Source organism: Miscanthus floridulus, chromosome 8, assembly GCF_019320115.1.
Source record: "Miscanthus floridulus cultivar M001 chromosome 8, ASM1932011v1, whole genome shotgun sequence".
NCBI classification, from domain to species: Eukaryota; Viridiplantae; Streptophyta; class Magnoliopsida; order Poales; family Poaceae; genus Miscanthus; species Miscanthus floridulus.
Genome location: NC_089587.1, coordinates 107543512 through 107615600, shown reverse-complemented (window position 1 = coordinate 107615600; position 72089 = coordinate 107543512). Strand labels below are relative to the sequence as shown.

Below are 72089 nucleotides of genomic sequence, written 5' to 3'. Positions count from 1 at the left end.
GGGCGGTCGGAAGCGCTGTGGGAACAGCGCTCTCTGGATATGCCGGTCAAAGGCCCGTGGTCCCGGGCCCTCAGGGCAAGGACTCTGGTCGTTCGGCCGGCGACCGTGCCTAGGGCGTGTTTCACTGCTCCCCTCGATGGTTTGGCTGAGATCCGTGTCGCCTACTCTCACCGCCGCCCAGTGGATATCATCATCATGTCGGGCCCGATGCTGGTTGCTGACGATGCTGCAAGCATCCTGGTGTGGACTGGGCCACTTGTGTACCAATGGTCGGTGCGGAGCAGGTCAGACCGAGGCATAGCTACTGCCTACCAAGCTGCACCTTGTGGCTGTAGCAGTGAGCAGATGGAGCGATCCGTCTAGCACGTCCTTGCTCCCCCGGTGGGGAGAGAGGGCACGTGTTAGAGTTGTGATGCGGAGCATTCTACTTGTTGAACGGCAGCAGCTTCTACTAGAACCTAGAGGTTCCGGTAGACCGCTCGCTCCTAGGGGTCGATGGGCTCGAGAACACCGCGCAGAAGCATTGCTACAGCAGCGATGTTCTGGCTTGCCCGAGCAAACTATGGGAGATTGTTCCCCTTGTTCATGATGTCATGTTGGACCTGGCAGCGCAGGCGGTGGCTGGTTCTGCCGCCGTTGTCGTAGTTCCTCGGTGTGCCCTTGCGCAAACGCGAGGGCCCCCACACACGGGTCAGGAGGGGTGTGAGTTTGCACAGACTCCGCAATGACCGGTGGCTGTCCTAGAGCGTTTGCCATAGCGCACTCCCAGGATGAACGGTGGCTAGGTCCCACATCGCCGATGCTAGAGCCATCGCTCTCACCCTCGTCATCCGAGAGTTCATGGAAAGTGGTAGGAGCATAGCTCGTTATTCCCATGAATTTGGATGTGAGGGGGGATGGCGACAGCATCCCTTGGAGCTCCCGAGTGCACGCATCCATAGGGGACGCGAGGCCTAGGGGAACCGATCGTACGGTGTCCGTGATGCGGTCAATACGGTCCCTCTAGATAATCGGCGGAAGATAGTAAATAGAGAGTAAATTACAGTATGCATATTACTCACAGCGGGGTTTGAGCAGAGAGTTTACATGGAGTGAAGGGTAGATGCCTCGTCGTTGAAGTCATCATGCATCCCGAAGCCGATGGAGGGTGCCCCTCCAATGGGTGCCGGAACGAGAGTCTCCTCGTGGAGGTGTAGCACGCCGAACTGGTCGGCGACGAAGTCCAGGCTTCCGAAGAGGAAGGCCTGGGATGGCTCGAAGACGGGTGGAACCCACATCCCAACCGGTGGGAGAGCAGGAAACTCGAGTGAGCCAAAGCGAGTCATATCGCCTGAGCCCGCCATGGTGAAGGTGGCGGAAAAGTGGGCCATCCGATGACCAAAAAGTGTTGAACATACAACGTCTTCCCCACGGACGGCGCCAACTGTCGGTGCAGAAAGTGACCAACAAGTAAATATTTGTAATTTTGCCATATGTTGTGATCGGAGGTGGCCTAGCACTCAATGACACAGGATTTATACTAGTTCAGGCAACGTGCCCTACGTCTAGTTTGAGTTGGTCGGTGACTTTATTCCTGAGCCTAGGTGCTCGAAGTTTGCAGTGGGGGTTACAAACGAGAAGGAGAAAGATGTGGAGTACAAGAGGTCCGCTCGGACTCCGATCGGAAGGGCCGAGAGCGACAGAAGCTCTACTATGAGCTAAGTATTCAAGCGTGCGCTTGAGGTTCGAACCTAGCGGTTTTGTGGTTGTGAACTAGTGAACTTGATCGATCTAATGAGTCTAGAATCACTTGAATGTTGGGAGCGAGTGCATCCCCTTTTATAGATGAAGGAGATGGCCTCACAAGTGAGAGAGAAAGAGAGAGAGTACATATGCTTCTAACCTTGTTGCCTATGCCAGCGGGTACATGATGATGGTAGGCGCCCATAACACTGTTGGATATCGGATGCACGTGGGAGGTTGCGTCGTTTTGTTCGGGTATGGTAGATGTCGGTACCTGCTATACTATTGATGCCTAGAGGCATATGAGGAGTTTCACCATGTTCACTCGGTATGGTAAATGCCAGCGCCCACAACACTGTCGAATTTCACCCTGCAACCATGTCCTTGGTCTGATCATAGCTTTTGGTTCGTTTGTTGATCTTGGAGTAGCATTATTGGTTGGATGGAGTTCTGGTTGGCTAGCAGGTGATTCTGAGGACACCTGAACCAATCCTGAGGAGTCCCCTACAGCGCCTGGTGCTACCTATATCGTGCCAGGCAAGATTGCTATGGTGCCTTCATTCCCTCCATCTACTCCTATATTATTTGTTGCTGTATTTTCTTCAATAGTGCCTCCGTTCCTCCATCTACTCTTGTATCATTTGTTGTATTTTCTTCAACAAAAATAGGGTTAGAAGGATTAGAATTAAACATATGATCACCCATAAATTTTCCCCCTCGATCATAAGCAGGATTAAGAACGTTAGGAGGAAGAAGGGAAATATCGGAGCGAAGACGGGCACCAGCATTGGAGTGTAAAGTGAAGAAGGGAAAAATAGACTCATCAAAAGTAACGTCTCGGGAAATATAAACATGCCTTGACGAAACATCAAGGCATTTGAACCCCTTATGCATATTGTTGTACCCTAGAAACACGCACTGTTTAGAACGAAATTGAAGTTTGTGACTGTTATAGGGCCGAAGGTTGGGCTAGCAAGCACACCCAAAAACTTGATGGATAGAATAGTCGGGCTGATGTTTAAAAAGTTGCTCAAGGGGTGTTGTGAAGGCAATAACTTTACTAGGAATTCTATTTATGATATATGTGGCAGCAAGGAAAGCTTCATCCCAAAATTTAAGGGGCATAGAAGCACGGGTAAGGACAGACAATCCGACTTCAACAATGTGTTGATGTTTCCTCTTGGTAGCTCCATTTTGTTGATGTGCATGTGGGTAGGAAACAAAATGAGTTATGCCGACTTTTTCAAAGAAGGAATGAAGTTTTTGATACTCTCCACCCCAATCAGTTTGCATAGAAACAATTTTTCGGTCAAAGAGTCTCTCGACAAGATTTTGGAACTCATGAAATCTCTGAAACATGTCCGATTTGAACTTGAGAAGATAAACCCAAGTGAATTTACTATAATCATCAATGAAGCTGACATAATATTTATTTTCTCCAATGGAACTGGATGCAGGACCCCAAACATCAGAAAAAATGAGTTCTAAAGGATGCCTTGAAACACTAGACGACCTAGGGTACAGAAGCTGATGGCTTTTGGCCTGTTGACATAAATCACAAACAGACTCTTTTTTTGACTAAGCAAGACACGGCAGACTATTACTGCTAATTACTCTTGTGACAATGGGAAGAGGTGGATGTCCCAAGCGATCATGCCACCGTGATAGAGATGGTTTGTCGACACTGAAGACCTGCTTTATTGATGCCAAAGGGAGAGGATAAAGGCCCTTGTGACATCTACCCTAAAGGATGGTGTCCTTCGTGGCCTGATCCTTAACCAAAAAATATTCAGGGTGAAATTCTAAAAAAGCAGAATTATCTTTAACAAGTCGATGAACAGAGATTAAATTTTTGGTGGCACATGGAACATGAAGAATATTTTTTAGATGCAAATTGCGACCAAGGGTATGAACAATGGAGTGACCAATATGTTTAATTTCCATACCTTCACCATTCACAGTGTGATTCTGATCATTTCCTTGGTACTTGTCACATACTGAAAGCTTCTCCAGTTCCCCGGTGCTGGTGATGTGATCTGTCGCCCTAGTGTTCGTGTACCAATTGGTGTCGACTGTGTAGGAGTGTTGTGCAGCGGCCACAAGTTTTGGATCTGGGACAAAATTTTCATCGAACCTGTGCCAACATACAGAGGCATCATGACCCTTCTTGTAGCAAACCAGACATAGGGGCCGATCATCGGTGGAGCTAGTGTTGACGACGTTGCCAGAGTTGAAGCGCTGCTGGTTAAATTGTTGGCGTTGTTGACCTCCATGACCACGACGAGGTGCTTGTCCTCTGCGTCCGTGATTGCCACATCCACGGCCGCCAAAAACATGGCCGCTAGAGCCACCGGCGACCACCTCTATTTGCGGCATTCACGTTGGAGTCGCCACTGCCCCCCTTGCTTCAGATCAAGTCTGTTCTCAAAACTGAGCATCTAAGAGTACAGCTCATTGAGAGAAACAGGCTCGACCCTTGCAACAAGGGAAGTGACCAGTGGATTGAAGCCAAGATCCAATCCATTGAGTATGTATGCCATCAGTTCTTTATCATCAAGTGGTTTGCTGACTGCTGTCATCTCATCACTGAGTGCACGAATCTTACTGAAATACTCAGTGACGGATGAGTTGCCCTTCTGCATGGTGGACAAGGCAAGGCGCACATTTATGGATCGTGCACGGCTCTGGGCGATGAACTAGCTTCCCACCACCTGCCATGCTTGTGCTACCGTCTGTGACATAGCAATCTGCACAAATACCTCCTTGGAGACAGATGCAAAAAGGAACCCCATGATCTGTTGATCCTGAGCGAACCACTCCTCATACACCGGATTTGCAGTCTTGATGGTCTTGCCATATCTGTTGCCTTCTCGAAGATCTCGACGTCAGGGGCAACGGTCTTGCCGTTGATGTGCCCCTCCATTCGGGCATCGCGTATCACGGTAAGCACCTGCGCTTGCCATAGCACGTGGTTACCCTTGGTCAGCTTCTCGGAGACTTTGTAGAAGAAGGGATTGGCAGAGCTAGCGCTTGAAGCCATGAGTCTATCCTAAGCAAAACTGGCTCTGATGACCATGTGAAAGATCAGAGGTGCAAGAGCGTGGGATGAATGTCATCTCTCAATATCGAGAGTATGATGGCTTCGTGTTAGCTTCTATGCACAGAACAGCCCTGTGCGTGGCCTTTACATAGAGTACAACAACCTGGTGCTAGCCCAGGAGATTCGGATCATAACAACTCACAAACTACCAGGTCTACCTATTCAACAGGGACTACCTATTCTCCTGGGCTAAGATATCCTTGATTGTTACATATTAGGAAGACACGTACAACATACATGCATACCTGTTTATCTAACACTCCCCGCTCAATCTAATCATTTCATGTTTAGATTGTTCTTGAAGATTTCCAGCTGCCGCACACCTAGGGGTTTTGTGAAGCCATCTGCAACTTGATCTTTAGTGGATATATGTTCTATATCAAGAAGTTTTCTAGTGACCCTTTCTCAAACAAAGGGATAATCAACTTCAATATGTTTAGTACGAGCATGAAAAACCGGATTAGCAGAAAGATATTTAGCTCCTATGTTATCACACCAAATCTTGGCTGTTCGAGGAGCATGAACTCCAATTTCCTGCAATAGAGTTTGAATCCACATGATTTCTGCTGTAACATCTGCAAGCGCTTTATATTTAGCCTCAGTACTCGATCTTGGCACTGTAGCCTATTTTGGAGCACTCCAGGAAACAAGGTTGGGACATAAGAAAACAACAAAACCTCCAGTGGAACATCGATCATCCAAGCACCCTGCCCAATCTGCATCAGAAAAGGCACTAACGAGCAAGGAAGAAGATTTGTTAATATGAAGTCCAGCCTTCGTCGTGTATTTTATATATCTAAGAATCCTTTTAACTGTTGCCCAATGTACTATGGTTAGAGTGTGCAAATACTGACAAACCTTATTAACTGAGAGAAATATCTGGTCTAGTTAGAGTTAAATACACATGCAGCCATTAATCCCCGTCTAACCTAATTGAGCGCGCACCCCAGCAGCCGCTCATCCCCGTGCTGACCTGATCGCACACACCTAGTGGCACGCCTCTGCTCTCCGCACGTCCAGGCGATGCGGCACCGCTCGCCCGCTCTGCTCGTGCTTGTGTCATCCGCTCAGTCTGCACAATCCAAGGCTGCTTTACGTGACTCTTGCATTCCAAAAAAAAACTTCCCCCACCACGTGCGCTCGCGCCTCGCTGCCACACACCATGCTACCCTACGGCTTTCCACAGGCTAGCTATGGTGTTCCTGGCTTCGGTGCCCCGTCTGGCTTTAGGACACCACCCGGCTTCTAGTACGGGGGAGTCTATGGCACGCCCGCCCCAACACCCTCCTTCGCGGTCACTCCGCCCCAGCAGCAGCCCACCGAGTGGTACGCTAACTCTAGTGCTGGCACTCATATGACTAACAATGCTGGTATTCTATCATCCTCACACCCTCTTTACTTGTTCGGTCCTTCATCAATTGTCATTGGTAACAGGGCTTTGCTTCCCATTACTTCCACTAGGTCATATTATTTTCCTACACCTAATCGTCCTCTTTTTCTTAATAATGTCTTAGTCACACCTAGCATTATCAAAAATTTGATTTCTATCCATCGCTTTACCACCGACAATAATTGTTCTATAGAATTTGACCATTTTGGCCTTTCTGTGAAGGATCTCCAAACTCGCAGCATGATCGCCAGGTGCAATAACACAGGCGACCACTACCCGTTCCTCCCACCCACCAGCACACCTACCCTTGCCACTACGTCTGTGTCCACTACCTTGTGGCACTGGCGCCTTGGTCACCTTGGCTTAGAAGCTTTGTCCAAGCTCATTAGCTCTCAAGCTATTTCTTGCACTAAACCAAAAAATAATCATGTTTGTCATGCTTGCCAATTAGGTCGGCATGTTCGTCTTCCCTTTGATTCCTCACAATCTAGAGTCCATAATAAATTCAATTTGATACATTGTGACCTTTGGACCTCACTCGTTATTAGTGTGTCCGGTTACAAATATTATCTCATTATTCTTGATGATTGTTCTCACTATGTTTGGACCTTTCTGCTTTGCCTTAAGTCTGACACTTTTATCACTCACTCTAACTTCTTTGCTTAAGTGCGCACATAGAATTTCAATTTTCTGGTTAGATTTGATAATTCCCAATTCTTCTCTTCTTCTTGTCCAATCTTGAGGTGAATTTGGTTGAGAATACTCACAAGATGTTATTTCCATTCAGTTCTCTTATTGATACTTGTTGTCTTATGAATTCTTCCAATATAGCTTATTCAACTCAACCTCAAACTTGATTTTATCCATACTGAGAATTTGGTCTGTTTGGCCTCTAGCAACCTCATCTTTCTTCAGGTGAAGAGTAACCATGGGCTTGTGATTTATTTAGTTAAACAAGCACAACCTCTTTTTCTTGATTTTCTATAAATAAGCTCAACACAAGAGGGCATTAGTAACACAAGCACTATTTTCTCATTTAGTAACCTTTCATGTGTGGAAGACAAATGGGTTACTAAAATAGAGAAACCTCATAACATAGACTAAATCTCCCTTAAACCCTCATACACATTCTTTAGAGTGGAATGGAAATGTAAATGTGCATGGTTGGTCAATTAAGTCCAAAAGGGTAGATTTAAGCCATATTATGGTGAGTGGCTAAAATAGATGAATCAATTCTAAATTAACTAGAAAGAGAGAGCACATCACATAGTTTTGGATTGATGATCTTCCTATGATAGAACACTCTATTCGAGAAACACATTCTCATTTAGTGAGACTACATAAATCACTTAGAGAGAAAGATTAGTCTCACAACACTAGTCATAGAGTAAATTCCCTTTTGATAAGTGCTTTAAGTATTTGAATTTCTCAGATAGCACTTTATTCACTTAAGAACTTAGGATTTCACTCTACGTCTAGGTCATGGTAACAATAGAATATTTGAATTAAAGTATGCCAAGAAATACTTACATCCATTAGAACATATAGATGGCCATAAGATAAGAATGAGAATTTGGCAATCTACCATTAAACAAGATTCCATCAAGTAGAGAGTTCTTGAAGTATGAGTGATGAGTGCCTCTACTTGAGCTTGATTCTTTATTCTTGGCTTTCTTGAAATTCTTGGTTTGAAGTCTACAAAGAAAACCCAAGTCATGTATGTTGCTTGGTGTGGATGATCAATTCAATTCCAATCATACTTTTCATCCAGAATGACCAACAACCAATTTATATCCTCAAGTGCTTTATTTTCCTAAGTGGCTACACAAGACACAAAGGAGTAAAATTTGAAAATATCATGCACTTGTGATTTTAGAGATTACCACTCATTTTCAATGTTTTGGTGAGCTCTTGGTTATGGCACTAGAGATTGGTCTTTGAGTTGACCATCCATTTTCATCACATAGAAATGAATCACTTCCATCATGAGTTTCAACTTCTTTTTGCTCAAATATGGGTTGTAGGTTTTGTCCTCGAATTGGACTATTGTCAACTGCTGCTCCTTGTTGCTGATGCTACATCAGTTGGTTCTAGAGCAACGGCAACTTGAGGATCCTCCTCTATAGTGGCCCGGATTTCTTGTGGTCTAATATCACCAATGGCTATTAGCTTGATTGCCTTGCAAGGTGGTTCCTCATTATCTACAACATGAATAAGATCTTGCTTGAGGTGAGTATGAAGTTAGAAAAATATCCATCAAGTTGTCCTTGGGTCAATCTTGAGAAAATAGACAATATGAATAAGATTGATAGCTTGAGATCATATTTTCAATTAACTTGCTCAAGCACCCCAAAGCTCCATACCACCTTTAAGTACCTACAACACTCATCAAGCACAACTTGGTACCCAAACTATGTTGGGTCCATCAAGGTTAGTCACAAGAGACTTAGGCACCCAAATGGCCTTTGTGCTAGCACGTGGGGAACAAATCACCTTTCCAGCACAAGTGTCATTTCTGGGCCTCCTAAGCAAATTTGAATCAATTGATGAGTTGAGCTTCGGAGTGTTACCCATGGGACAATCCATACTTAGATGTCCCTTTCCTTGGCAAGTGTAGCAAATGCGACGCTTGATCTTGTAAGATATCTTTTTATCTTGCTTCTTGTTTGCTACCTTGCTAATGAGCATCTTTCTTGATGACACAAGGCTTTCACTTTTCTTGTTAGAACATGAGCCAATTTCATGTCCCTTCTCATTGCAACCATAACATTTCCTCTTGTTTCTTCTTGTCTTCTTCTTTGGAAGTGTGGCTTGGTCATCAACCTTGTTGGAACACATAGAGGCATTGTGTCCCATGTTAGAACACTTGAGGCACTTGACATGAGGCAGCTTCTTCTTCTCTTGAATCTTACTCAAGCCTTTGTTTTCCTTCTTCAAGGAGCAATCTCTTACATGGTGACCCTCCTTCTTGCACCTAAAGCAAGTGATGAGAGTCCTCTTTGGTTGAAGTTGCACCTTGGTGGCCTTGGGGCTTTGCTGTTCTGCCCAGGTGTGGCACTACCGCACTATGATGCAGCATTGCCGCATCCTAGAACCTCTGCAGCCTTGAGCTGAACTGCTATATTTTGGACAGATTGCACTTCTTCAAATTTCCCCTTGACTTTGGCACTGTTGGACTTGTGTCCTTCTTGATGGGGCTTGATGCATGCTTCGGTTGATCCCTTCTCAAGCTTCTTCACCATGTCTTTACGGTTATCTTGAGAAGGTTAGCATTGCACTTGCCCTTCCATTGAATCAAGTCCCTTCTTAGCCTCTCAACTTCTTCCTTGAGCTCTTCATTTTCTTTTGTAATGGAATCATCACAAATTTCTACAATTACATGCTCAATGAAAGGTTGGCTTGCTTGAGAGCAACAATTGTTAGCACATGATAAAATATATGGAACTTGTGTATATGTGCACTTGTGAGTGTGAGGTTGGTATGATTTTACCGTTGTTACCACAACCTCATGAGCAATTTCTAGCATGAGATGAGAATCCATAAGCTTCTCATGAGAGCACAAAAGCTCATCATGATCTTCTTGTAAGATCTCATTCTTGCTAGTGAGCCTTCCCACCTTGTTCTTGAGCACATAATTCTCATCTTCTAATTTGGCAATACAAGATAGAGAGTTAATAGTACAAGTTTGCTCAATTGACAAGTTCTCATACCTTTCGACCAAACTAGCATGAGAGCACTTAAGCTTTTCGCGCTTTTTGGTCAACTTCTCCAAGCATTTGATCTTATTGATGAGAAACTCTTCTTGCTCGTGAAGTGTTTCTTCTTGATCTTGAATTTTCTCTATGAGCTTGAGCACCATCAACTTGTCTTTCTTGCTTAGACATGCCAAGTGTTGATTGAACTCATCATCATCACTTTCATCTTCACTCTCACTCTCACTTTCACCTTCACTCTCACTTTGACTTGCCACATTCTTCTCTTTCTTTGCCATGAGACCCAAATGAGGAGTGGCATAGAGACTTGAGCTTCTTGGTGAGGTGGATTCATCATTTGGCCTTCACCGATCACAAGTTTCTTCCATTAAGTCATAGGTTGGTGAGGAAGTGGATGTGGCATGATCACTTGGACCTTTTGGGAGAATCACTTGAGGCTCTTCATTTGTCGGTGAAGTTGAGCACTCCTCAAGTGGTTCCTCAAATGAGAGCAACTTCTCATTACATTTGGACTTGTCATATTTTTCCGAGTGTGGTCCAAATGATATGAGCATCATCAAGTGGTTCATCATCTCCAAATATGAAGGCATCAAAAACATCTTCACTCAAAGCACTAAATAAGACATTAGTAGCTTGAGCATTGTGTTGTAAACATTTTACTTCCTCTTTAGATAAGATGTCCAAATCGTCACTAGGAGGTAAAATACTCACATCTACAATCCGCTCAATATGAGGACCCATAGCCCAAAAACATCAAGCACACTAGTAGACCAAGATGCATAATTTGAGCCATTTAAGAGTAGAAGTTCTAAATATACCCCCTCACTTGTCGACATCGTCTCCCAAGGCAATTAAGCCCTAAATTGAGAGCCTTGCTCTTATACCAATTGAAAGGAACTTGATGTCGCCTAGAGGGGGTGAATAGGCCTGTTTAAAACAAACTCGTAGCGGAAGTTAAATTCTAGGTGTAGCACTGCTGCTCCCAAGGTGCAGCACTACCGCACTATGGCACTGCCTCACAAAAGTGTGGCACTACCGCGCCTATAGACAAGCTTGAACTACAATTCAAAAACTACCTAAAGAAAAGTAGATTGAGCAAATTACTGATGTTCCTGGGGTAGGGTAGAGTCTATTCCACCACCTAGATGTTGGCAGAAGTGCACGAGCAAGTAGATCGGGACCAAACCCTAGAATCACCACAAATACAAGTATAGCAATGCAAATCACAAGAACACAAGTGAGACACCGATTTATCTTGTGGTTCAGCTCGCCACTAAGGCTTGCCAATGTCCATGTTGTTGAGGTTGCCACAAAGGATTTGGGTCTCTTTCAACTCTTTCCTCATTCTCAAGTCAAGAGAATGAACTCTTGAGATGAGGGGTGATTTCACTAGCTGTTTGGGGTGATTACAAACCTCCCGGGGCTACCACACAAGTTGGCAAGCTCCACAGGCGACGCTCTTGTTGGCTAGGAGCAAGCTCCAAGAGTAACAAACACAATCCGCCAGCTTGAATGTGAACCAAGTGCTCTAGGAGATGAAGAACAGTTGTGGCTGCTCTCTAATGCAGTTTGGAGGCTCAAACTCTCTTGGATTTGGAAGGGAATCAAAGAGAGAAGCTTGAGGGTCTCCAATGGTGAGTGAGGGAGAGAGTGAGCAGCTCTTTTCTATTTTTGATGAGCTGGAATGAGCAGGAGGTTCCAGAGAGCCATTGGAGAGGAAGATAAGAGGTATAAGTACCCCCTGCTCCCAACGGTCAGTTAAGTCGTGGCAGTGACGTGGCTGAACTACGGCAGTGCCGTAGTGCGGCAGTGCCTCACTTGCCAGGCAGCACAAAAGATAGGATTGCAAAGCTTGCTATCTTGGCTGAGGCTTTAAGGATATTTAGATGGTAAATGAGCACTTGGTTGCACATTAAAGCTTGTGTATTGTATCCCCCTTTATAGTACGGATTTTCCTAAACTCAAATTCAAAATATCAAAGAATTTAAACACCTTTAAGTTGGTCACCGCATCCTTTTTATAATTGGGTGCTCCACCATCGAATGTATTGTCCTCATTCCCATTATACCTTAAGCATATGACTTGAACCATTTCAACACATGTGAGTTCAATCCATGGCTTCAAGTCACTTCCAATAATGATTTGATCCACAACACAATATGACTCCTCATAGCTCGATTAGTTCCTCAAATCAATGCAAGTACTCTATTCTTCACCTTAGCCATGGTAGCTCGGTCCTCAAGCCATTGCTTGCCCTTCACCTTTGCTTAGTCCCTCGAAGCCCTTTCCTTGCTGTCTTCACCTTAACTAGCCATACTCAAGTCACATCATATTAAGTATCTATTGAAAAACCATTTCTTCAAAATTATGATCCTTGCTTGAATATCTTCTAGATATGAATGTTGAGATCAATCAAGCTTTAGTTTGATTCACATAAAAACATATATGAATCAACATCAATATGGTCAAGCCAATTCATGATTCCTTATGTCCTTTTCATTTTGGTTTGACACTCCTAATACTCACTACAATATCTATCTTCATACTTTTAGCTTGATCAAGTCAATGCAAAGTGATTTTTCAAATCTTTATCCATACAAGCAAACCAATGTAGAGAACATCTTATATCCATTATACATTGTCTCCTTTGTCATTTCACCTTTGCTTAACATTTCCTCACTTATACACTCTTGATTCATTCTTCAATCCTTGATCAAAGCTAATCCACTATCAAACTTTTCTTGTTCTTGCAAAGCAAGCCATTATTGAGATCAATCCAAAATCATCAACTCCATTTGCATTGTTGTCTTTCTCTTGAACTATATTGTTTCTGTGATCTTCCAATACAACAATACACAATTTTGGCCTTGATTTGAACATTATGTGGAATATCATCAAGTTTGCCTTTTTGTTGAACATACTTCTCATTCCATAATCCACAAGTGTATGCAATAAACTCAATTTCATATTCAACACTTAGCAAACTTGTTAGACCTTTAATGGTGTTATTCAATTCACCAAAACCCACTAAAGGGCTAGATGCACTTACACGACCATGACTCATCCTCGGCGGCGCCACCATGTGCTGTCGGTACTGCTGCCCCTATGGCTCGCACCTAGGTTGCTACTAGCGGCACTGGCTGCACTGCCTCCACCCGACCAGTTAGCATCCTGCTGATTGACAACACACATCCAATGTGCACGTGCGGCAAGGCTAGCATCGCTCAGCCTGTGGATCATTTGAATCTCCACGCTGTGCCCATGTCGCCATTGCCTTGCTCCATCCGTGATGCTCTGTCAGACCCCAATTGGTGCTCCGCTATGCAAGTTGAGTTTAATGCACCCATCGCCAACAACACTTGGTGCCTGGTTCCCAACCTCCTAGCGTAAATCTGGTCATCGGTAAATAGATCTATCGCCACAAACTTCTTGTTGATGGTTCACTTGATCGCTATAAGGCTCACTGGGTTCTACGGGGTTTCACACAGCGGCCTGATATTGATTATGATGAGACTTTTAGTCCTATAGTAAAGCCAACAATAGTTTGGGTGGTCCTGTCCCTGGCATTGTCTCAAAATTGGCCTATTCATTAGCTGGATGTCAAAAATGCATTCTTGCATGGCACTCTGACAAAGACAGTCTACTGCGTGCAGCCCTCTAGATTTGTTGAATTGTCTCGTCCTGATTATGTTTGTCGGCTCAACAAGTCTCTTTATGGTTTGAAGCAGGCTCCTCATGCTTGGCATACCAGGTTCACCTCCCATCTCCTGTCCCTTGGTTTTATTGAAGCCAAGTTAGATACTTCACTGTTCGCATATCACTAGGATCAGACATTGCGTATCTACTGCTCTATGCTGATAATATTGTTCTCACCACCTCGTCAGCTGGGTTTCTTCAACACATTATTGCAGCCCTTTAGCGTGAGTTTGCTATGACTGACATGGGACAACTTAATCACTTTCTAGGTGTCTCCGTCACCCGCTGTGATGGTGGCTTTTTTCTCTCTCAGTGGCAGTACACTCTAGACATCTTGGTGCGCACGGGGATGAGTGCTTGCAAGCCCTACAACACCCCTATCGACTTGCACTCCAAATTGTCTGCTGATGGTCCTCCAGTCGCCGACTCCACTCAATATCACAGTTTGGCTGGTGCACTATAGTATCTGACTTTCACTTGTCCGGATATTGCCTATGCCATCCTGTAGATATGCATCTACATGCATGATCCACGTGAGCCTCATTTTGTTGTTCTCAAGCGGATACTATGGTACTTACAGGGTACTCTTTCCCTTGGCTTAGACTCTGCATCGCTCTCCGCCTACCGAGCTTGTTGTTTACACTAATGCGGACTAGGCCAGCTGCCTCGACACTCGCCGCTCGACCTCTGGCTACGCGGTGTTCCTCGGTGACAACCTAGTGTCCTGGTCTTCCAAGCGCCAACACATAGTCTCCTGATCTAGTGCAGAGGCCGAGTATCGAGCCATGGCTAGTGGTGTCGCTGAAGCTTCATGGCTTCGCCAGTTACTTGGTGAGCTTTGCCACCATCAACGTCGTGCCACCTTGGTTTATTGCAACAACGTCAGTGTTGTCTCCCTCTCCACCAATCTGGTCCAGCATCAGCACACAGAGGACGTTGAGATTGATCTCCACTTTGTTCGGGAGCGTGTCGCCCTCAGTCAGGTTTGGGTTTTGCATGTCCCCACAACATTCTAGTACGCCGATGTCTTTACCAAGGGTCTCCCAATGTCTCTATGTTAGGAGTTTCGATCTAGTCTTAACATTCGTCATGCTCCCGATAAGACTACGGGGGAGTGTTAGTGATAGCCATGCATACTCTATATTTGGAGTGTTGCCCATTCTCTTGCATGTGTGCACCCTGTGTTGAGTGGTTGTAATCGCCTATGGACTGGCTCATGTGCCGTCCCTGCTGCCCATATGTAGTGTGTACAATGCATGGAGTAGAACACGATTCATTCCAATTACTCTTTCAGATCCAGGGCTCCCTCGGCGTCAAAGAGAGTGTCGAGGAGCACGACGTGGTGAGCCTACTGTACCTTCAGGCCATGGTGAAGGAGACGATGCAGCTGCACCCGGTGGCACCGATATTTCTGCCCCACCAGGCCATAGAGGATGATGTCGAGATCGGAGGCTATGCCATGCCCAAGGGCTACACCATCATATTCCTCGCTTGGTTGATAATGTGGGACCCGACAGCGTGGGAGAGGCCAAATGAGTTCATCCCAGAGTGATTCTTGGACAGGGAGGATGAGATGGGATTTAGAGGGAAGGAGTTCGAGTTCATCCCATTCGGGGCCAGCAGGAGGCAGTGTCCTGGCCTACCCATGGCAGAGCTTGTCGTGCCGCTCATATTGGCATCCCTGTTGCACGTGTTCGAGTGGCGCTTGCCGGACGGTGTCTCCACCGAGCAATTGGACGTGACCAAGAAATTTACCACTGCAAATGTGCTGGCTGTCCCTCAGGGCCATGTCTGTACCTGTAGTGATTACCTAGTAATAGACTGTTAAATATATTAACTAATTTCGTGATACAATCAATTTGTTTGATGATGTTTTTTTGGGTGTGGGGCATTGGTGATTATTTGTTGATGATGTTTTTTTGGGTGTGGGGGGTTGGGGATGACAGTGTTTTTTTGTCAATATTTCAGAGGCGAGCAAGCCATCCGTCTCTCACCAATGGCCACAGTTAATAGTTTTAGAAAGTTTACTAGAGTCTCATCCTTATAATTCATCTTATAAAGTGAGAGTGGTGAGTTCACCTTATGTCCACGATCCCGTATAATTGGCCCTTGTAATAGCTGCAAAGGGTCACTTGAATGTTATGTATCTAAAACAGTGATGTCATCATCATGAATTATTGCATTCATGAAGAAGGGAGAATGAAGTTGATCTTTGAAGACTTCCAAGACACTACAATCACTGGGGTACAGTAGGTTTAACAAATTCTAGCAGTTTTTAGCAAAATCATATTTAGGAATACCGAATAGGTGTTCCTAAGTCTCTTTAGTGTTGTTTAAATAGAGAACATAATTGTAGTTTTCAAGGTGCATATTCTTTTCTCTTGATATTTCTCATGCTTAACCTATTGTCCTTTAGTAGTAGCTAGAAAAAAGACTTTATTGTTGGTAGTAGCTTTTCCACAACTATCTCAAAGCATCATGTATTTGAGAGTGTCTCATGAGAGATTTATAGGTTTTTGTTGCTGAAAGAGATTTGATCCCCAAATGTTAGTCTAGATGTCATGTTGATCTGATAAAAGAACCCCTTTCCAGCTTGACTAAAATTCATGTTGGTTTTGGGTGTATTTTGTAAGCAACCATTGCATTGATGTATCCTATTCTTGCAGGTTGTTGGTAGATTTTTGGTGTTGAGGGCAGTCGCTCTTTCTTTCCTTCTTTTTCTTTGTTCTTACATTTTATTCTAGATCACTCACCACTAGCTTGATGGATTGTAATCTGTGCTATGAGGGCTCTCTTGTAGCTGTGTCGTGTAATTCTCTTCCTCCTAATGAAACACGGGCTATATATATTCCCTGATCGTGAAGAAACTAAAATTCATGTAATTGTAGGAAGGCTTCTTCAAACGGAGGTAGATTGAAGAGATGCGAGTGAGACTCAAAATTGAAAGAACTTTTGCTAGTTTCCTAGGGAAACAGATCGACATGTTTTTGGCAAAAGAATGAGGTCACGACAATTGAATTCTAAGGGGTCTGGAGTCCCATAGATCATCCCTAAAATGGCAGCTGCGACCATCACAAACAATGGCAACCCTTGAAGAAATCAAGGAGTTTCAGAATGTCCCTCCACCAAAAAGTCGCTTTTTTGTATGGTTTTGAAGTTAGCCATAGGCATAGTATTTTTCCCATACTAAATTGACCCAAGGAATATCAGGTTTGCTGAAGAATTTATGGAAGTTTTTCAACAGAAGAGCCTCATTATGGGTTTTTAGGTTGATCACCTCTAACACTCCTTGTTTGGTTTGCAGATCATAGTCCATGCAGGTTTTGGTGGTTTTCTTGCATTGATATCTGATAGGATCAAGAGACACGTGAAAACACGAGTTGCCAATGGCACTGGTGGCACTGGCCAGTCTAGTATATTTACACGCACAGGGATGATAGGATAGCATCTTGCCTAAGGCTATGAACACATGCTAAGCCACACAAATTGAGAGCGAGCTTTGGTTGCTATGGGCAATGCTCATCGTCTCGCTCTACTACCTATCCAGCCACCTAAGAAGCCAGTCGATGTGGCTACCGCCGAGCCCCAGGCTGCTCCCGGTCATCGGCAACGTCCTCGTGTTGTAAACTATTCGAATCACATGGTCATAGATCTAGCCGGGTACATCTTGTAAATGGATAGCATGTCCTAGTACATGAACTAGACAGATATTAGAGGAAGGAGTAGTGCTAGGTTACCGACCATCATAGGCCTTCGATCCAGAGGCGTCTGCCATGGGCGTTGCGTCGGTGTCTACGCGAGGGCAGCGACGGTCAGTGAAGACGGTGTCGGTGATGGGCGGTGGCGACCGGTGGTGAAGACCAGTGGTGGCACAGTGCAGTGGTGGCGGTGATGTAGTCTAGTGGCGGTGCGACTGGTGGCTTTTCGTCACTGGCTGCACGCCCTCTAGATTGGATTAGGGATTTTGGTGGAGAGCTCGGCTCAGGCGAACCTCGTACTCAGAACCGCCGGCCCCCACCTCTATTTATTGCGTAGTGTGACAGGGGCCCTCCAGCCATAGTGGGCTGGGCGCCCCCAATCAGGGCACTGATCAAAGGCACAGCTAGGCCGTTGGGCCTAGTTTGGGATTAGAGATCAATCTAACAATCTCCCCCTTTATGTCCTACCATCTTTCAATTTCATATCATTTACTTTTGTTCATTCCATTATAGATTAGCGCATAGAGCATGTTTCATCGTCACGATCAATTGCCAATAGATTTAACAACTACAAAGCCAACGCACCACTCTGTTCTAGAATAGATACTTAACTTTGGGCCTTCTTTTGTCCAGGAATTATAGGCTTTCCCTTAAACCCATGCGGGCTACATGTTCTCTGAACACGTTGGGTGGTAAGCCTTTTGTAAGCGGATCCGCGAGCATCTTTTCGGTACTTATATGCTCAAGACTTATGACATGATCCCGAACTTTATCTTTCACAACATAATACTTTATGTCAATGTGTTTGGCAGCACCACTTGACTTATTATTGTGAGCATACTGTACTACCAGATTATTATCGTAGTATAACTTAAGTGGTTTATAGATGTCATCAACCACCTTCAAACCGGGTATGAACTTCTTTAGCCAGTTCACCTGCCCCGTTGCCTCATAACACACTACAAATTCGGCATACATTGTGGACGATGTAGTGATGGTTTGCTTTGAGCTTTTTCATAAAATAGTTTCCCCTGCGAGAGTGAATATATATCCAGACATGGATTTTCTATCATCTCCTGCATAATCAGAATCAAAATATCCCACTATATGGAGTGAATCTGATCTTCTATATGTCATCATGAGGCTTTTCGTTTCTTGCAAATAATGCAAGACTTTCTTTACCAATTTCCAGTATTCTGTTCTAGGATTGCTCTGGAATCTGCCAAGTAACCTGGTAACAAATGCCAAGTCAGGGCGCGTACATATTTGAGCATATTGCAAGCTTTCAACAGCTGAAGCATATGGAACCGTTTTCATTTGATCAATCTCATACTGGTTCCTAGGGCATTGAAAATCCCCATATCTGTCGCCCTTGACTATAGGAGCAGGTGAGGGACTACATTTATGCATACTGAATTTCTTTAAGATCTTTTCTATGTATGCCTTTTGTGATAGTCCTAATACCCCTTTACTTCTATCTCGGTGAATCTCGATCCCTAGAACGAACGAAGCTTCACCAAGATCTTTCATATCAAATTTTGAGGACAAAAACTTCTTTGTCTCCAGTAGTAGACTGACATCACTACTAGCAAGTAAGATATCATCCACATACAGGACAAGGAAGATAAACTTCCTATTCTTAAACTTTACATAGACACAATTGTCCTCTACATTCTCTTTAAACCCAAAATTCCTTATTGTCTGATCAAACTTCAAGTACCACTGTCTTGAAGCTTATTTTAATCCATAAATGGCTTTCTTTAGGCGGCATCCCATTCGTTCTTTTCCTTCCATGACAAAACCTTTCGGTAGTGCCATGTAAACATTTTTCTCTAAGTCCCCATTGAGAAATGTCGTCTTTACATCTATCTGATGTAATTCTAAATCGTAATGTGCCACTAATGCCATTATGATTCTGAAAGAATCCTTATATGAGACTGGAGAAAAGGTCTGATTGTAATCAATGCCTCCTCTTTGCGTAAAGCATTTTGCCACAAGTTGCGCTTTATATATCTCTATATTCCCTTGAGAGTCAAGTTTTGTTTTGTAGACCCATTTACAGCCTACTATTTTGGCTCCTTTAGGAATTATTTCTAAGTCCCAAACTTTATTGGCATTCATAGATTTCATTTCATCTTCCATGGCCTCAAGCCACTTTAATGAATGATCACTTCTCATGGCTTCTTCATATGAGGTGGGATCATCCTCCATTTGAAATTCCTCAGTGTTGTATACTTCATAGTCAGTAGGAATAGCTAATTTTCTAACTCTTTGAGACCTTCTAGGGGCCTCCACATTTGGCACATCTTCTGTTTGAGGCTATTGTTGCTCCCCCTCATGTGTAGCAATAGGTTCTATAGGATCCTGAAGAATAGGTTCCTCATCATCATTCATTGTTGCCACAGCGGAATAACAACAGGTGCTGGCACCACAATATCTTGCACTGTTGGTGCAGCGACAGCAGGTAGTGAGAAAAATGGCTCATGAATTATTGGAGTGGGTGCATACACCCGCTTCTCTTCAAGGTCAATTTCTTGAGCTACCATGCTCCCCCTCATCATTTCATCCTCTAAGAAGACAGCGTGTCTCGTTTCCACAAACTTTGTATGTCTGTCTGGACAGTAGAAACAAAAACCTTTTGACTTTTCTGGGTAGCCAATGAAATGGCAACTTACTATTTTGGGATCTAGCTTCTCAATGTTTGGGTTAAATACTTTAGCCTCAGCAGGACTCCCCCACACACGTAAGTGGTTTAGTGAGGGTACTCTTCCTGTCCACAACTCATACGGTGTTTTTGGCACCGACTTACTTGATACTCTATTGAGAATATGAATGGCGGTTTTTAACGCCTCCATCCACAGGCTCAACGGTAAGGTAGAGTAACTTATCATACTGCGCACCATATCCATTAGGGTATGATTGCGTCTTTCAGCTACTCCATTCTACTGAGGTTCACCTGGTGTATAATACTGGGCTACTATGTCATTCTCCTGTAAGAACCTTGCAAAAGGTCCAGGAACTTGGCCATATGGGGTATGCCGACCGTAGTACTCCCCCCACCTGACTATCTTAATCTTTAAATTGTGTTGGTTTTCAACATCTACCTTAAATATCTTAAATTTATCCAATGCTTCTGTTCTTTCTTTGATTGGATAAATGTAGCCATAGCGGGAGTAATCATCTGTGAATGTTATGAACGAATCATAACCATCCGCACTCTTTATAGGAAACGGACCATAGATGTCTGTGTGAATAATCTATAAAATTCCCGCACTTCGTTTTGCATCTTTCTTAATTTTCTTTATATACTTTTCTTTTATGCATTCTCTGCATTATTCTAAATATGAAAGCTCTAATGGAGGAAGAATATCATTCTTAACTAGTCTTTCTATTCTCCCCCCCAAATATGGCCTAAACGACAGTGCCATAATTTTGACAACACATCGTGAGCTCTCTTTCGTTTTCTGTTTACATCTGTAGATGAGGATACATTCTCATTGTCGCACGCAACGTTCCCATCATCACATACAACATTCACATCATCACGTAGTGATAACAAATAAAGCTCATTTTGTAAGATAGCAAGACCAACACATGCATTATTAAATGTTATCTTACATTTGCCATTTCCAAAATGGCAATCATATCCATCATTGTCCAAGCATGAAACACTAATCAAGTTTCTCTATAAAGCAGGAACATAAAGTACATCTCTAAGTAAAAGTGTGAAGCCATCAGCAAGCTCTAGAGAAAGATCGCCAATAGCTTCAACATCTGCTTGGACTCCATTTGCAACTTTAACGTGTCTTTCTCTTCTTTGTGTAGTCCTCGTCGAACGGAATCCCTATAAAGAATTAGCAACATGAATAGTTGCACCTGAGTCAACCCACCAAGTAGATTTCGAATGCTGTACATATAGGGATTCATTTATGAACGTAATAATGTTCTCACCTTTCTTTGCCATGATCATCTTTAAGTAATCGGGACAATCTTTCTTATAATGTCCCATCTTCTTGTAGTAGAAACACTGATCTTTCTCTACTATGAACTTGTTCTGCTGAGGCTGATGCAGCATAGGACTCTTTCCCTTTGGCTTTGAGGAGGAGTTAGCATTTTTATTCTTTTTCTTGTTGTCTTTCACATAATTGATAGTGCCACCATTGGCAGCTTTCAATCTCTCCTCCTCTTGCACACACATAGCCATGAGCCTCTCTAAGTCCCACTTCTCGAGCTGTATGTTGTAGTTGACAACAAAAGTGTCAAATTCCTTTGGCAAGGAAGCAAAAATCAGATGGATGAGGAACTCTTCCTTGAGAGCCAGATCCATTAGTTTTAGCTTGGATGCCAAATTGCTCATCCTTAGTATGTGCTCTCTTATGCCACCATTTTCAGAGTACCTCTCTATCACCGGCTGCTTTATCAGTTGGGTAGCATATGTCTTTGAAGAGCCAGTGAACTGACTCTTTATTCTATTGAGGTACTCGGTGACGGTGTCATACTCTGGGATTGAGCCCACAATTGTAGGCTCAATCGTGTTCTTTATCACAGCCATACATTTTTTGTTGACAGTGACCCACTTCCTATGCTTAAGGTCATAGGACATCTTTTGGGATGCAAAATCCCTCTCTCTAGTTGCTCAAGCGACATTAGCCTCGTTTGTCTCCCTCACCAGTGCCATAGACTCAGTGGGACACAGTGAGGTGACTACCTAGTCCACCTTAGCCAAGATGAAGGCCAGGTCAATCTTTTTCTTCCACTCCATGTAGTTGTCACCTTTGAGAGTGGGGATCTCTTTGATACAACCCATCAAGTTGTATCCACCTAAAAACACAATTCATATGGAGTGAGAACATAAACATAATAATAACAATTGCATGCCTTAGTTCCAACGTTCTTCAAAATTAAAACATACAATTGTCCTCTACACTAATTCTACATCATGGTTGGAAAGAAATAGAATTAATGCATGACAAAACTCATAAATAACATCATAATATTGCCATTAATCAACGTTGGTCAGAATAATAACAATATTATAATAAACTAAAAACATATCCATTTTTCAAAATTAAATTCTCCCGTTGGTTCGAATTTAATAATGAAAATAACAACTTTAAATACGTAGTGGAAAACATAAATATTCTCATTATTATTTTTCTAGAAACTTTATAGTACTACACTTTTCTCTGAACAAAATTGTCGTTGGATCAAAATTGTGCAGAGTTGGACATCAAAATTCATTTGTAATTCATCAAATATGTATCAAAAGGTTTCTAGAAAAAATAAAACAAAATAACTGTTTCACTGTGTTTGTGGCCATTTTGGCCCAAAACAGCAAAAACGGCCCACGGCCGCTTGCGCGCTCCTCGCGCCTAGGCCGCAACCTAGGCCTAGGCCAAAAAACTAGCCCGGCGCTCATGCCCGCCTGGGCCGCAAGTTGGCCCGATCAACCGGCGCCGTCCGTTTCGATCCGACGGCTGCACGGTAAATTCGTTCAATCAAAACGGCGCCGCGGCGACGCGGCGCCCTCCCCTGAAACCCTAACTCAGTCTCACTCCCTCCCTTTCCTCTCTGACCACCGTGATGGAGAGCAAAGAGCGCAGGAAGCAGCCATGGCAGCTGGAGGAAGTGGCGGCGCCACTGCGCTCCCCTTCGCTGGTGTGTGCGTCCACCCGAGGGTGAGCGCACCGCCGTCGAAGGGCTACGCTACGATGCCCTTGACACCCGAGCCCAAGGCAGAGCCACATGGTGGCATGACCTACCCGGTCAGTGCCTCTGGTTCTTCCCGTGTGCTGACCATGGAGATGACCGACGACGTAGATGGGACGGCCGGGCCCCAGGTAGGAAACCCCTTCTCTACCGTCCCCTTTCTCTTTCTAGGGTTTGTTTGATTTGGGGATTAGGGTTTGGTTAGGGTTAGGGTTTCACTATTGTTCTTCCCCATGACTGATTCGTGGGTTAGGTTTCGGCTTTGAGATCCGAGACCCTTTCTTTTCTCTGTTCTTCACTCGATTAGGGTTAGGGTTTGGTGACCCTCTTATTTTCTCAGATCCAAACGGATCTACTCTATTTCTTATCATTCACCCATTCTAGATCTAAAAGCCCTAGAAGACTTGGCTCTGGTACCATTGTTGTAAACTATTCAAATCACATGGTCGTAGATCTAGCCGGGTACATCTTGTAAATGGATAGCATGTCCTAGTACATGAACTAGACAGAGATTAGAGGGAGGAGTAGTGCTAGGTTACCGACCATCATAGGCCTTCGATCTAGAGGCATCTGCCATGGGCATTGTGTCGGTGTCTACGCGAGGGCAGCGACGGTCGGTGAAGACGCTGTCGGTGATGGGCGGTGGCGACCGGCGGTGAAGACCGATGGCAGAGCAGTGCAGTGGTGGTGGTGATGCAGTCCGGTGGTGGCGCGGCTGGTGGCTTCCCGTTATTGGCTATGCACCCTCTAGATCAGATTAGGGATTTCAGTGAGAACCTCAGCTCAGTCGAACCTCGTACTCAGAGCCATCGGCCCCCACCTCTATTTATTGCGTAGTGTGACAGGGGCCCTCCAGCCATAGTGGGCTGGACGCCCCCGATCAGGGCGCTGATCAAAGGCCCAACTGGGTCGTTGGGCCCAGTTTGGAATTAGAGATCAATCTAACACCTCGACTATGCATGTGTCCAAACGGCTATAGCTTTACTGTAGCACCACATTGTCGAATCATAGACTAATTAGGCTTAAAAATTCGTCTCGCAAATTAGTCACAATCTGTGCAATTAGTTATTTTTAGTCTATATTTAATACTCCATGCATGTGTCCAAACATTGGATGGGATAGGGACTAAACTTTAGGGAGAGGAACTAAACAAGGCCTAAGTAGGGGAGTTGCCAATGGAGCCATGATACATAACTTTTACTATGTACTTAGATATGCACTATGTCTAGATACATAATAAAAATAATATATATAGAAAAGCCAAAATGTCTTATATTTTGGAATGGAGAGAATAGAATCTAAGGGAGATATACAATCCAACCACCAGGTTTCATTTTGGGAATCCAATTATATCCACCTCATCCTACTATTTAGAAATAATAGGTGTCAAACACCTTCAACCATCTATAATTTGTGGTTTATCATCCATGATACAGTGTTTTCTCTCACAACAAATCAGCGAACAATACTTTTTAGCCTGGCTTTTCAGCGAAACGAACAGGGCCATCATAGTTACTATCCAAAATCTATATTCTTGAATCACCTATCTAAAGCTGTTGACAAGTTTATCATTGCTTGTTGAGCATAGCAAACAGAGATCTATGAGGCCCCTCGCACTCATTGTGTTGCTAATAATCGATACCTCAGTGTATGTATCCTACTTGAGAATAATTTTCTTGACAATTAAATCTGAAAAATTGAAGCCAAAGCATGTATTTCGCTAAAGCTCCTACATCTAAATATGAATAAGATGATCCTTCATCATACGTAGTTCAGCTACAATGGTAACGACACGAGGGACCATATGTTTCCATCATTTGGTTATTCGCTATAGACCTCATCACCAGTTGAGGACTCGTGATGACTTGGGCTAACCTAAACCAACCATAAGTGGCCCGAGCAAAATTGATGTGCTTTATCTATCTTATATATATACACCTAAAAAGAGTAAGGGCACGTTCGGTTAAGCTAAAATCTAGCCAGGAATAATTCCAATTTAAAAGGATCAAGATGCCTAAGATGGGGGTGAATTGGGCTAAATCTAAATTTTTTTGCAATAATTAAACCCTACGGCTAGCCCAACTTCACCCCCTGTGCCTAGAAAGTGTTTCTAATGTTCTACTGCACAAAAAGTCTTGCAACCTAAGTTCCAATCCTACTCTAGCATGACAATTCTATGAATGTAAAGATAAGAATTGAATTGCTCAAAGTAAATGCTCAAAATAAAGAGAGAAGGTGGAACGCGGCGATGTTTTGTTAAGGTATCGGAGAGTCGCAGCTCCCCACTAGTCCTCGTTGGAGCACCCGCGCAAGGGTGTAGATCCCCCTTGATCCGCACAAGGATCAAGTGCTCTCTATGGGTTGATTCTTTGATACTCCATCGCGGTGAATCACCCACAACCGCTCACAACTTGAGTTGGGTCATCCACAAGCTCCTCTAGATGATCACCAAGCTCCCAATCACCACCAAGCCATCAAGGTGATGGCAATCACCAAGAGTAACAAGCATGAACTCTCACTTGACCACGACAAGCCTAATGAGAAGGGTGGATGCACACTTTGCTACTCTTGCTTTCACTAATGAGGTCTCACTCTTGGATTCTCAAATCTCAATCACCTCACTAGGACCTTGCTCTTCTTGCCACTCTCAAGGGTGTTTCTCAGTTATTGGAATGAGCAAAAGTAATCCCTTAAGTGAATAGAGGAAGTATTTATACAACCTCATTCAAAACAAACCGTTATAGGCCACTGCGGGGTGACTGGACGCTCCGGTCAGTTCTCCCCACAGCCGAGCAGTTAAGTTGTGATCGGATGCATCCGATCACAAAAATTGCCCTCTGTAACCTTACTGATGTTGATCGGACTCTGGAACCTAGCGTCCGGTCACTTTGCTGCTCAGCGTCTAGTCAGCACTAACCGGACGCGTCCGATCAGGATCTCCCTCTCTGGGACCTTACTGGAGTTGACCAGACGCTGGCACCCAGCGTTCGGTCACTCACCTCTCAGCGTCCACTCACGCCAGAGGATTTCACCTTAATCAAATGAACTGACCAGACTCTATGCCAGGGTACGGTCACACCGGAACCAGCGTCCGGTAATCATTTGACCCTCTATTCACTTCCAACTCTCAATCATACATGAATGAAGTTTGCTCCAATTGATCTAAGGGCCTTTTAGGATCTACCTAGTGCTAGATTTAGCAAGTGTGCACCACACCTAACCCACTAGACTCACCTAGGTCAAGCTACCCATCCATACCCCCCTTAATAGTATGGCCAAAGGAAGAACAAAGTCCTAAACTACTCTAAGTGTCTCTCCAACTCCAAACGACACTTAGAACAGTTCATCCTTAACCTTGTCGTCCATCCTTTGAAAACCAAAATGATTTCCATCGTAGGGGCATGATAACCATGATTGTCCAATCAATCTCCATTACCATGACCTAACTTAATTGCCTCTGCAAATCACACGTTAGTCATAGTAATTATGTATTTCATTAATTACCGAAACCCAACTAGGGGCCTAGATGCTTTCAATCTCCGAGTATGTGAAAGAGATGAGGTTTTTAACATACTTGGTTCATATAAGCTTTTGACAATAAGAACAAAAGTGTTAGGCAAGCTTATATAACCCAAGCCAACATAATGTACTCAAAAGATATGAAATAAGCATGAGTACAAGTAATAAAGCTCATTTGCATCGGTGTAAAACGCGGAAGCAAAGCAAATGAGCATAAACACAAGTGATATGACATATAAATAATTCAAAGTAGAGAGCACACATGTCAAATATCACGATCACATAGATATCACTATCACATAAATATAGATTGATGCATGAAAGTAAACACACGAATGCATAATAGTGTATCACACATCAAAAGCCAAATATAATTGATAAGCTAATAAGTAAGCTCCCCCTAAATATGTCACTCCCCCTAAGACTAACATACTCGATCCCTCTCCCCCTTTGGTGTCAAGCACCAAAACCTAAGGGTCGGTCGGCGGGGCTACAGCGGATGAGTCGGGCGCTAAGGTACGAGGAGCGAGCTAGAACTGTGTGCCATCATCATCTGATCCTGAGCTCTAAGTTGCCTGACCCTCTATAGCTAGAAGCGATGTTGAAGCGATCTGGATCGGATCAGGGACTGGTGCAGCCTGAGACTCTATAGGTATGACTGTAGCAGGCGGCTCTGATGATGCAACTAAAGAAGGGAGTGTCTCTGTAGTCTTGGTAATAGGTGCAACTATAGAAGGACCTGGGACATGTAGATATGGCAGAGTAGGCTGCCCTATCAACTCATAGAAGGTAGCACCAAGGCTCCTAAAAACTATAGTATCTCTAGCAGCGAGGAAGTCTGAGCCGGTGTGAAGCCCATCTGAAAAGGTGTGAACTGCGGGGTTGGAACTGGTGAGGCAAACCACTAGGACACCTGCTCTGTAGGAGAAGGAAACTATGCTGGTGGCTATCCCTGACTCTAAAGCCCACTAGGCTACAAACCTAGAGTCGTAGAAGTGGTGGCAGGCTAGCTGATCTGGGGTGAAGGCTATGGCGGTGGAGCCCCAATAGCTGTTACAATATGCTGCATAAATCCAAGGAGCTGCTGCTGCATGAGGAGCTACTGCTAATGCATGGCCTGCTGCTGCTACTGTATAGCCTACTGCTGTCACTGGAACTCATCCTGCCAAGTCTAGAACTGTGCAAATATAGCAGCGGTCTCCTGGGCCTGGCAAGCCTAATCCTACGACATCTATTCAAGGATAGCAAGTAGAGCAGGGTCTGTCTGTGGTGTAGGTGGAGCTAAGCTAGAGCTGCTGGCCTCATGATCATGTTGTCATGGAGGCATCTGAGGGATAGCCTGGTAGTCATCATCTGAGCTATCACTAGGATCGCTCTCGACCATCCCCTCCTACTGAGCATCAAGCTGCTCCTCTATAGCTGCTATATCCCTGATGGTCTCATCCTACTGGGCTATAGTCTTTGGCACCTCTGGATGATGGCTCGGCTGGCTAGGTGGCCTCACTACACTATGGCGGAGCATCTGAGTCATGTTGTATGTAGGGAACTCTGTAGTAGCACCATTGTACTCTGCTAGCATCTCTGGAGGCCTCACTGTCACTGCCCTATGAATCAAGAATGTAATCCAGTGAGCATAGGGTAACTGTCGGTGACCTCTAAACCCCTCTACAATAGTATCCTCCATCTTTGATAGTAAGAGATCCCAAATATCAAAAATAGTCTGCTGCATCAGAGAGTTTAGTAGCCATAATTGTATGTGAGTCAGACCCTCACGATATCCCATCCTTGGAAGCAGGGTCCTCCTCATAATAGCATCAATCACTCTAGCTGTAGGAGTGAGGTCTCTAGGTGTCTTGCTCGACCCCTCGATGAAAAGCTCTGTGAAGCAATGGCAGACTAGATCTATAGGGGGTACAAGACTGTTGTGAGGGCATCTGGGAGGCTCTGTCTGTCCATAGCACACCTCATATAGCCAGATGGGCTGCTCCTGAAGCCTAAGTATCTCTCTGACCCTAAAGCTCATCAGCCTGTAGTCTCTGCCTCTGAAAGCAAAATGTATAAATCTGTGCTGCGGGTCAATCCAAAGTGTAGCAAAGAACTTATGGACCCAAGATAGAACATATAAGCCTGTCTGTCCGAGTAATTCTATCAGCCCTGGCAAGTATGATAGGTAAGGGCGAATATGCTCTCTAGCTACTGCTACAATGGACTCAATGTTGCATACCCTCTGTGATCTAAATACAGACCCACTGTTAAGATATGCATGATAAAAATCCTCCTGCAGTGGTGTGTAGAAGCCCTCTAATGCACGCTCATCCCGCCTTGGTGGAAACCACTCCTCAAATTGAACAAACCTGAGCTGCTGCACCTGCTTGACTCAGAAGGCAGGCGAGGCGGGGGCCTTGGATCCTCATCACCAGGACCACCACCAACATTCTTGACATGGGCCATCTGAAATGAACTGTTGCCCCTAACAAAGATCAACTATCAACTATCACTTTTGAGGCTTGGCCTCGATCCGTACTTGTGAGCTTAGCCCCGAGTTGACTGACAACTGCCAAGATGACCTCAGAGACACTGACTCACTGCACGTTAGAATAGATCGGATATATGAATGATTACAATATATCTAAAGATATGAAACCCTAAGAAGCAAGCAATAGATACAAAATTGGAAATAAGGGCTTGCTACCTAATGAACCGGAGATCCGAAAAGAAGAGGAACGACAATCGGGGAACCACCGGGAGGCACTGTGAAGCTAGGGTTCGCAATGCCTAGTGAATCGTCGGCTAGGGTTCAGGTAGGGCTCTAGTGGCGATGCTGGTGAAGCTGGCAGCCCGGCGGTGCTGGAGCAGGGCACAGGCACGGCGGCGCTAGGGCACTACACAGGTGAGCAGTGGCGTGAGCACAGTGTGAGTAGGTCATGGAGGCTCAGGGTGCGGTGGTGCGGCGGCGTGGAGGCACGGGCACGGTCGTCAGGCACAAGCATGGGGCGAGGTCACGGCGGCGCAGGCATGGGAGCAGGGCGGCGTGGTGAGCTATGGAGGTGTGGGTGCGGTGACTCAGCAACTAGGGCACGGGCGATGGTGATGTCGGCACAGGGTATGAGATTAGGTCATAGTGGCTCTGCAGTTATATGGGGTCCCTCGACGGAGTAGATAAGGAAACAGAGAGAAGAGTTTGTAATCCACACGTTTTCTACTGACTGGACGCTCTAGTGGCAACGACCGAACGCTGCCACCCAGAGTCCGGTCAATTCTAGAGAGGTCCAAAACCCCTGGAAGCGTGACCAGACACGTCCGATCACCACTGACCAGACACAGCTAGAGTCCAATCCAACTTGTCTCCTTCGTCTTCACTCGACCAGACGTAGGAACGCATTCTGACCGGACGCTGGACAGCAATGTCCAGTCACTCCCTCGCAGCAAGGTTCACCTCCTGTGAACTGAACGAACGTTGGACTTCAGAGTCCGGTGCAGCGTCTGGTCACTCTTTTCCAGCAAATCTTCAAAGTTCCTTCGCGCTGCCTATTCCCAATCAAGTCCTAACTTGAATAAGACCCAAATAAACACCAATTGGGACTGATGTGAGTGACCTCTCTCAAACCCTCATATTTTTCAAAATATTTTGCCTTAGGCTATAATTCTTTTTAAGAAAATAGGCAATGAAAAGGGTGATTGAAGAGAAGCGACAAGACGACATTCATGCATATGCAATGCAATACTTAAAAGTAAATCTAGTTGCTTGTCAAGTTTGATCCAAGGTTAATCTTCTTCACTCACTTTTCGGTGGTTATCTTAACCATGTGAGACAAGCCCTATATGCATTCCCAAAGATTAAACATGTTGTATATTACAATGCAATGCAAGGGACAACATAAGCTCATTTTCTAGTGAAGTTGCTAAAATCAAGAACATTGAGCTCATTCCACACTCGACAAAAAGTCGCCTCATCTAGCGGTTTAGTGAAGATATCCACCAATTGATCCTCGGTCCTTACACCTTCTAATGAAATATCATTCTTTGCAACATGATCTATAAGAAAGTGATGGCGGATATCTATGTGCTTGGTGCAAGAGTGTTGAACCGGATTATTTGCAAGTTTTACCGCACTTTCATTGTCGCACAAAAGAGGTACTTTTTCTAGAACTACATCATAGTCTAGCAAAGTTTGTTTCATATAAAGTATGTGTGCACAACAAGCACCCACGGCAATGTATTCCGCTTCGGCGATGGATAAAGCCACACTATTTTATTTCTTGGAGGACCAAGACACAAGTGATCTATCAAGCAAATGGCACCCTCCGGATGTGTTTTTTCTATCAACTTTGCAACCGGCATAATCCGAATTGGAATAGCCAACCAATTCAAATATAGCTCCTTTGGGATACCAAAGGCCAATGCTTGGTGTGTGCTTAAGATACCTAAGGATTCTTTTAATGATAATCAAATGAGTTTCCTTAGGATTAGCTTGAAATCTAGCACACATACATACACTAAACATGATGTCGGGCCTAGATGCGGTTAAATATAACAAGCTACCAATCATAGAGCTGTAGAGAGTTTGATCAACCATGTTACCTCCCTCATCTAGGTCGAGATGTCCATTAGTTGGCATTGGTGTCTTGATTGGCTTACATTCATCCATCTTGAATCTCTTGAGAAGATCATTTGTATATTTCTCTTGAGAGATGAAAATCCCTTCTCTCATTTGCTTGACTTGAAAACCAAGAAAGAATGTAAGCTCTCCAATCATTGACATCTCAAACTCCTTCGATATCAATTCACCAAACTCTTTGCAAGAATCTTCATTTGATGATCCAAAGATGATATCATCAACATACACTTGACAAATGAAGATATATCCATCAAGCTTCTTGGTGAATAGTGTGGTGTCGACCTTCCCAATGGTGAAGCCCTTCTCAATGAGGAAGTTCCGAAGGCACTCATACCAAGCTCTTGGGGCTTGCTTAAGCCTATATAACGCCTTGGACAACCTATAAACATGATTAGGATATCTAGGGTCTTCAAACCCGGGAGATTGATCAACATAGACTAGTTCATTAATAAAACCATTTAAAATGCACTTTTCACATCCATTTAATATAGTTTTATTTCATGATGTGATGCATATGCAAGGAGGATACAAATGGCTTTTAGTCTTGCAACCAGTGCAAAGGTCTCTCCAAAATCCAACCCTTCAACTTGAGAGAACCCCTTTGCAACTAGTCTTGCCTTGTTCCTCACAACAACGCCTTAATCATCTTGCTTGTTGTGGAACACCCACTTTGTTCCAATAACTCTTGCACCTTGTGGTTGCTCTTCAAGAGTCCAAACTTCATTGCGGGTGAAGTTGTTCAACTCTTCATGCATGGCATTTATCCAATCCGCATCTTGAAGAGCTTCTTCTACTTTAGTAGGTTCAAAACAAGAGACAAAAGAGTGATGTTCAATAAACGAAGTAAGCTTTTAAGAGCGAGTCATTACTCCCTTTGATAAACTCCCTATGATGAGATCTTGTGGATGAGCTTGCAGTAGAGGTGAATTTCTTCTATCAACCATTTGAGGGGGTGGTTGTGGAGCATCAACATCTTGTGCTTGTAACACCGTTTGCTCATGGAAGACATGAGTGACTTTATTTTCTACTCTCCCATCTTTTTCACCATCTTGTGGCACACTTGATGAAGAAGGTGGATTGATCACTTGTACATCATCTTCATCATCATTAGGCTTGATGTCCCCAACCAGAATATTCTTCATGCCTCCCTCAATGGTTCATCACCTACATCATCAAGATTCTCATGTGCTCCTTAGGAGCCGTTAGATTCATCAAATTCCACATCATATGTTTCTTCAACCAAGCCGGTGGCATGATTAAATACTTGATCCCTACTTCATCACAACAGGCTTCAATGTTTATGTTGTCAAATTCTTTCCCATTGTCGCTTCTAATCTTCTTGAGCTTCACTTCAAACTCATTTTGTGCTCTCTTGGCAAACTTCTTGAAGCATGATGCAACTTTGGTTTTGTCATGAAGGAAGAATACCCATGTGTATCTTGAATAGTCATTAACAATCACAAGATAATAAAGATTTCCTCCCAAACTCTTGTATGTTGTAGGTCCAAATAAGTCCATGTGAAGGAGTTCTAGCACTCTTGTGGTTGACATGAAAGCTTTTGTTGGATGAGTATTTGTAACTTGCTTGCCGGCTTGACATGCACTACAAAGCTTGTCCTTCTCAAACTTCACATCCTTCAACCCTCTCACCAAATCATTCTTCATTAGCTTCTTGAGTGAGCTCATCCCAACATGAGCAAGTCTTCTATGTCATAGCCACCCAAGTATTGTTTTGGTGAATAGGCATGTCTTCAAGTTAGCATCTTCGGAGGTGAAATCCACTAAATATAGGTTGTTGTATCTAAATCCTTTGAATATCACTTGATCATCATCCTTCTTAGATACAATAATTTCCTTCTTGGTAAACAAGCATTGGAAGCCAAGATCACACAATTATCCAACGGATAGCAAGTTAAAGCTCAATGAAGCAACATATAGCACATTTGAGATTGAATGATTATTTGATATTGCCACTTTGCCCAATCCTTTAACCTTGCCCTTTGAATTATCTCCAAATGTGATTCTTTCTTGTCCATCTACTTCTTCATCTAGTGAGGTGAACATATGAGGATCACTGGTCATATGTTGTGTGCAACCACTATCAATTACCCAATCACTTCCACCGGTCTTGTAGTTCACCTACACACAAGAGATCAAGCTTTAGGAACCCAAACTTATTGAGGGCCCTTCACCTTCTCAACAAGTGACTTTGCTACCTAAATTTTCATAGGCCTATTCTTGTTGGGAGGTCTTAAGAAGATGACTTTTATCTTTCCACTAGAATCCTTTCTAAGCATGTAATGAGCATTGAAAGCAAAAGGTCTAGCATACTTGGGCAAGGGTTGTGGTGGTGGAGTTTGACACTCATGGGCAAAGTGGCCTTCTTGTCCACACTCAAAACATCTCTTTGGCTTTGGCTTTGACTTGTGTTGTTGTTGAGCTTGAGCCTTCTTCTCTTGGTTTGCCAAGTACCTAATACCACTTCTATCCATCTTCATGATGGTGTTTATTAGTAGCTCACTTTGAAGATGCTTGCCTCTTGTGAATTTGCTCAATCCAATCTTAAGATGCTCTTTCTCCAACTTGAGCTTCTTGTTCTCTTCCTTGAGTGCATCATTGTTTTTCTCTTTCTTGAGTTTCTTGTTCTCTTCTTTGAGCTTCTCATTCTCAAGAATCAAGTCACCATCATGATCAAGAGTTTCTAGCACTATAGTGTTGGTGGTTTTGAGCTCTTCAAGATCTTTCTTTAGCTTTTTATTGTCATTCTTGAGCTTGACATACTCATCATAATTATCGGTCTCAACCACTTGCTTGCCCTTGCAACTAGAACTTTGCTCAATGCTCTCAATGATCAAATCATCACATGATATAGCTATATCAAACTTAATAACATCGTTAGTAGCATCATGTGGCTCATTGGATAAAAAATCTTGAGCAATGACAAGATTATCATGATTAATCTTAAGAGTGGTATATTCTTCTTTTAGCATGTTATGGCTAGTGATGAGCTCATTGTGTATCCTCTCAAGTTTATCATGTTTATCTTTAAGCTCTTTCTTAGAAGATTTGAGCTCCTTGAGTTTGGATGTCATAGCATCATTTGCTTCTCTAAGCTCAACACTAGCCTTTTCGGCTATATCATATTTAGCTAAAAGAGAATCATTTTTAGCTTCTAGCTTGTCATTCTTAGCTCTAGTCTTTATAATGATCCTAATATGTTGATTTAATAATTTAACAAGATCATCATATGAAGGTGTTTCATATTTATCATCATTGCTATCACTATCATCATCATTAGCATGTTCATCACCACTACTATCATCATCATTTGATACCTTTCATTCACCCTTGGCCATAAGGCATAGGTGTGTAGAGGATGATGGCGGTGGTGTCGGTGAAGATGATGAAGAATCAATAACAATGGCGGCCACCTTCTCATTATCACTATCATCATCGGATGAGCAACTTGATGAATCAATGTCCGTGAGCCAATCACCGACGATGTATGCCTTTCCATTTTTCTTCTTCTTGTGGAAGTCCTTCTTCTTACCATCTTTTTTCTTGTATGGCTTGTTCTTCTTCTTTTCATCTTCATCACTTGAGTCATCTTTCTTGCCCTTATTCTTATTCTTGTACTTGTCTTTCTTGGGCTTTGTGCATTGGTGTGCTAGATGACCAAGTTCTCCACAATTATAGCAATCCATCTCGGAGATTGGCTTCCTTCTAGAGCTAGTGAAGAACTTCTTTTTCTTGCCATCAAACTTGATGCCACTCTTATTGAGCTTCTTTAGCATCTTGGTTGTTCTTGTCACCATGAGAGCAGGACTTGCATCATCAATTTCATCATCACTTGAGCTCTCACACTCAAGCCTTGCTTTGCCCTTTTCTTGGCTAGCTTTGAATGCTAAGTCCTTGTCTTTCTTCTTAGTAGAGGATGAGCCATCTTGTGGTGTGATGTGCATGTACATCTCATGAGCATTGATCTTTTCCAAGATTTGTGTTGGTGTAGCGGTGGAAAGATCACCTTGATGAAGCACGGTCACAATATGCCCATATTTGTCAATGGGGAGGACACTCAAGATTTTTCTTACAACGTCGGATGGTTGCATTTGAGTAAGTCCAAGCCCATTGACTTCCTCTACAAGAACATTCAAGTGTGAGTACATTTCATTAGCACTCTCTTTAGGAAGCATCTCAAAAGAATTAAGCTTTTTCATAACAAGGTGATAGTGTTCCTCACGCTCTCTCTTAGTTTCCTCATGGAGCGCACAAATGTTCGACCATAGTGCATGGGCGTCCTTGTGGTTCCTCACCCAGTTAAACACATCTTTGTAAAGGCCTCTAAAGATGGTGTTTTGAGCCTTTGCATTCCATTTCTCATAGTTCACTTCATTGCCTTGAAGGTGTGTGGGGTCCCGAGGTTTTAGGAATCCTTGTGAGGCGGCTCTAAGTATTCCAACATCTAGAGCTTCTAAATATGCCTCCATGCGGATTTTCCAATAAGGAAAATCACCCCCCTTAAAGATTGGAGAAGGTCCATCCCCGTGAGATATCTTTCTCTAGGCGGTTAAGCCTAAATACGTGAGCACAAGGCTCTGATACCAATTGAAAGGATCAAGATGCCCAAGAGGGGGTGAATTGGGCTAATTCTAAATTTTTTTGCAATAATTAAACCCTACGGTTAGCCCAACTTCACCCCTTGTGCCTAGAAAGTGTTTCTAATGTTCTACCGCACAAAAAGTCTTGCAACCTAAGTTCCAATCCTACTCTAGCATGGCAATTCTATGAATGTAAAGACAAGAATTGAATTGCTCAAAGTAAATGCTCAAAGTAAAGAGAGGAGGAATACGGCGATGTTTTGTCGAGGTATCGGAAAGTCGCCACTCCCCACTAGTCCTCATTGGAGCACCCACGCAAGGGTGTAGCTCCCCCTTGATCCGCATAAGGATCAAGTGCTCTCTACGGGTTGATTCTTTGACACTCTATCACGGTGAATCACCCACAACCGCTCACAACTTGAGTTGGATCATCCTCAAGCTCCTCCGGATGATCACCAAGCTCCCAATCACCACCAAGCCATCTAGGTGATGGCGATCACCAAGAGTAACAAGCACGAACTCTCACTTGACCACGACAAGCCTAATGAGAAGGGTGGATGCACACTTTGCTACTCTTGCTTTCACTAATGAGGTTTCACTCTTGTATTCTTAAATCTCAATCACCTTACTAGGACCTTGCTCTTCTTGGCACTCTCAAAGGTGTTTCTCAGCTATTGGAATGAGCAAAAGTAATCCCTTAAGTGAAGAGAGGAAGTATTTATACACCCTCATTCAAAATGAACCGTTATGTGCCACTGCGGGGTGACCGAATGCTCCGATCAAGGTGACCGGATGCTCCGGTCAGTTCTCCCCGTAGCCGAGCAATTAAGTTGTGACTGGATGTGTCCGATCACAAAAATTGACCTCTAGAACCTTACTGATGTTGACCGGACTCTAGAACCCAGTGTCCAGTCACTTTGCTGCTCAGCGTCCGGTCAGCACTGACCGGACACGTCCGATCAGGATTCTCCCTCTCTAGGACCTTACTGGAGTTGACCGGACGCTGGCACTTAGCATTCGATCACTCACCTCTCAGCGTTCGGTCACGCCAGACGATTTCACCTTGATCAAATGAACTGACTAGACTCTGCGCCAGCGTCCGGTCACACCAGAACCAACGTCCTGTTAGCATTTGACCCTCCATTCACTCCCAACTCTCAATCATATGTGAATGAAGTTTGCTCCAATTAATCTAAGGGCTTTTTAGGAGCTACCTAGTGCTAGATTTAGCAAGTGTGCACCATACCTAACCCACTAGACTCACCTAGGTCAAGCTATCCGTCCATACCCCCCTTAATAGTACGACCAAAGGAAGAACAAAGTTCTAAACTACTCTAAGTGTCTCTCCAGCTCTAAACGACACTTAGAACTAGTCCATCCTTAACCTTGTCGTCCATCCTTTGAAAACCGAAACGATTTCCATCGTAGGGGCATGACAACCATGATTGCCCAATCAATCTCCATTACCATGACCTAACTTAATTGCATCTGCAAAACACACGTTAGTCATAGTAATTACGTATTGTCATTAATCACCAAAACCCAATTAGAGGCCTAGATGCTTTCACAATTGACAAGGCCTATTCAAATTAGAATACGAAACCAGCCTGGATTATTTCCAGGGAGCCATTCCCCTTCAACCGAACGGGCCATAAGGGGGTTTCGTGCACAAACGGCTTCGTATGCGCGCTCCTGCGAGGCTGGGACCGAAGTCCCATCGGGCTGACCGGTGGACCCGTCAAGACTCAAAACTATGAATACTGAGCGGTTTCCTCTTCGGAAAGTAGCAAACACACTTAGACAAGGAGCGTGGCCAGGGCACTGCGGGCTGTCGCGGCCGCCGAGCAATCTACTTCAAGCGAGCTCCCGCTTTCCATGACATGCTTGTAACCGCCAAACCGCACAGCGCTTGCTCGTTCTGGATGATTTCTGCATCAAGCCAAGCTTCCTCCGGCCGCATACACATGGATTATACAGGGTAGCCAGGTAAAGATAAAAACGCAAACATGGCAGACTACTTCATATAAAATATGTTCTAAATTTTAAATCTAATATCTTAATAGGTCAACTAGAAAAATATGTTTTGCATGGACACCAAGCTGTGGTCACCAATCCAGAAGATTTTCAAGCCTAAATACGTATCCACTTCTTGCAGCTGGCTTCCGACTTCTTACAATTGAAACATTGAATTATCATGATATTATTTAACGGAATCGTCTGCGCGGCAATGCTTGGCCCCGATCGCCCTCTTCTACCAGTCAATCCCGCATGTGCAACATATGATTTTTCATCGGACACTCCAGGTGGACCATGGCACACCAATCATGGAAACATACCGACCCGATCCTCGAGCGCGGGAGCACATCCTTTAACGTTGCCCTCATCAAAGATCGCGGCTGCCATCTGTGCGCAACTTCATGGCAAAGTCCGCCGCCAGGACACGCCTACCACCAGCATAAGATCTTACAACACCACGAGGCGCCGTACCACCGGTCGCGTCCACACTTTACCCAAGCCAACAATGGCACCCCGGCCACAGCCGCTCGGCCTACCAATGGTTGTGGTCCCTTGCTGAACGTTGGCAGTGCACGACGACAAAGGACGCGAGTGATGCGACAATCGCCGGGGCATACAACAACAACATCCCGAGTGTTGGCTCGGCAGTAGGACCATGTCGGTGCCCTGCTACTACTGCTTCATCCCTGGCCCTGGCTACTGTCGTTACTGACGCCCCAGAACTTGGAGAGGGCTAGTTTCTCGCCATGGAACTCAGATATAGCGAGGAAGACTATCGTGATGACACCTGCACCTTAGGCCCTACGAACAATGACAAAAAAGAGAGAAAAAAGGTCCGAATGAATTTAAAAATAGTTTAGATTCCCAACGCAAAATTGTTTACTAGCTTTTTGTTATTTTGTGAGTATGATCAAATCAGCTTATAAAATTGTAAAATACATAATAATAAATCACACAAGTATTAAAAAAATGAAACCAATTTTGTTAGGTTTATAGAAACTAGTTCTACACGATATAGGTCACAAAAATCATGAAATGGGCTTTATATTTTCTATGTAATTAGATTTGTATATTTCTTAATATTTTCGTCTAATCCTCAAGCAATGTGTGTCGTCATATATGTGGATATAAATTTATTACCCCGTGCAACGCACGGGCATATATCTAGCTATATATACAAATTGCCAATGGATCGGAGAAGATCTAACACAAAGATAGCATCTTTGTGGCTGTACTCCATCCGTTTGAAGCTATATGAGCAATAAATATAATATTTCATTAGATTGAGATATACGGAGAGGATATGACAGAGAGGCCCCCATAGAGGATATGTTCAGCCTGTTCGCTGGTTGGTTTCTGGGCTGATAAACCCGTCTGGTGCTGGTTTGTTGTGAGAGAAAAATACTATTGACTGGCTGATAAGTTTTGACTGAAACCAACAAACGAACAGGTTGGTTATGAACTCGTTCTGTTACATAGAGGCCCCCATGTCACTCCCCATATGGGCTACATGGGCGGCGACTAATCCTAGCCACTGCCACTCCATCCTCCTCCTTCCTCCATCTTGCCGCCACCTGAGTGGGCCATTGGAAGCTGCTCGGTGGGGCATTGCACGAAGAGTCCTATGCGGCACCGTCGTATAAATTTGAGCATACATTCACTCTCTATAAACGATATACGCACGCCCTATCCTACGAGTATCTTCGAGGAATTGAGTAGACCGATCAATCTCGAGATTGAACAAGAAGTACATGCAAACCCACCAACACTTCGTGTCTTAACAAGTGATGAACAAATCATTTTGGTGGACGATCGGGAGCAACAAGCCTTTCAAATCCTGAAGAACTGCACATTTCTACACACCCGAGTATACGATCATGACTTCCTCAACAGCACAGGTATGATTACTGAATTTCAAAATATTTCCCGTACTACCGGTTGGGAAAAATTTTGGTGTATCGTTGAAGAAGGGTCTAGACAACTCGCCATAGAATTTTTTTTGCACGCTTACAACAACCGCAAATCATGTTACTTTTAGACTCTTTGGTGAGCAATACACGTTCCCATGGAAACAATTTAGTGCTTTGTTTGCTTTAATAAAGGTTGCATTAATCCTGATTTAGACAAAGCTGTTGAAGGTTTTGATAAAGTTGATTTCTGGAAACAAATTAAGAACTCTGATGATTCTAGCCTTCCAAGAACTAATGACATTTCAAAGGTGAGTTGTCTAGACCCTTCTTCAATGATACATCAAAATTTTTCCCAACCGGTAGCGCGGAAAATATTTTGAAATTCAGTAATCATACATGTGCGGTTGAGTAAGTCATGATCGTACACTCGGGTGTGTAGAAATGTGTGGTCCTTCAGGATTTGAAATGTGTGGTCCATCAAAATGATTTGTTCATCACTTGTCAAGACACAAAGTGTTGGTGGGTTTGCGCGTGCTTCTTGTTCCACTTGTTGGCCTCCACTTCCTTGGCTCACTTGATCTATGGGCATGGCATTGCTGTCGCGATTGCTTTGATTTCCTGACGAAGAGTGGCTATCCGATGGGAATCGGATATGATTATTAACTCGGTTGCTGCTTCTTCCTATGCCAAGGAAACCCTTGAGACCTTTCTTCATGATTCCTGAAAACCAATGACAATCTCAAGAGGAGGGGTTATGTGTTAGCGAAAACAAAGCACGTCCTTGATTTATAGATCACCACAACATTGCCCTTCTTCTCCTGGAAGGATGGTTTGCTTGGTGATTAGGCAAATTGGCTTTCGGAGGTGGAGTACGAAGGAGAAGGTGTGTGTGGATATTAGCAAAGGCTTGGAAATTCTGATATGAAGAGAGAGTGCACACCCCAAGGCAATAAATGGAGCCAGGAAGGTGCAAAGTGCCAAGGACGTATGCATGGCTCCAGGAGAATCAAAAGAAGAAATGTCAAGGGATTGATTGAAAACTTTGGAGATGTTGGAGGAAAGGCCAAGGTGAGTGGGAGGCAAGGATGAAAGGTGGAATCACATCATCAGCTTTTGCATTTTTCAACACATGCAAGGTAGGAGTGATTGGAGGTGATAGGAGCAGAGAGAGAGAGAGAGAGAGAGAGGTCAGGCGACCCACCTAATCACTCTCTTGATGAATGTCGACATTTTAAGCAATGTACTAAGTATATTTGAGTAAGAAAATGATGGTGCTTAGAAGAAAATAATAGGGATTATGTGCATACCTTTTAGGGATGAAAACGATGCGGATATTTTCTGACCGTATTTGAAACCGAATCCGTTTAGAGGGGTTGAGATCTGTCCGTATCCGAATCCGGATATCCAACATCTGATACCGTATCCGTATCCGAATACTCAAATCACATATTTATGATGTCGATATCCAATCGTATCCTATCCTACATAGTTGACACTATCCGTATTCGAATCCGAATTCGGACAGAAATATGAAAATAAATATAATATCGAAAATATCCGTCCGTATCCGATCCGTTTTCATCCCTAATACCTTTGCATTACTCACACCTTGGATTCCTTTCATGCAGCTCCATGCTCCCGTGAATGCCGGAGTCAGTGTCCTCCATGAATGATGGCAGTGCAAGGTTGTATAATTATTTCAGTCCACTGGTTATCGTGATAAAAGTTTGGCAGTGTACGATATATTTTCTTATTCTCGTTGCAATGCAGGAACGTAATTCTAGTTTAATAATATTATTAGGGAAGATTACATAAAATACCTGACGAACAAATATACTGCGAAAGAGGGGAAGTACGTACAGGGCCAACATGTGGCATAAATCCAACATTTACATACATTATTTCTGGTTCCTGAATCCTGAACATTTGCATACTGCATACACCGTGTCCTTGTGCACATATACGTAACTGGAGTACTGGACCAACGCCCAGTGCTACACGCAACAGGACCCAGCGTCTGCACAGACACAATCACACATATAAACGAAGCTGCCATGGTGAAACCTCCGACTCACTCTCACACCCTCGGCCCTCCGACAATCACACATATAACGCATCAACAGACCCCCGTCTTCTTCTTGTTCACAGCGTTCCTCCACCGCGCGGCGACCTCCCCCTCGATCTCCAGCGCGCTCTTCTTGGCCACGACGCCGTCGTCGTCCGACTGCGCGGCAGCGGCGGTGGCGGTGGAGACCCAGGTCACGGCGTGGGTGGCGCGCGCGTCCAGCTCGTGCAGGATCTTCTGGATGTCCGAGGCGAGCCGCTCGGAGAAGCTCCGGCTGAAGTCCTCCCTGATGACGACGCGGAGCACCGCCACGTGCTCCGCGTCCGCCGGCATCGTGTACGCCGGCACGATCCAGCTGAACCGCCGCAGGTTCTCGGAGATGTCAAACACGCTGAACCGGCTGCTGTCCTTGAGCGAGAAGGCCACCAGCGGCACGCCGGTGTCCTTGGACAGGATGTCGAACCGCCCGGTCGCTGCGATGCCTTCTCGCAGTATCGCGGCGTTCTCCTGGCAGTTCTCCATGATGTTTTTGTACCCCTACATCAGAAAAGTGGCACCAAAATAATAGAGCAGATTGCAGGTTGTAACAACGGCACAAGGGAAAACTGAAAGAAAAATGATATGCTCTGAAGAAGAATGTATCAGACAGCATCTTTTTGTTCCCTGTACATACATCAAACTGTTTGATCAAGAGGAGAATAGCAGTACCTCGAAGCCTAGGCGAATGAGCTGATAGTATTGCGCAATGATCTGACTGGAACCTGAAGAAAATTGCCAAGCACTCAATTCCCTGCAACATGAGGAAGACCGAAAAAATGACACGAACCTGAAAAGAAAGAATGGAAGATACCTTTGGAGAAGTTGAGCGTGAAGGTAGGCTGGTCAGTCCCTAGGTAGTTTATATGGAAAATGAGCTCTTCAGGCAAATCCTCCTTGCTCCGCCAAATGACCCAACCAACACCAGCATAGACAAGGCCATACTTGTGCCCACTGACATTGATGCTCTTCACCAAAGGTAGCCTGAAGTCCCATTCAAGTTCAGGGTAGAGGAAAGGTGCTATGAATCCTCCACTCGCAGCATCAACATGAATAGGCACATCCCACCTTCATTGCACGCATAAGAGAGTAAGCATCTTGACAGAAACTAGAGTAGAGTATGTTGTGTTAGTCTGCTTAGCTTTAAAGGTTTGGTCATATCCATAAGAAAGATAGCGAAGCCCATTCTTTTGGATGGTTTCAGGAAAATGCAACCTATAATTGCTTGGAGTGACATGGCACTGATGGCAATAATGTTCATTTATCATTCACCTAAGGTTCAATTTTTGCAAATAAGTTTTGACTCAGTCCATTTGTTATTACCCAAATAATGCAAGAAGGGTTCATTCTTGGAAATAAGTTTGCAACATTTCTTTCAAGGAATCATTTTAACAAAGGTTTTATCTAAAATTTGGAACGATGGTTGACAGTCACTTTGAACCCAAAACATACATTGCCTCAATACTACTGAACCGATGGACTGTTATGGTTGCATTCAGAAGATAATACCCTGGAATCCCAGGCATCGAAAAAACAAATGCTTACCCAGTTTCCTTGTTCTTTTTTGTAAGAAGGTCGTTCAATAGTTTGACGTCTTCAAACTCTCCAGTGAGAGTTGATCCCAAGATTGCCGCAACACAAATAGTGTTCTCATCCACCATCTCAACAGCCTTGACAGGGTCCATGACATAATATCCTTCTGATAACTTAACTTCCTTTAGTTCTACTTCAAAATACCTTGCAAACTTCTCCCAGCAAACCTAGGACATTAGAAATCGCCAAAGGCATATTTCAGACACTTATGGTGGTTGCAATCTGATCACCTTGTCCGACAGTTTCACACAAGCAAAATACCTGAACATTAGCACCAGTGACAATGTTGGGTTTGTCACATGGTTTCCCCTGTTCCTTCCTCTTATTTTGCCATTTCCTCTTGAATGCTAGACCTGCAAGCATGATCGCTTCTGAGGATCCCACTGTTCCAACTCCAACAGCCGTCTCATCCTCCTTAATCGGTGCATTGAACAAGTGAGCTATCATATTTACACAGCGGTTCTGCAGAAATAGCAACAGGCAGTAAGCAGATGCACAATAGCAACCAACAGAGCAGAACTGTACAAACAAGTCCTAGTTTTTTTTTTTGTGAATATAAACAACTCCTAGTTAGGTTCTACAAATGACCAAAGTCGTAGTATCAGTAACCAGGTAAAAGCTGCCGGCGCAACACTACTTAGTGTTTGCCGGACAAGTTAATCACACCTACAAACCATTTGTTATAGCTTCGCCACTACGCATCGTCCATCCGACTGAACCGAACTACTATGTGCTACAAGTAATTGGTTTGCCTGTCGCTGAAACCAACCAGTTTGCCAGTTAACTGGACATTAATAGTGCAACAAATACTGATTTCAGGGAGGTCATTCAGACAGTAATCAAAATATAGTCAGTGAACCAAACCAAATTCAGCAAAAAGTTAAAAGACCAGCGCAAACAGTGGCAAAGGGAGGGGGGCTGAGGGGGGCCTGGCACCCGCAGTACTCCCCCATAATTTGGTAGTTGATTCTCTAATTAGCTAGTTAATAATATTAAATTAGTGCTTCTCATTCCTTTTGTTGTTGTTATTGCTGTGATTCTATTATTATGTACCCAATATTCTGGTTAAGTCCCTACAATACTACCCTAATTATCTAATTAACAATGTATTTAGTGCTTGCTTGTTGGTTCTCCCTCCATATTTATCTTCAACATCATCTATATTATTTTGAATTAGTCTTCCTGGTATCTTTTCATCTCCTTTGTTTTTGTTGTCATCTAGATTTTTTCTGGCCTAAGAATTGGATTAATCGAGTGGGAGTTTAGAGGCCTAGGGCCGATTAAGTTTTGTTCCATTTTTCTTCGTACTCCTATGTCAATGTTTTTTTTTTTAGTTTTTTTATCCTTTTCTTTTGTATCGTAAAATAACATTTATTTGGTTATTATGTATGCCATTACTGTATATGAATTTATCGTGTATGATGGTTGCCGGTTTAAACGGCCCCCTGGCCCCCTATGTCTAAATCCTGGCTCTGCCCCTGAGCGCAAAGTTTGAGTTGAAAGAGCATATCTTTATCATGTGAGTCAATAATAACTGTCTACTTATTTATTCAAACAGGAAATAAATATGGGACTATCGAGTTTTTTGCCTCTTCAGATCAGATCCATGTTTATCAGGTATTCAGGATATCAGGTCATACAAACATACGGAAAAACTTGAAACTTTTGGCACGCTGACACTCAAGTTTTAGAAAAATACGCCTTATGTTTCGTAGAAAAAATAGCATACTTATCCAAACTCGTGTATTTTCCAGTCCAAACCCCAAAATGTCTGGGGACATGGGATGGTCAGACCCTTCCGTTGTTGGCAGTTACTGTACTGGGCACTTCTGACTTTTGAGGCTCCATTTCGACATACGCATGACTTCATATGGAAACAGGATGGACGCGGACGCAAAAGTCGAATTTAGCAAGGGCAGACAGAGCAACATGGCAAGTGCTGAACCTGACCCTTCGTTGTTGGTGGTGCATGGTAGTAGTACCTGGAGCTCGGTGGTGACGGGGTACTCGTCCATGTCGACGTAGTTCTTGTTGAGGGAGTCCATGAAGAGCTTGTCGCACTCGGGCTCCATCCACGTGGTGACGAAGGACGCCAGGTTCAACCGCGGGTTGCCGTCCAGCATCAGCTCGTCGTTGATGATCTGGTACGCCGCCTCCCGCGGGATCGACCGCTCCGGCATCCGGTACCTGCAAGCAAGCAAGCACCGGATCAGCACAAGCAGAGGCAGCGAACCGTCGCCGCCCGGATCTGGTCGGCACGTCACCGCGGCAAGCGCTCGCGCACGTAGCGCGAGGCGAAGGTGCAGGCCACCGTGTCGTCGTCCCGGCTGGAGCTCGCGTGCGAGAGCACCATGGCTGCCCGCTGTGGCTGTGCCCTGCTGCACTGTTCTGGGATTCGTTCTCGCCTTTCGGTGGTGGTGGTTTGTGTTGCTGTTATAATGGCAGCCTTTACACACCTCGCCTTTACAGTACTATCAATAATGGAAGCCGTGGTGTGTCTCCTGGCCAACCAGCGGCCTCCGCGCGGCCGCGGCGGGCTGAAACGGAACTGCCACTGCAGAAAGAAACTGACCGTGGGAGTGGGTCGCGGACGTAGCGGGACGCGAAGGAGGTGGAGCTCACCGGCTCGGCGCCCGTGCCGGGCCCCGTCGCGGCCACGCTAACCACCATCGTTTTCGCTCCCGATCGACTCCGCTCTCCGCGATCGGGCGGACAGCGACCGACGGCCCCCCGATGGATCGAGAGCGAGCGCGCGCTGGGAAGGGGAATCGATTCGCTGAGCGGAAGGCTAGTGCGTGCCTGCGTGGGAACGGTGCGGCGTTGTCGCTGGAGCCTGGCCCGGCGCGACGGGGACGTTGGGGTGTTTTGGAGGCGGGTCGGGCGCCAGCCGCCAGCTCGGGGTGCCGCGCGGCCATTTGTTTAGTGGCCGCGTCGCACACGTACGCGTGTGGCCCGGCGCACGCGTCCGCTCGGCGAGAGGTACGCGTGGTGGCGGGTGTTTATTCCGGATCGATCACCCGCGCGCCCGATCACTCTCGCTGGCTCGCTTCGTCACGGCTGCTGCCTGCGTGTCGTCGGATCGTGGGCGCGAGAACCAGACGACTCCGGTGCGCCGTGCGCCCATACTGTCAAAGTGTCAAAAGTGTGCGTGGACTCTTTGCGAACCATGAGCGAGGATGGGGGCTCTGGCCTCTCGAGTCTGGACTGGAGTGTTCTTGGCGAATCATGTACGCTGTGATTCTATGCTTTCCGCGGTGCAGCGAATCCCACAATAGCTGGGACCCACATATTGATATTACTGTAAATAATCTGCACAATATTGCTGCCTGCTATAACCAGTTATTCCCACCTAATTTCAGTCAATTTCGCAAAAAAAATTTAAGATGTCAACATGAGGTTTCAATTTTAGGGTCCAACTTTTGATGTGGGGCCTACATATACATTTGGCAACATTAATCTGCATAAATGTGTTGCCTGCTATAATGAGACAGCTCCAACTACGAATTGATATGGGTCCACATATATAACCGGCAACATTAATCTACACAAAGTTAACGCCTGTTATAACGAGTCATCTCCAACTAATTTGATTCATTTTTTGCGAAATTTTTAATGTGTGAACGCGATGTTTTAATTTTAGGGTCCAGCTTTTAATGTGGGATCCACATTTAAATCTATCTGCACCGGTCTACACAAAGCTGTTGAGTACTATAATGAGTTATTTCATCAAGTTTCCGTTAGTTTTACTAAATTTTTAAGGTGATGCGAGATTTTCAATCCAGGGATCTAGCTTTTGATATTGCAGTCCACAGTATATATAACAGGTATATGTGTAGAATATTAATAGAAACTAGTAGTTCAATTCAAAACAATAAGTATGGATAAAATATCGTCCAATGGGTATGAATAAGATTGGGGAGGGTGAAAAATGAATAATGATGATATGGATTTGAACATGGATAAGCATGAATTTATCATACCCTCCCCAGTGGCAGGTATACTCCCAGACTTCAGGTGCAATTACCTGTGCCTTGGGTTTTTTTGCTTTCTCTGTAAAAAAACAAATTCTAGATTTATAAAAATATATTAACATTTATATATCTAAATAGGTTTATTGTCATAAAAATATATCTCATGATTAATCAAATCTATACCTACATATCGAGAACCGAGCGTAGCTCGGGTGGCAAGTCCGGTGGTTGAGACCTTGCCGGCTAGGGATCGAGCCCCAGTGGCTGCGATTTCCTGGTGTCTCACCGGGGTTAGTCCCCAAAATAATTCTGTTGCCTCTCGCGCGTGGAACCACAAAGGGAATGCGACGCACCTCGTCGTCTACGGATCCATGGACCCGGTGATCTCACAAAGGACGCGATCATGGAATCTAGGTGTAGTTGTAGGATCTGTTTGTGTACTTGTGGTGTGAGTGCGGTGTGTGTGAGTGTGTGGTGTTAGTGTGTGTGTCTGTCCATGAACAGATACTACAGTTATACCTAGATGAGAGGCGCAAAAAAAAAATCTATACCTACATATCATCTAATATTAAGTACAAAAATTTCTTTCTCCATGGCTCCATCCATTGGTCCATCATTTTACACTGTTGCTACTCTTCTTCTGGAATTCACTTCGATTTTTTTCGTTTATATCTCTTTTCTTTGAACCCTTGGTTTATCATCTCTCACTTAGAGTTACAAAATCTTACTCACATCACTCATGTCATGACATAGCTAGCCGAATCCGAGCCCATGTACGTCGAAACTTGGCACGTACGCATGTGGCTTCATATTTTTTTAATCTAACAATAGATGTAGGTAATAGCCATCTATTAAACCGAGTCAATTTTCTAGAAGAGATTAGTCATTTATTACAACTAACATTTATTAAGGGCCTTAGGGTTAAATTAAAATAAGGTCAGGCTAAGTCCAACTAAGAGCATCTCCAAGAGTCTTTCTAAATCTCACTCTGTAAATCATTATTTGGAAAGTCATTTGTATAAAAATCATTTTTATATTTTTTTCATTTTTCAACAGTTCTTATAGATCTCATACGCACTCTAGAGAGCCATTCTCGTTGGATAACTATTTAGAGAAGCTATTGGACAGTAGTTTTTCACCAAAATCTCTATTCCTAGCATTAAGAAATGATATGGAAAGTCTCTTGAAGATGTTCTAAATACACCATGATAGCGAGCTAATTATGGGCCTTAGGGTCACATAACATGATGTACATTCCGTTGGAACGCGTGAACAAAGCCATCTAAGGAGGTAAATCAGATAGTTTTAGGGGGTGTTTGGCATGGCTCCTCCCGAGGTGATGAGTATAGGCCCGATCTTCCGAGAGGTAGCCGGTAAGTTCGATTTGTGGAGATCTCGACGTTGGCGATCCGGCTTCAAATCAGACACGATTCGAACCCTGCAACCGTTACACCACTGCTCCGTTGGTTATCAACCAAGCACAACTTGATTGACCTCGCCAAGAAGGCTTTTCCTGCAAGCGAATCGAAGAGCACAAGCAAGAAGGTAAAACACGCAATCTGATATTGCAAATATGAATGACGCGAATATCAATAGAGGGTTCTAGAACTCGGTTCCAAAGGACTAATCGACACAGTGGAGGAGATCAAGAACGGGGGCCCTGGATCACTGTAAAAGGATTTGTCACCACAGTTACAATGAACGATTCAGTTTCTCGATGGAAAACTAAACTCTAAACAAAACCCAATTGTGTAGCAGCGGCGGCGGCTGTGTTTATAGTCTAAGACTCGACCTAGGGTTGGGGACGGCCAGGGGTTGGGCGCCCACAACTTGGGCTTAAGGCCCGACACGATACATGGCCAAGTTGGCCCAAATAGGTGACGCAGCACCTTGCCGTGGTCATACAGAATGATCTACGGACCTTCTGGAGCTGGGACCAGATCCAAAACGACGGCGTCGTCGTCCCCTTTCCAACACATCCAAGAACGGCCCGTTTCGACGTCGTATGAGGAAGTTATGATCGAAACAGTGACGACGTGTCTGCTGAATCCGAGGGTGACGTGGCAGCTGAGTTGGGAACGAATTGCAACTTGGGGAAGACCATGGCGTCGGTGTGTCCAGCGTGGCGATGTCCTCATCATCCTCCCCTTCTCGAATTGGAGTCGTCCTCGACTCCATCTTGGCGATGTCCTCATCATCCCCTCCTTGTAGAATTGGAGTCGTCCTCGACTCCATCCCATCATCAGCGAACTCCTACCAAAGGTTAGTGACAGCAGGCAATGCACCAGACATAAAAGGTTGACAAAACATAGTATAACATGGTGCATCAGGATTATCACATAACTTAGCAGTAGCTGGAGTTGTAGCAAGAAAAGCACCTCCTTTTAACTTAATCCCATTATTTTTAGCAATGTCTGTTGGAGGTTTATTTTTGATCTCATTAGCATGTTTAATAATATCCGTAGGAGACAAAGGCAGCAATGTAATTTTCTTGTCTTTATGTATGATAGTGTATGTATTAGTTCTACCATGGTGTAAAGCATCATTATCAAATTCCCATGGTCGACCTAACAAAATGGAACAAGCTTGCATAGGGACAACATCAAAATCAGCAGTATCATGATAAGAGCCTGTGAAAAAACTAATGCGTGCTGATTTAGTTACCTTAGTCTTACCACTATTATTGAACCATTGAAGTTTATATGGATACGAATGTTGTCGTGTGGTCAAGCTAAGCTTGTCAACCAAATCTGAACTCACCAAGTTGTTGCAACTCCCGCCATCAATGATAGTGAGAACACGACAACCCTGCACAATGAGATACATGTGGAACAAATTGTGGCGTTGGATCTTCATCTCTTCTTCATGTCCCACACGTGTACTCAACACACGCTGCACAAGAAGGCTAGGGTAGTCCGCGGCAGCAGCCACGGAGTCAATGGTGATGGCCTCCTTGTCTTGATCGCCCTCGGTGGGATCTGCATCAATGTTAGCAGCAAGGGCTAAATCATCTTCAACATCACTAGCACTTACATATCCATCCTCGGTAGCAATGAAAGCGCGACGACTGGGGCACTCCTTCATGACATGTCCCATGCCTTTGCATCGGTGGCAAATGATTTTAGAGCTGGACGAGGAGGAGCTAGTAGAAGCACCCGGAGTTCCACCTTTCTTCAGCTGTGGAAACTGCACATTAGACAATTTACTTACCCCGGAAGAAAGTGGAGGTGTAGATGGCTGTGGTGCAACAGGAAGCTTGGGCGTCTCCGGCTCGGAACGCTGCTGAAAATTCCTCCCATTGTTAGACCTGAAAGGCTGGTGTTGTTTGCATCCCTGTACTTCTCGTTCTGCCTTAATAGCAAGATGATACAATTGGGAAAAATTGCGCCATTCTTTGTAATCAAGTATGTTCTGTATATCATGGTTTAAACCACCAAAAAATCTAGCACTAGCATCATCATCATCTTCATTTATACCACAACGTGCTAAACCAATAAGCAATTCTTGATAGTATGCTTCTACTCCTTTATCACCTTGTTTTAAAGTTTGTAGTTTCAAACGTAAATCACGTTGGTAATAAGGAGGAACAAAACGAGATTTCATACGTTGCTTTAAAACATTCCAAGTTTGAGGCACAACAGCAGCATTATTAGCATTGCAAAGATCACTCCACCAGAATAAAGCAAAATTAGTAAACTCACTAGTAGCAAGTCTAACTCTATGCTTAGGAGGAACATTATGAGAATCAAATTTTTGTTGAACAGCAAGCTCCCAATCTAAATATGCCTCTGGATCAACATTATCAGCAAAAGGAGGTAGACTAAATTTAATTTTAGCAAAAGGATCATTATTACCATGATTATTACCTCCCATGCCGCGACGATTGAAGTTGAGGCGGCGACGGCCACCACCGTCAGCATACGCATCTTCATCACGAAAAGCATCCGCATCTTCATCATCAGCACGATAAGGTGGAGGGCGTTGCTCAAGCTGTTCAATGTGGGTGACCAGATTGTTCACGTTGCGCGTCAGCTCAGTCATAAGATTGCGTTGTTCAGTCATGAACGTTGTAAGCTCGCCCTTGGACACGCACTCATTGAAGTCCGTCGGAGTTCCTGCCATGGTTAGAAGATAGAAAAAGACAACACCAAAGTATTATCCCTATCAACTAAAAGGAAACAAGTGGTGGTGGTGGTGATGGTGGTGAAAGTGGAATGCAAAATCACAAGCGGCTTACCATCGTCTTGCCTGTATTCTTACCAACGCCAAACAGGAGCAAAACCAAAGTGGCGAAGCAATCTGTTGTGGAGCGTGGGTAACAGTTGCAAGATGAACCTGTGCTGATAGAAGAATATGTGGAGCTATGGGTAGGCACACAATATAACAGCAAGGATTAGCAATTAACGAATGCAGATTAATGATTGTTCAATCCGGATCCAAAGTACAAATCACAGGTGCTGGCTAAGACGTATCGAGACGTAGCGCAACAAGGTGAAAACAAAGGACGATCGAAAGAACTCACAGAACAAGCAAATAGCCCGGATTTCTCCTTTTTCCTGAATTTTTCCAAAAGGCACTAGTAGGAAACAAAAAAAAATTTCTTACTATTTTTTTATACTTTTCTCTGAACAAGGATCACAAAAGATGCAACCACAAAAATTGGCACCTACAACTGAGGTGGGATGTGGTCTACAGAAATTCAGCACGTTCTCTGAAAAGCGTGCAAAAACTTTGACAATTTTTTTTCTTTATTTTCCCGAATTTTTTTGGCAATTTTGACGAAACCAAATAGGGCAAAGCCGAGTTTGGGTCGGCTCCAAATGGTGTCAAGAAGCTGCTCAAAAAATTTCAGATTTTTCTGATAAACGAGCGAAAAGTTATGCCTGTTTTACCGAAGGTATCTCAAAGTATGTTTTCCGGGAGGCACAACACGGCGGCGGCAGTTAGGGCAAAGCGTCCCTAAACTCTAACACCGATCACAGCAGTAGGTATTCGCCTGATGATGTAAGGAGGGCTGCGATGCAGGCAAAATAAGAGCGGCTGGCAACCTATCTAGGGTTTGCGCGGCGGCGAGAAGTTACACAAGGCGGCTAGCGGGGCAAGTCGAGTAATGTGGTGGCTTCAACTTGTTGTTTGGGAACGGTGGATGGGATAGCGGCGGAAAACAAAATCACAGCAACGGGCGATTGAACTACGACCACGAACACAATCCTAAACCAGCAACAAGACTCGACCACGGACACAAACTCAACAACACGAATCTGAAACGGAATTGCAAAGGCACAAAGGGTGATAGGACAGCGGAAATTGAAATATTTTTGGGCTTTTTGTGGACTCTAGGTAATGAACAAATATGAATCTAAGGCAAACGAGATTATACCTCGCGGTAAACCTGAAATATCTGATACCAATTGATGAGTATAGGCCCGATCTTCCGAGAGGTAGCCGGTAAGTTCGATTTGTGGAGATCTCGACGTTGGCGATCCGGCTTCAAATCAGACACGATTCGAACCCTGCAACCGTTACACCACTGCTCCGTTGGTTATCAACCAAGCACAACTTGATTGACCTCGCCAAGAAGGCTTTTCCTGCAAGCGAATCGAAGAGCACAAGCAAGAAGGTAAAACACGCAATCTGATATTGCAAATATGAATGACGCGAATATCAATAGAGGGTTCTAGAACTCGGTTCCAAAGGACTAATCGACACAGTGGAGGAGATCAAGAACGGGGGCCCTGGATCACTGTAAAAGGATTTGTCACCATAGTTACAATGAACGATTCAGTTTCTCGATGGAAAACTAAACTCTAAACAAAACCCAATTGTGTAGCAGCGGCGGCGGCTGTGTTTATAGTCTAAGACTCGACCTAGGGTTGGGGACGACCATGGGTTGGGCGCCCACAACTTGGGCTTAAGGCCCGACACGATACATGGCCAAGTTGGCCCAAATAGGTGACGCAGCACCTTGCCGTGGTCACACAGAATGATCCACGGACCTTCTGGAGCTGGGACCAGATCCAAAACGACGGCGTCGTCGTCCCCTTTCCAACGCATCCAAGAACGGCCCGTTTCGACGTCGTATGAGGAAGTTATGACCGAAACAGTGACGACGTGTCTGCTGAATCCGAGGGTGACGTGGCAGCTGAGTTGGGAACGAATTGCAACTTGGGGAAGACCATGTCGTCGGTGTGTCCAGCGTGGCGATGTCCTCATCACGAGGGGCTCATCCGGAGGAGCTGGAGCCTCCTCCAAAACGACTCTGGCTCCTCTGTTTTTTTTACTGAAAACGGCTCCTGTAGGAAAAACATTTAGGAAAGTCTAAAAATCCGTTTTTCCGATTGAGGGAGGCAAATTAAACGTTAGATGGACTTTTTTTCATGTAAATAAATATCTCTAAGACCTCACAGGCATCCAAATTCGAAAAGCCCGTTGGGCTACTTTCATTGGGATACATCACAAGCCCAACTCCATGAAATTGTGGTTTGGGTAGGCTCTGGCGGTCTGGCCCTTTCAGAGACGCAAGAATAAAAAAGCGGAGAGAAGCCCAGGAATCGCCATTATTATCCCGCCATTTCCCCAAAACCCCAACCCCCCTTTCCCGCCATACCCTCTCCTCTCCTCGCCGCTTCCCGCCCCCTCTCCCATGGCGGCGCCGTCGGCGGCCACGCGCAGGAAGCTGCAGCGCAAGTTCCGCCTGCGAGGCTTCACCCTCAAGGTGGACGCTCTCGAGGAGGCCGCCGCCTTCCTCGACCGCTTCCCCGACGCCGAGGACGACGCGCTCGACCTCCTCCTCGACGAGCTCGACAAGGAACCGCGTAAGCCAGCTCTCCCGTTTAGCCCCCCTGTGCGCCGTTTGCTATCTGCTGCTGTTATTGGCGGCTGTCGATTTGATGCTTGTGGATCTGGCCGTCTGTTTGGTGGGCGCAGTGCAGTCGTCGATACTGGATCGGGACGCGGTCCGGCGCGTGGTGGCGCTGCTTGTCGAGGCTGAGGAGGCGCTCGATGCGGCGTCGCCGGCGGCCACGAGCGCAAGGTCTGCGCTGCGGGTGGTCGACGCGTTCCTCGTGCCGCGGTTCCACTACGACCCAATCAAGAAAGTGTTTTACGAGTATGTGAACGCTGCATTTTCTTTGTGGATCTGGGCAATTCTCCATGGGGACTTGAGAATTGGTTCCTTCTTTTTAGGCTTCTCTATTGAACTGGGGTTAAAGATTGCTATTTTGCCAAATTGGATGCTAAAATAGGGATTTTGGATTCATGGTTGGGTACCTTATGCCACAAAGGCACAATCTAAGTATCTGATTCGCTTTTAACAGCTGCTAATTCGCAGAATAAATGTGTTAGGTTAGTTTGAGTGGTGCCAATGTTCTATTGTGTTTTACAAAGGTGTTAGATGAATCATATTAGGAAATTGCTGCTGAATACTTATAACTGTCTGGTCATATAGAGCACATCACTTGCTGAAAGATCTTGTTCTGTGTATAATTTGGCCATACTTCAGACCCTCATGTTTCTATTTGTTACTCTATGCTGGGATTTTCTATGCATAACAGGCACACAGGCAGATTAGCTGTCCATGGAGAAGCTGGAGATAAAGCTTCCCTTTATAGGGATAGGTATCAAGTGCTGCTTCAGAGGCTGTCTCGTGATAAATATTTCTCTAAGCCAGCTTTTGACACAGTTGCGACCGAAGATAGTAGTTGCGAGGTATTTCTCCCTGCTATGTTGTATCTATCTATCATAGATTGGTTTCTTTGATCCTTATGACTTAAATCGAATCCTGCAAACCCTATTCGTTATGCCTTTTCTTTTCAATTCGTTGTATGTTTGTTAGTCTTTCTATGTGGAGTTGCTTATATGTTTTCTCTTCTTTTTTTTCATGCAGATTACTTCTATACAGTCACTAATTGGGTGCACTGGACGGAGATGGATCATGGGGGTCATTTCGCAGTTGGAGGAGCGACAGTTCTACTTGGAGGATCTTACTGGAGCAGTTCCAATTGAGTTATCAAATGCCATATCCTAAGAAAGCAGTATTATTTTTAGCACTGATGGCTAGTTACTATTACTTGTGAATAATGCATAACAAACTTTCTACACCTTTTCTTTGTCAAATAAAATAAGTCAACATTAAACTTCTTCCGGTCACCTGTGAAGGATGGTGTATCAAGGAGTTTCCTCTTGTTTTATATGTGTGGATTTTGAGATTATTGAGAAAGTACCACTACTTTCCTTAACATAGAGCACAAAATCACGTCAGGTTTTTTCGTTGAAAATACTGTAATCGTAGCCGAAGGTGAGCTGCTTTCAAATGGCATTTTCCAGGTTTGTAGTTCTCATTTCCTAGAAAAGTTTCAAACCTTTTCTGTATTATCAGTTCTATTGCAACTATGTTCAAATCATGCACAGGTAAATACATGTGGATTTCCTCCCCTGGAGGACAGGGAAGCGTCAGTTTCATTGCTCATGGGTCTTGATTTCTTTGGGGGAGGTGTAATACCAACTGAAGAAGCAGTAAGTCCAATACCTTCATTCCAGATGTTGAATAATTAGGTCTTGTCAAAAACATCTTTACCGATAATTTTGGGTACCATTGATATCAAACAGCTAAGATTATCATCACTGGAGAAAAAGGCCGTGAATGATATGTTTGTCATTCTTTCGGATGTTTGGCTGGACAACCCTGAGGTATTTCTGTTTTACATTAGTTCTTTATTTTGTGTTTCTGTCATTATTGAGTCCTATTCTCAGGACGTTCCTATGTGTTATCTCGTAGAGAAGACTATGGAGAAGTTGGCTGTTGTTCTTGATGGGTATGATAGTGTGGAAGTTGTGCCTTCCCTCTTCGTTTTAATGGGCAATTTCTGCTCTCGCCCTTGCAATCTAGCGTTCAATTCATTTGAAGAACTCAGGTATGGCTTTCTGTTTCATTAGAGATGTCAGAGAGTTGTATGTCTTTTGTTCATGCTATTCCAGTATGAGATAAGCCTTAGCCATGTACCTTCACACAGATTTCAGTTTGGAAAGCTTGGCGAGATGATTGCAGCTCGATCTAGATTAAAGGAACATAGTCGTTTCTTATTCGTTCCTGGACCTGATGATGCAGGTACTCCAAAACTTAGTGATGCTTTTAGCTGATAGCTGCTCACGTCCACAAGTACAATGCATTCCTATATCCAAATTTGTAATTAGTTCGCTATTTAAGAATTAAGATGGAACTTGTTATGGCTATTAACTTGGTCCATTCTTTTATATCCTAGCTTTGACATGCTATTTAGAACATTTTCTGTGATACTAACAGTATTAGGACTATAAATGAGTTTCTTCAGACATATTGCTATCTGTCTCCCCAGACAATTGCAATGAGATGTTTCTTCATCGCTTTATATGTTTTTTACTCGATAACAAATATGCAGGTCCTTCTAAAGCTCTGCCAAGGTGTGCACTTCCAAAATACCTAATTGAAGAACTTCAGAAGCACATACCAAATGCAATCTTCGTAAGCAACCCCTGCAGGTTCGACATGAAACTCATGCTTAAAATTCCAACTGATATCAGGATTATACTGATAGGGAGCTGTACACATTAAACATGAGATGAGATCTTAACAATAAATATTTCGTGGGCAAAGCTATTATGCCTTCCAATATCGAATCAGAAGTATTCAGCTGCAGAGAATCAGTATGCCCAAAATGAAGGAGCAACAGTGTTATTTCTTTTTGATGTCATGAATTCTGCTAAATCGTTAAGTATTTATGTGTTTTCATGGTCTGCCAATGTAGAAATGATCAGCAGTCACTATATGAAGTTGTCGATGTACTGTAGTTATTTTATGGGAAGTTATTGAGAATCTCATACAGCTATGGTCTTGATTATTTTGGGATCTCATTGCACAATCACTGATGCACAATGGCAATGGGTATCTGGATACCTTAATCACCATGTTTCATGCTAGTCTACTGATGAGCATCTTATGCTTTTGGATAGGCAACATAATGCACGCTTGGCACTTTTGTGTTAGGTGTTATCTGCTTCATTTGGTTTATTTTTTGAATCGTAATCCACTGACATTTCAGTCAGGTCTTGGAAAAAGCTTCATATGCTCTACCACTGAGACTATAAACTTATAAAGTGATAGATTTACACAGAACATCCTGTTCAAACTATTCCACTAATCTTTATCTAGCTGCAATGGTCAAATCAAACATCAGCTTACAGATTTATCAATTCTGATCTGTCCCATGTCTAATAACAATAAGAGCTATCATTTTTCAGGGTGAAGTTTTATACACAAGAAATTGTGTTTTTCCGGCAAGATCTCCTTTACAGGATGCGGCGGTCATGTCTCATTCCACCAACAACGGAAGAAACAAGTGACCCTTTTGAACACGTAAATTACATGACTTACTTTTTTATATTGTAGTTAGCATAACCCCTTTGAAGACATTAACCGATCCTTCTCTTTTCAGCTGGTAGCAACTATCACCCATCAGAGCCATCTTTGTCCATTGCCTCTTACTGTTCAACCTATCATATGGAATTATGATCATTGCCTTCGGTTGTATCCAACTCCTCACACGGTATATCATTTGGGATATTGTTTATGCTAGACCCTTCAAAAAAAATGTTTTTCTTGTTATAGTTTCAGTGGATCTTTTGTGCTCATTTGTTACCTTGAACATACAAAATTGATAGTATAGTTTTACCTGACACAAGTTTTATATGGTGTTGTGCTCATTCTTCTCTTTTCAAAACTTCTTCAGATTGTATTGGGTGACAAAAGCGAGCAGAAAGCCTTCAAATATACTGGGATCACTTGCTTTAATCCGGGTTCGTTTGCGAATGACAGCACCTTTGCAGCATACCGTCCTTGCACCAAAGAGGTTGAGCTTTCTGCGTTGGAAGGCTAACATAAAGGGAGAATAAATTGAGGTTCTCCAATTTGATGAAGTGCAAATCCTCTCCAATTTGATGAAGCGTAGGTCTTCGACAAACGATTCGACATATAAATTAAGGAACTGCCATTTCCACACAAGGAACCGTGAAAATAGCATGGCTTCCATGAAGATGTGGTCTTTCTGTGAACAGAAGTGATGTTAACATCTCATCATAGGCTCAGCAAAGCAGTAGGAGCAGCACATTGGTGTTTGTGCAGCATCTCTAGATGTTTGTTAGTCTTTGATACTAGGTTAAACCAAAATGTTTTACTTGTACCATTTAGTTTTTCATTGTTGTAAATCATGGCAACAACTAACAAGACTGCTTTCTGAAAGTGCTCATAATTGTTCTATCTTCATATTTTGATCTCCCACCTTTCCAATATTTCATCTGACCACTCTGAAAAATGAGTAGATCATTATCATATATGACAACTGTAGTTCAAAAATAGGTGAGCCCTACAACAGGACACGAATTTCTGCTGAGACCGCACCAGCATTTCCAGTTTGATGATGAGGACATGTCAACATATCCACGATGTTGTTCATGCACCAAGCCACACGAATCTGTGTTGGGCTTGGGCAGCCTGAGTAAACTCTGAACTCATTAGCAACTTGAAGTTCTGAAAGAGAGTGCTTCAGCCTTCAGCTTTTGGATCGTGCGTGCTGATGCAGAACGCCATGGTACTGAACAGATTAGAAGGTTACTTTTGTCCTCGGCCTTTTGATTGTCGCGATTATGCAAGAGGGGCACCAGTTCTCATGAATCTTGCACTAGGGACTTCCACGGTGCTAAAATGATGCGCACTGAATTACAAGCCTTTCAGAAAGCATGGAACCCTTTTTACAGTGCTTGAATTTTCTCGTCCAAGCATTCAGAATCCTCTTTTACAGTTACTTGTTACTGCCCGGGTTAGTTTTACATCTTGTTCTTTCTTAGGGTTCAGGAAACTGCCATTGTCAGACAAGACTGCTAGCGCCCGGACGTCTGGACGGACGTCCGCAGCTACAGTCGGTTTCCCCTTCCGTTTCGCGCGTCAACGCATGGGCCCGCACTGCCCGGACGTCGCTCGACCGTGCCTGCGTCACCCGTGCCCACGCGGGGCCCATGCCACCCGATGTCGTCCACGCAGGGACTGCTCGCGTCCCCTCTTGCTTCTCACGTGCATCCCATGTATAACACCGGATCTACTTTTGGAACATTTAGATGCAACATTTACAAAAAAGACAGATGAACCATTTGAAACATGCATCTACAACACTTGCAAAAACAATCGAAAACCATTGCAAACATACGCAACATCCAGATAAAACACTTGCAATATATATGTGAAACATATGCAACATCCAAATAAACACGCTTGCAATTTGCGTCTGAAAATACAGATAAAACATTGAGGACATACGCTTGCAACATATGCAACATTCCGATCTACTTTTGCAACATCCGTGCGAAACACTTGAAATATACCTCTAAAATATCTGAAATGTACACTTGCAACATGCAGCATATCTCGGTGCGGCTTCCTCTGCCGTCTGCATCGGGGTGCCGCAGCCGTAGTAGGAGGCGAGGCCGGATGGGCTTCCGCGCTAGGGCCCGACGCTTCTCCTTACGCTGTCGGTGCCTGTCGGTGTCGTCGGGCAGGGCAGGCGGCGGAGCAAGAGCAACGACAGGAGCATAAGGGCGAGCATGTGAGCAGCGGTAGGAGCAGGTCTCTTCAGTGGATGAGGTAGGGCGCGGCAGCGACGATGACGTAGAGAGCGGGTGGGTGCCGGAGCACGAAGCTTGGATGGGAGAGGATCTATGGCGGCCTAGATTTCGTGCCGCCCGGCACGGTTACAAGTGGACGCCGTGACAGGAGTCGGAGGGGTGGACGGCGTGGTGAACACCGCGACGAGAAAGTTATCTATCACAGAGATGGGGGAGGAGGGGAGCAGGCCGGTTACCTGTTGGCCGGTCCACTGCGCAGGCCCGGACGCCCTACAGCCGTTTTTCCGTATATGTTGGTTGTCTTCTGGTACTAATATCTTGAATGGCCAGTTTGAGAAGAAAAAAAAATCTTGGGGCCTGTTTGGAACGCAGGAATTTCACAGGAATTACGCAGGAATTTCACAGGAATCAGTTCATTTTCACAGGAAAAAGTACAGGAACGGGAAAAAATCCCGCATTCCAAACAGGGCCTTGATGTCCAGAATAGCATGTTAGCCTACGGAATTCTTTTCCATGATAATTCTTATTTTACCTACGGTTTATCAGGGAGAACAGAACATTCTCCTGCTAAAATTAAGCTGCAGACCAGGTCACGCCGATTTTATTAACAAATTTCCACACCTCTTTCCTCTTCCAGCTTTATTCCGCTATTAAACAAGCATATCACGCCAATCCAATAATTAGAGCGTTTCTGGTTCTCCACAAAATATTTTTAAGTTTATTTTTATCAAGCAATGCAATTTTAAATTGGAAGATGGTGACTGTTAGTTTGACATATGCGAATTTTATCACCATGGGAAAAACAATTTTTATGCTAGTTGCGGAGGAATAAAATCTGCCTGCTGCATGCGCAGCCGCACTTGGGCCATGTCGCCGCCGCGCCGGTGGCCGAGGGCGCCTCGCGCTACCATGACTGGGGACCAGGGCCACCGCGCCTCCGCGCTGGAGGGTGGGTCCGGCCCGCCATGGCCTGGGGCCTGCGCCACCGCGCCGCTCCCTGCAGCCCGTCGCCCGGCCGACCGCCTAGAGCTCGTCGCGGCGGCGAGCTTGCCGCGCTGCTCGCCTGGAACCTCGCCGCAGCCTGTCACGCCGCACACCTGGAGATGAGCCCAAGAGCTCGCCGCGCCGTCCGCCTGAACCGCGTCGGGGAGCCCGCCGCGTCTCCGCACGCGCGTCGCACATGAGGCCTCGCGGCGAACGCGCGCAGCTACTCAACCGTTGGCCCACGCTGCCTCTTCCTCGGTGGTCAAGGCGTCGGCCACGGACCCCGGACAGCTCGTGGTGAGCCGCGTCTTCGTCGTCCTCGGTGTCGGCATAGCTACATGACCACCCCGCTCTACATCTCCGAGCCATCGCCGTCGCCGGCCAGGATCCGCAGCGCGCTCGTAGTGCCAGGTCTCGCCGTACGCCTCTGGCCCTCCGTAGTCCGTCTAAATTTGCATTCCTTGCACTTGCACTTGCACTTGCTTCCAAACCTACAATTGCTTGCATTTGCGGACAGAGCGAAATAAAGTGTACTGGCCTAGGACTGTTTAGAGCCAAATAAGAAAATATCGGCTGCCACAAAAACAAACGCCCAAATATTTATATATTTGGAGGCTAGCTTTTAGGTGAGGTTCTCATATTGGCCCCGTTCGCTTGTCTTAAAAATAGTTTGTTCGGCTTCTTTTTTCAGCCGAAACGGTGTTTTTCTCTCACAACAATTCAGCCAGAACAGTGTTTTTCAGCCAGTTTCTGTCTTTAAAAGCGGCTAGAAAGATACAATCCAAGCATCACTTTTTGGTACATTACAGGTCCTCTTAGAAAATATATTTTCTTATTCTTACAGTACATTTCTTCGTTAAATCCATTAAAAAAAACTGAAATATATTGGACGTTTCAAAAATAAAATTTGTGAACATTTATGAAAACGACATTATTGATTTTTCACGAAGAACCATCATCATTAGTATAATCTTTCCATAATAAAGATGTAAACACTGAATTCTACGCTGGCCCAAATCCATTGCAGGGCCGGGTCGGGCCAAATCGGTCGGAATCCCGTTGCGCTGCCTGTAGACTGTAGATGGAGTGAAGGAGAGAGAATAGATAAATTCATATAAAATCAAAACAATGTGTAAAACTAGTGAATCAAATTTTGTTACGTTCCTATTGATCACATCTACAACATCGAAGTGAAAAAAAATCTCAGGTTACATAATGTTTGCTGCTGCTTTTTTTCCTCCTGGACACGCGCATTGAATCACATCCTTGAGCAGTGAATACGAATCTAATGAAATAACAATCTAATTAGCTTTTATAATTAGTTGTACAGATCTCATATGGGTACAGCACTTGGATCTGCACAAGCCATAGAATAATACCAGTATTCATATCCTTAGAATAATGTTTTCCAGAAAGTGTTCTAACTCCTGATTATGGTTTTGCTATGAATATTAATCATGAGAACTTAGTTCAACTTCAAAATCCTCATATATCAGTAATTGATCTCTTAGTTCAACCTTCAATTGTAAATACAAGGACTAACTCTAAGGTACTAATTACACTAAATCTTTTGCTACAAATACTAATAATACTATCAATTCATCACTTGACAACATTTAATGTTTAAATTAGGTACTTATTCAAGGGTAAGATACACATAATAGGCTGTCACAGTCCAAGAAGTGCGCGGCTTTGCCGCGACAGGTTTCTAGTGCAAATCCAGAATCTGCAGCCGTGCACTGCCTGACTGGCATGTTCCATAGCAAAATTCTTTCATCAATCAACATGGAATTGGAATTGTGCTAGTGCTCTCATTTCATGTCTGTCAGCTGTTCGATCGTGTCCCGTAAAACAAGGCCTGTCAGGAGTCAATCCCTTTGCCAAAAGCAACAGACTAGGTGTTCCATCCATCGGAAGAAACAAATAAATTGACGAGGTGTTTAGGTTAAACGGCACGGTCTCTATTGTCACACATTTACTTATATTTTTAATTAAGACATACCATTTTAAATAATAAAAATTACACAATATGAAAGTATTTTCCATGATGAATATTTTAACGTTCGCGATACATGTTGAATGTACACTGCCTATATTTTGAATCAGAGGTAGTAAGAAATAAGAAGTGGCAGATTTAATTAGCATCAACCCTTAATTAGATATGGGGCTGAGTTCTTGCTCCTTCTCCAACACCTCTTTCCTTTTTCTTCTCCGTCCACTTCATCTTCCTCCTGCTACCTATTTTTCTGAAAAATATGGTATGAGCTTTTCCCCCCGAGGACATACAAGATGGTCTGAATGAAATAATCATCTTGGAAGAATTTTTTTTTCCTAAGGAAGGCCTGTTCGGCTGGTATTAAAGCCGGCTGAAACTATTTTGTTTTGAGAGAAAAATACTGTAGATTCTATCTGATAAGCAGACTGGCAAGTTCAAGCGAACAGACCCTAAGGTGAAGATGTGATTGCGGGGTCGTGTAATCGTGTTGTCGGCTCCATGCATGAGATTGTGTACTTGCTTTGGTCGCTCCATCACTATATTAGTTTGTTTTTTCATCAAGAAACTATGTACGGTCTCTCGTGCAAGACTTTTAATTATATTTACAAGAACAGAATATTAGGATTTTGCTCGTACATATGCTAAATAAAAGTATATGGAGAAATCGTAGAAACCAAAAGTAAAGATCAAGCTTAAGTGTAGCAACCTTGGAGTCGTTTTATTATTACCTGAACTATTTTTTTTCCACAACCGTATGTAGGATGCTTTTTATTCAGAAAGGTAGCAGGAACAAAGAACAAGCAATTAATAATAAGCCTAGGCTTATCAAGTATCAACACAGCAAGAGCATTAATCCTTACGCTCTCCCTTCATTCTAAATTGTAAATTGTTATATTTTTTAAGGTACAAGGTTTTTACTACACACATACATATACATCATTTCTAGATAGCTAGATAGTAAAAATATATACTTAGAAAAAAACTAGAATGATTTATAATTTGGAACGCAGAGGATCGTACGCCGACCTGGAAACAACTACAGAGGAAACAGAACCTGAACAAACTTCATGTGCGATTATGCCCTGCCTTTCATAGCACCAGTCTGACGAAGGGACATTGCACTTCTGAAGAGCAGGTCCAGATGCCCGGTGCCAAGATCCTAAGTCCAGCTTGCCGGGCGAATAATAGGATGAGATTTGTATGTCACCCACCTTAAGAAAACGTAAGGCACGATATGATGCATGGCTAGCTCACCGTATCTACGAAACCTAATAACGGACAGAATGTACCGAATATTTTGCTCCTGCTGGCCGGCACCGGTAAGGAGTTAAATCCGTGAAACTAATATTGCTAGTCAAACAACAACCGTTCAGTTAAATCTTCAGAATTTTGAATTGACCATTAAAAGAAGAATTATGCCTGGAATATTTGATAAGGGGCACTTAAATTTCTGATTCGTGATTTCATCATCTTATTTTTTTTGTTTTCTTTTGATCTTTTCGCCCCAGAGGGCGGGTCTATGAGGAGCTCGATCAGATGGCACAGACGATGGAGATCGACGGGAACGCATCAGCTTTAATTTTCTGTACAAGATGGATGCTTGACGCAAACGAGACGAGAGGACCGAACGCCATGTGCACTGCGTGCTCCGCGATTCCGCATGCGCTCAGTTCAGTTGCAGCAAAGCGACTGCGGTCAGGTCAGTTCTTGCTTCTTGGCAGCATAGAACAGATGCAAATTCGTCTCCAACATCACGGCAGTGTAGCATGACTGAGGCTTGCCATCGTTGGTATCCAAGGAGTAACCAGTTGCCAGTTGGTCTCCATTCCAAAGAACTAGCCACTCACAGTGATGACACAGTCTCACTCCATTGCTCAAATCAAATCCGACTCTAGACGGTTACACCTCATTCAGATCCTGAAACCAACGTATCAGATTCGCTGCAGTCCAAGTAAACACAGGCCATTTTCTCTTTACTGCTACGCCTGCGCAATAGCTTGTGGCTGGCAGTGGCAGGGACCGGGAGGAAGAAGAGGACAATAATTCAGAGGAGAATCCACGTTGCGCACATATCAACGCAGTTGTTAGTGGGTCGCTTGGGCCACGGCCCGTCTGCCTTGAGCCCTGGCCGCGCCATTCCCCTACCGCCATAAGTAGGCGCCTCGCTGCTCTGTCAGTAGTAATATAACGAGCGCTCTGCCCTCCGAATATTGTTTCAGGAATCTGGGCAACCTGCTCATCTCCCATGGCTACCGCTGCCTCCATGGACGTGGAAGCCGGGCAAGGGGGAAACGATCTAAGTGTTGACCACTATGCTGCTAGGCAGTCCTTTTTTCATGTTTTACCTCCCTGCCTCCCTTACCTCGTTGATCGATTGTTCCACTGGTAACCTTCTTGAGAAACACAGTCTATATTTGATTCCAGAAAGAAGAGAGGAAATTTCAGTGACATGATGCGTGTTGCAAGGGAATGAAAAACACACACTAAAGAAAGGCACGCTGACCATGGCACAGTAGTTACACTGCTGTTGCTGAAAAAGCTACTCTGAAGATCAGTCGTCCCTACCACAACTACGCGATCAGCGTACCTTGAACAAGTATCCAGACAATTTCCTGTCAGATTACCTCGTTTCGGCACAAACCCTTAATTAACTGCGTCGTATCACTTGCTTCATAGTAATACAAAGAATCCCTCATTTCTGAATGTTCTGTTGCGGTAATCTTCTCTAGTAGGGGGACTAAATTAAAACCAAACGCAATCTGGTTATTATATATATAACTACTACCCTATAGCTGGCTACAAAATAACTTATTTTATAGCTACTTTGAGTTACGATAATTACTTTGTTAATTACGAGATTATAGTAACTCCTTACTAAGTGGTTTACTATAACGTTATGACATTACTAGAATCGACGAGTTTCCCTACAGTTTTTAAAGTTCCCTACGGTGTTTTGATCGTCCTAGGGAAAGATATGTTTCCCTAGAGTTGGGTGACAAAACCGTAGGGAAACTTGGCTTTCCCTAGGATTGCACGTTTTGGTCGGGGCTGATTCTGAGAAAGAGGTGTCTCCCTTGCCATGCTGGCACCTTTCCCTACGACATGGACACAATTCCTAGGGACATTGACCCAACATGGCGCTAACATGACGGCACAAAAAATTTTCCCCTCCCCGCAGCATACCGCCACCGTCTCGCGCCAATATTTCTCCAGACGCTGCCCTTCTCCCGCCGCCGCCGCCACCACCACCAATCTTCTCTCTCGCGCACCAAATCTTCTCCCATTGCTGCCCCAAAGCTCTCCCGCCATCCCAATCTAGTGCGCCGCCACCAAAGCTTCCTACCGCTGCCCCAACCCATCCAATGGGGTGCCTCCCAAATCCACTGCCCTCGCTGGATCTGCAAGCACCCCAAGCCTAGCACCACCCAGCCCTAGCTATTCCTTTGCCCCCATCCCAATTTCGTGACCCAAGCGGGCTGCCGAGGTGGCAAGAAGGACCTACGGAGGAGGCGAGGAGAACCTTCTAGGGTGCTGCAGGAGGCAAGGGAGGTGCTGATTTGGATGAAAGAAGGACCTGCAGTGGAGGCAAGGAGAACCTGCAGAGGTGCTGGTGGCTTGCCGTTGCCCTGCGGAGGTGCTGGTGGCATGCTGTTGTCCTGCGGAGGTGCCAGTGGCCTGTCGTTGTGTTGGCAAGAAGGTAGGAATTGGCAATACCCCTGCTGCGTGCTGCTGTGTTACTGACAAGGAGATGTGCTTCCTATTTCTTTCGTGCTACTGAATAATGGCTCAAAGTGAGATACGAATCTACTACATGGATTTAACCAATAATTAAGATGTATATATTGCTCATGTGTGATGCACCTGTAGCCTTTATGTTGTGTTTTGCATTTCTTATACTTCCTAAAAACAATCAGGAACTGTTTAATTGACTTGAGTGGTGCAGAGACTATTGTAATTGCTAAATTTGTTTGGTCCTGAACTAATCTTTGGTCATTTCCAAAAAAAATAGAAATTCAGGTAGACTGGCTAGTGAGTTATAAGCTACTGAATTTTAACTAGGAAATATGTAAGTTATGGTGCAAACTAATAATTCCGCTTGATGGACTAGAGAAATATACCATTTCACATTTATTCAGATTCAATAACTGTGCGCTTGATTTCTTGTTTGTGATACAAAATAGAAAATATTACTGCACTACTAGTTGTCTGCTCATAGGCTCTACATGCTAATTTAGACCATTATCCGCTCTGAATATTAGTCATTCAGATCTGGAACTAATATACTTTGCCTTTCCATTATGCAAACTTCAGTTTGAAGTAGGAGGAGAAGATCTTGGCTTTGTAAGAAAGACTCAAATGCGATAAAGAAGGCAGGGATCTACATCTGTGCTGCTGTGCAAGAGAAGCTTGAAGGTGAGAAGCAGATTTATCTTTTCACATCTCTTCCATACATTTGTACTAAATTATTAATTTTTAGTAGCACAAATTGTTATCTATGGGTTTGCTCAGGGTTTTAGATATTGAACAGGGGTTTATTATTGCTACAATAACTAGCCATGTCAATAGAAGACCGTAGTTGGATGTACGAAGGGTGGAATGACAATGGTTGTCATTCACATGAGTGGGTGCAGAAGACAAATGCTTTTCTAGACCATGCTTTCAGTCTTGTTCTTGATTCTCAAAAATTTGGAGTACTTTGCCCATGTTCAGATTGCGACAATAGAGTTAGACGAAGGAGACCTATCATGAGCTTGCATTTGTGTAAAAGAGGTTTTACACCTAGGTATACTATTTGGACTGAACATGGAGAGAAACCTTTTAGTGAGCCCACATTGGAGAATGCCAATGATACTGCTGATGGTTTAGATGAAATGTTAGCTGATATTGGCGATGCAATGCATACTGTTAGTGCTGAAGATGAACCCCCAGCTGATGCAAAGGCATTTTATGCCATGTTGGAAGCTTCACAAGAGCCCATACATAACTACACTAGTGTTGCACAGCTAACCGCAGTTGCTCGGTTAATGGCAGTTAAATCACAACATAACCTTGGTATAGAATGCATTAATAAAATATTGAATCTATTTGATGATGTCCTGCCTGAGAACCATAAAATGCCAAAAACATTTTATGAGTGCACAACTCTTCTCAAAGGTCTGAAAATGCCATATGTTAAGATAGATGCTTGTGAAAACAATTGTATGATATACTACGGAGAAGATATAAATAAGGAAAAATGTGATTTCTGTGGGGAAAGCCGATATGTAGTTGTTGAGCCATCAACAGGGCGTAAGCGAAAGCCAATACCACGTAAGGTTCTACGTTATCTTCCATTCATACCAAGGTTGCAGCGGCTATACATGGAGCCCAAAACCACAAAGCACATGCGGTGGCATAAGGAGGGTAGGCGTGACAACCCAAATGTTATGGTCCACCCATCTGATGCTGAGGCTTGGACACATTTCAATACAGTCTGCCCAGAGTTTGCAGCAGAGGCTAGGAATGTTCGTATTGCTATGGCAACAGATGGCTTCAATCCATTTGGATTTGGAAAATCTAAATATTCTTGTTGGCCAGTTTTCGTGATTCCTTTGAACTTGCCACCAGCTCTTTGCATGAAGGAGGAAAACATATTTCTTAGTCTAGTTATTCCTGGACCAGAGCATCCCGGTAAAAATTTGAATGTGTTCATGCGACCACTAGTAGATGAGATGAAGAAAGCTTGGGCAGGAGTAGAAACCTATGATAGTTTTTCAAAGAGAAAATTTACAATGAAGGTTTCATATCATAATTCCATTCATGACTATCCTGGGTTGGGCATGTTCTCTGGATGGTCTACACATGGTGGGTTGGCATGTATCGATTGCATGGCAGATGTGGATAGCACTTGGCTACCAAATGGGCGCAAGTACAGTTGGTTTGATTGCCATAGAAGATTTCTACCAGCTAACCATGAATTTAGAGACCAGAAGAATGCATTTAGAAAGGGTGTAGCAGTTCATGACATACCTCCATGTCGATTAACTGGGGTAGAGGTGCAAGAATACATGAATGAAGTGAAAGATAAATCTTTTGATGGTTATGGCACTACTCACAATTGGACTCACATCCCATTCCTGTGGGAGTTGCCATATTTCCCTGAACTTCTGCGTCCACATAACATTGATGTTATGCATACGAAAAAAATGTAGCAGAAGCTATTTTCTACACATGTCTTGACATTGGTGATAAAACCAGGGATAATAATAAGGCTCGTCTTGACCAAGCCTTGATGTGCAACAGAAAACATCTCAATCTAGTTGAGAAGCCAAATGATAAATGGGATAGACCTAGAGCACCATTTTCCCTGAAAAGAGACCAAAAAAAGGATGTAATGCAGTGGTTTATGGACATCAAATTCCCTGATGGCTATGCAGCAAACTTAAGGAGAGGGGTAAACATGGATACACTACAGATAAACGGCATGAAGAGTCATGACTTCCATATATTCATTGAGCGTCTACTACCTGTGATGATGCGAGGTTTTGTCAAGGATGACATATGGGAAACATTAGCTGAGCTAAGTTACTTTTTTAGAGTCCTTTGTGCAAAGGAGGTTGACTATGCCCAGATATGTCAAATTCTTTGCAAATTGGAAAAAATCTTTCCACCAGGTTTCTTCAATTCAATGGAGCATCTTCTGGTGCACCTTCCATATCAAGTTAGGGTAGGAGGCCCAGTAAAGTATACATGGATGTATGGAGTTGAGAGGTATAAACTTAGAACACCTATTATTTATCTTTCTGCCTTGTCATAGGAAAACAACTAATTTAATCTTTTGTAGGTTACTAAAAAAAGTTAGGGCAAAAGTCCGTAACAAGGCTCATGTTGAAGCCTCAATAGTGGAAGGCTGCCTAGTTGAGGAGATCTCTTACTTTACATCATTGTACTTACCTCAACTCATACCGAGCTCCCGAAATCGTCCACAACGTTATGCTCAAAGTGGTCCTCCATCAGATTGTACCCTTAGCTTGTTTCAAGTGCGTGGATGGAAGAGCGGTAGAGGAGTGACAAGGTTTCTAACGTTTGAAGAGTACAAGATAACAATGATTTATATCTTCACAAACATGATTGAAATGGAGGAATTTGTACAGTAAGCACACCAACTTTGACAAACAAAATACTAATTCTTATTGATCATAATTAATCTCCTGGCATAATCCATAGAAAATTTGAACAAGAGCAATGGAGACGTGCAAGACCACAAAATCAGAAACAACTAGATAATTTAAGGATGAATGGTGCTGGCAATGGGAAACCAGACTTGTTGGATTGGTTTAGAAGCCTGGTACTAGCTATTTTCTTAATTTCTATACAGGTTTCAACATTCTATTAAATTGTTAATTACATGTTAGTTTCAATTGTAACATTTCAGTGTGACATGGATGCAAGCATACCTAGTGAGCTACGTCATTTATCACGTGGTTGTGGCCTCAAGGTTAGGTCATATGATATTTATGAGGTTAATGGGTACAGATTTAGATCTGAAAAGTATGAAAAATCTAGAGGGAACCTGACTACCACCAACACCGGGGTGCTTGCTGTTAGTTTTGATGATAGCAACAATGAGCTTCAATACTATGGCATTATCAAAGACATAATTGAGTTGAAGTTTGATGGTGGTAGTGAATTCAGCCTAGTTTTGTTTGATTGTCATTGGTTCCACCCAATTAATGGAGTGAGGCAATTACAAAGGGTTGGACTAGTCGAAGTTGCCCATGCTTCTTGTAATCCAGCGAACGAACCTTTTGTTCTTGCTAGCCAAGTGAAGCAAGTGTATTATCTTCCTTATCCATGTAAGTCTAGTGCAAGCCTTAAGGACTGGTGGGTTGCATACAAGGTCAGCCCCCTTTCAAACTTGTCTATTCCTACAATGGATGAGTATGATAATGAAGAATCACCATGTGTGGATACCTTTCAAGAAGATGGTTTAGACGGTGAATTCGTCATAGACATTGGACTTGGCTTAGATGATATCACGATTAGTGATGGCTTTGATGAGATCAATGATCCAAATGAAATTTACATGCTGACCAAACAACGAAATGGTGTGACAGTAGACAATGAGCCACCAGTTGAAGAACATGAGAGGTATAATACAGAATATTTTCTTGATGCCACACAAGTGGAATTCCAAGATCCTGATGACTTTTGATGGGAGAAGTAATACATTTATTTTGTTCCAACCATTTTCATACTTGCATTATTTCAATTGTTTTCCAGTACACTTACTCATGGTTGCTGCATCATATTTTCAGGGATGACACTCACACATAGAGTGTTACGCAGTCAATCTTCCAATGCTTCTAGGGAGGTCACGATTTCGAGTCTGAATGGTCCTACTGATTCTAATGCAGAAGATCAGCAAACTGGAACTGGAATTGGCTATTTATGAGGATGTGCAGATCTTCCCCCCACTATTCCCAATGAGCAAGATCGTCCATTGATTGAGCCGAAAGGAAACTCGTGAGTTTGTAATCTTGCATTGTCATATTTATGCAACCCAACACTCATTTGATATCGCTAATTGATTTGTTTGATTATTTTTGGAGGCACTGGACTGTGGTAGAAGGAAGGACTCCTTCAAGTGTGTTAACATGTTTATTGAAGAAGCAACATCCTAGTTTGGTTCAGTACAAAGGCAAGACCATGGTGGCATCCACATGGAAACATTATCAAGCAGCCAAGGACGACTCTGGAAAATCTAAAGCTGATTTAGTTGCTGAAGGGTTTTGGGTAATTCTCTACTTCTATCTTGGGTACCAGCTACTTTCCTGCTATAGGTTCATGGACTTGTGCTATTAGGTTCATGCAAAGTCTGATTTTAACAGAACCAGCTCATAACAGTTATTAAGTTGGGGTCCTAGAGCTCTCTTATGTTTTTGCTTGTTCTATGCAGAGAAGGTTTAGATTCGATCCAGTCAAAGAAGAGGCTTCAAGAGAACATGTTGGTGTCTGCTGCTCTGTACTCCCGGGGAGCATCATGTATTATGCAAGAATTACAGCTACAGTAGAGCATTTTCGAAAAGTAGAGAAAAGAATAATCTGTGACAAAATTGCTGGGCAAT

The 72089-nt window shown here is 43.9% G+C and overlaps 2 protein-coding genes and 1 non-coding gene across 3 annotated transcripts; 1 reads left to right on the top strand and 2 right to left on the bottom strand.

The window, feature by feature from the left end:
* Nucleotides 1-4144: 4144 nt before the first annotated feature.
* On the bottom strand, nt 4145-4283 carry LOC136478830 (small nucleolar RNA Z247). The gene has a single exon (XR_010764504.1). It is a non-coding gene; the product is annotated as a small nucleolar RNA Z247 (small nucleolar RNA).
* A 37278-nt stretch (nt 4284-41561) lies between these two features.
* On the bottom strand, nt 41562-46068 carry LOC136477134 (glutamate decarboxylase-like). Its single transcript, XM_066475174.1, has 8 exons — nt 46006-46068; nt 45648-45937; nt 45366-45570; nt 43645-43845; nt 43336-43550; nt 42605-42858; nt 42463-42515; nt 41562-42291 (listed from the first exon to the last, which is right to left on the bottom strand). Exons 1-8 carry the CDS (start codon nt 46051-46053, stop codon nt 41806-41808), a joined length of 1752 nt encoding a protein of 583 aa, XP_066331271.1. The 5' UTR covers nt 46054-46068; the 3' UTR covers nt 41562-41805.
* A 7870-nt stretch (nt 46069-53938) lies between these two features.
* On the top strand, nt 53939-58624 carry LOC136473208 (DNA polymerase epsilon subunit B-like). The gene is made up of 13 exons (XM_066470888.1): nt 53939-54169; nt 54282-54462; nt 54908-55061; nt 55240-55371; nt 55602-55679; nt 55764-55868; nt 55962-56042; nt 56136-56266; nt 56366-56460; nt 56771-56870; nt 57630-57744; nt 57824-57934; nt 58118-58624. The coding sequence occupies exons 1-13, from the start codon at nt 53998-54000 to the stop codon at nt 58262-58264; spliced, it is 1602 nt and encodes a 533-aa protein (XP_066326985.1). The 5' UTR covers nt 53939-53997; the 3' UTR covers nt 58265-58624.
* Nucleotides 58625-72089: the final 13465 nt, after the last annotated feature.

Excerpts from the sequence above, each read along its gene's own strand:
- LOC136473208 (XM_066470888.1), top strand. The coding sequence starts at position 53,998 with ATGGCGGCGCCGTCGGCGGCCACGCGCAGGAAGCTGCAGCGCAAGTTC. Across the intron at positions 56,267-56,365 it reads AATTCATTTGAAGAACTCAG|ATTTCAGTTTGGAAAGCTTG; the intron begins GTATGGCTTTCT and ends ACCTTCACACAG. Across the intron at positions 57,745-57,823 it reads CAAGTGACCCTTTTGAACAC|CTGGTAGCAACTATCACCCA; the intron begins GTAAATTACATG and ends TTCTCTTTTCAG.
- LOC136477134 (XM_066475174.1), bottom strand. The coding sequence starts at position 46,053 with ATGGTGGTTAGCGTGGCCGCGACGGGGCCCGGCACGGGCGCCGAGCCG. Across the intron at positions 43,551-43,644 it reads TCACTGGTGCTAATGTTCAG|GTTTGCTGGGAGAAGTTTGC; the intron begins GTATTTTGCTTG and ends CTAATGTCCTAG. Across the intron at positions 42,516-42,604 it reads CACGCTCAACTTCTCCAAAG|GTTCCAGTCAGATCATTGCG; the intron begins GTATCTTCCATT and ends AATTTTCTTCAG.